The sequence below is a fragment of the Callorhinus ursinus genome, unplaced genomic scaffold (genome assembly GCF_003265705.2).
Source record: "Callorhinus ursinus isolate GAN/ISIS: 27379988/994484 unplaced genomic scaffold, GSC_fseal_2.0 scaffold5, whole genome shotgun sequence".
Taxonomy (NCBI): Eukaryota; Metazoa; Chordata; class Mammalia; order Carnivora; family Otariidae; genus Callorhinus; species Callorhinus ursinus.
In genome coordinates this window covers 8,022,544-8,094,632 of record NW_027397067.1, presented here as the reverse complement: position 1 = coordinate 8,094,632, position 72,089 = coordinate 8,022,544, and the positions used below count along the sequence as shown (strand labels likewise).

The window sequence follows — 72,089 nt, the reverse complement described above, 5'->3', positions numbered from 1 at the left end:
AGTAGAGCATCCTTCCTTGATCAAAACTCTTCAGAGTATAGGGATAGAGGGTACATACCTCAATATCATAAAAGCCATCTATGAAAAACCCACAGCGAATATCAGTCTCAATGGTGAAAAACTGAAAGCTTTCCCCCTAAGGTCAGGAACAGAGCAGGGATGTCCACTATCACCACTGCTATTCAGCATAGTATTAGAAGTCCTAGCCACAGCAATCAGACAACAAAAAGAAATAAAAGGCATCCAAATCAGCAAAGAAGAAGTCAAACTCTCACTCTTTGCAGATGATATGATACTTTATGTGGAAAATCCAAAAGACTCCACCTCAAAACTTCTATAACTCATACAGGAATTCAGCAATGTGGCAGGATATAAAATCAATGCACAGAAATCAGTGGCATTCCTATACACCAACAATAAGACAGAAGAAAGAGAAATTAAGGAGTCAATCCCATTTAAATTGCACCCAAAACCATAAGATACCTAGGAATGAATCTAACCAAAGAGGCAAAGGATCTGTACTCAGAAAACTATAAAATACTCATGAAAGAAATTGAGGAAGACACAATGAAATGGAAAACCGTTCCATGCTCATGGATTAGAAGAACAAATATTGTGAAGATGTCAATGCTACCTAGAGCAATCTACACATTTAATGCAATCCCTATCAAAATACCATCCACTTTTTTTCAAAGAAATGGAACAAATAATCCTAAAATTTGTATGGGACCAGAAAAGACCCCAAATAGCCAAAGGAATGTTGAAAAAGAAAAGCAAAGCTGGTGGCATCACAATTCCGGACTTCAAGCTCTATTACAAAGCTGTCATCATCAAGACGGTATGGTACTGGCACAAAAACAGACACATAGATCAATGGAACAGAATAGAGAGCCCAGAAATGGACCCTCAACTCTAAGGTCAATTAATCTTCGACAAAGCAGGAAGGAATGTCCAATGGGAAAAAGACAGTCTCTTCAACAAATGGTGTTGGGAAAATTGGACCGCCACATGCAGAAGAATGAAACTGGACCATTTCCTTACACCACACACAAAAATAGACTCCAAATGGTTGAAAGACCTAAACGTGAGACAGGAGTCCATCAAAACCCTAAAGGAGAACACAGGCAGCAACCTCTTTGACCTCAGCCACAATAATTTCTTCCTAGAAACATCGCCAAAGGCAAGGGAAGCAAGGGCAATAATGAACTATTGGGACTTCATCAAGATAAAAAGCTTTTGCATAGCAAAAGAAACAGTCAACAAAACCAAAAGACAACCGACAGATTGGGAGAAGATATTTGCAAATGACATAGCAGATAAAGGGCTAGTATATAAAATCTATAAAGAACTTATCAAACTCAACACCCAAAGAACAAATGATCCAATCAAGAAGTGGGCAGAAGACATGAACAGACATTTTTCCAAAGAAGATATCCAAATGGCCAACAGGCACATGAAAAAGTGCTCAACATCGCTCGGCATCAGGGAAATCCAAATCAAAACCTCAGTGAGATACCACCTCACACCAGTCAGAATGGCTAAACTTACAAATCAGGAAATGACAGATGTTGGTGGGATGCGGAGAAAGGGGAACCTTCCTATACTGTTAGTGGGATTGCAAGCTGGTGCAGCCACTCTGGAAAACAGTATGGAGGTTCCTCAAAAAGTTGAAAATAGAGCTACCTTACAACCCAGCAATTTCACTACTGGGCATTTACCCCAAAGATACAAATGTAGGGATCCAAAGGGGTACGTGCACCCCAATGTTTATAGCAGCAATGTCCCCAATAGCCAAACTATGGAAAGAGCCAAGACGTCCATCGACAGATGAATGGATAAAGAAGATGTGGTATTATATATACAGTGTAATATTATGCAGCCATCAAATGGAATGAAATCTTGCCATTTGCAACAACGTGGATGGAACTAGAGGGTATTATGCTGAGCAAAATAAGTCAATCAGAGAAAGACATGTATTATATGACCTCACTGATATGAGGAATTCTTAATCTCAGGAAAAAAAATGAGGGTTGCTGGAGTGGTGGGGGGTGAGAGGGATGAGGTGGCTGGGTGATAGACATTGGGGACAGTATGTGCTATGGTGAGCGCTGTGAATTGTGTAAGACTGTTGAATCCCAGACCTGTACCTCTGAAACAAATAATACATTATATGTTAAAAAAAAAAAAAGAAGAAGAAAATAGTAAGAAGGGAATAATGAAGGGGGTGAAATCAGAGGGGGAGACAAACCATGAGAAACTACGGACTCTGAGAAACAAACTAAGGGTTCTAGAGGGGAGGGGGGTGGAGAGATGTGTTAGTCTGGTGATGGGTGTTGAAGATGGCATGTACTGAATGGAGCACTGGGTGTTATACGCAAACAATGAATCATGGAACACTACATCAAAAACTAATGATGTAATGTATGGTGATTTTCATAACATAATAATAAAAGAAAAGAAAAAAACACATGACATAATAAAAATATAAGACATGAGTAAAAAATAAAATAACATAAAAAAACTAATCATGTAATGTATGGTGATTAACATAACATAATAAAATAAAATAAAAAAATAAAAAAATAAAAATGCTGTGGAATAAATGAGCGTAAGTGTAAAAGAGTCAAAACAATACAAAAAAGTAACACACAAAAGTTGGTTTTTTGAAAAGATAACCAAGATTGACAAAATTTTAGAGAGGTTAAATGAATGGCTTAAACAATAGACCTTTATTTCTCACGATTCTGAAGTCTAAAAGTTTAAGATCAAGGTTCTGGCCAGTTTGGTTTCTGGTGAGAGCTTTCTTCTCACTTACAGACATTTATCTTCTTGCTTTATCTATCTTCAAATGGCTTTTCATTGTTTCCTGCACAAAAAGAGAGAAAGAGAGAACTCTCTTCTGGCTCTTATTTTAAGGATGCAAATCCTATCACCTCAGGTCCCATCCTTATGATGATTCAGAGGTCATCAAAGCTGCCAATTCCACCACAGGCCCAGGGAGCAGGACCAGTTCCTCCTTGATTTCAAAGGGTATGGCCGCCTCTCTGGTTTGAGGGAGATAGCATACCCTTGCCCAGTGCCTCAGGGCAGAATCCTCCAAAATGGGTGTGCTGCCCAAGATCCCAAAGGGGCATGGCTCCCCTGAAGAGCTAAAGGGTCAGGGCTGCTCTGCAGTCTTGGGGGTGACGCTACCACACCCGTGAGCCTAGAGGACAGAGCATGGAACTGAAGAGGATTATTTTCAAGACTTACAATCTCATGGAATTTGCCTTGCTAAGTTTTAGAGTTGCTTAGGGCTGACAAAGCCCACCTCTTTCCACCTTCCAATTTCTCCCCTTTGGAAAGGGAATGTCTATAGTATGCCCAACCACCACTGTATTTTGGAAGTACATAACTTGTCTGGTTTCACAGTTTCACAGATGGAGAAGAATTCTGCCTCAGGATGGATCATACCCAGAGTCTCACCCATATCTGATTTAGATGATATTTAGATAAGACTTTAGAGTTGATACTGGAATGAGTTAAGACCTTGGGGGGCTATTGGAATGGGATGGATGTATTTTGCATGTGAGAAGAACATGAATTTTGGAGGGCTGGGTGGAATGTTTTGGACTGAATATTTGTGTTCCCCTTAAAATTCATATTTTGAAGCACTAACCACCAATGTGGCTATATTTGGAGATAGGGCTTTTAGGAAATAATTAAGGTTACATGAGGTCATAATGGTGGGGCCTTGATCCAATAGGATTCATATCCTTGTAAGAAGAGACATCAGAGAGCTTGTTCTTCAATGCACGTAGTGAGGAAATGCACATAGTGAGGAAAACCCATGTGAGCACACAGCAAGAAGGTCACCATCAACAAGACAGCAGGGGAGCTCTTACCAGAAACTGAATCAGCCAGCACCTTGGTCTTGGTCTTGGACTTCCTAGCTTCCAGAACTGTTAGAAAATAAATTTCTGCTGTTTAAGCTATCCAGTCTATGGTATTTTGTTATGGTGGCCTGAGCACATGAATACACCAAAATAAACAAATAAATAAGACCAACGCTTAAGTTATAAAAATCAGGAATAAGAAAAAAATGACTTTAGAGAAACAAAAAGAATGATAAGAGATTATTATGAACAACTATATGCAAACAAATTGGATAGCTTTAATTAAAATGACAAATTCCTAGAGAGACACAAACTATCAAGACTCAAGAAATAGAAAATCTAAACAGATCTATAAGTAAAGATTGAGTTAGCAATAAATAAATTGTTTAAAACTATCCACAAATAAAACTCCAGGTCCAAAAAGCTTACTAATGAGTTATACCAAACTTTTAAAGAATTGACATCTATACTTCACAAACTCTTCAAAAAAATTAGAAGAGAAGGAATTACTTCCTAACCCATTCTGTAAGGCCAGTATTACCGTGATACAAAAACCAGACAAAGATACCTCAAGAAAGTGAAACTACAGAATTTCCTTTATTAATATAGGTACAAAATTATCAACAAAATGCTATCTAACCAAATCCAGCAATATATAGATAGAAGTATATGCCATAACCAAGCGGGATTTATCACAAGAATGCAAACTTGGTTTAATATTTGAAAATCAATAAACATAATACACCATTTCAATAGAAACAAAAAGGAAAAAAGCCATATGTGTAAAAAAAAAGCATTTGACAAAATGCAACACCCTTTCTTGATTAAAACAAAACAAAACAAACAAAAAACTTAATAAACTAGGAACAAATAAAAGAGAACTTCCTCAACTTGGTAAAGGACAGCTATGAAAAACTCATATCAAGCAGCATAACTAATAGTGAGACCAAAAGCTTGCCCCTAAGATCAGGAACAAAATAAGGATGTCTGTTCTCACTAGTGTTAGTCAATTTTGCATTGGGGATTTAGCCAGGGCAATTTGGCAAGGAAAAAATAAAGTGACATCCAGATTGGAAAGAGAGAGGTAAAGATCTCTGTTTGCGTAGGACACGAATGTATATATAGAATGATAAGGAATCCAGGTTAAAGAACTATTAGAGGAGTGATGACAGGGAAATGCAAGCAAGATAGTGCAAAGGGCCCATCTCTTCACAGAAACCTCAAAACATCAAGCAAAACTGTCGGAATCAACTTTGTCAAAGGTTCACAGAAACCCAGCGAATGGTGAATTGAAGAAAAGACAATATCGAGCAGTAAGAAAGTTTTGTGGCATTTTTATTTGCCTTTACCACACTCTGTCGTCCCTGTCTTATACGCAATGTATAAAAATGTAATTTGTGGCAATAGCAACGTAATCACAACATAGGGGGGTTGAACTATTTAGAAGCAGTTTTTGCATGCTATTGGAGTTAATTTATATCAATTCAAACTAGATTGTTATAAATTAGGATGTTGGTTGTAATCCCTGCAGTAACTACTAAGTAAATAACTAAAAATAGAGGTTGGATAAATAATCAAAAATCTCTCAGTAAAAATAAATGTTCCAAACCAAATGGCTTTACTGATAAATTCTATCAACCATTTAAAGAATTAACCCCAATCCACAGATCCTTCTTAAATTTTCCAAAAGAAAAAAAACAAATAAACAAAAATAGAAGAGGAGAGAACAGTTCCTAACTCATGCTATAAGACCAGTATTACCCCGATACTAAAGCCAAGAATACCACAAGAAAACCAGATCAATATGCCTTATGACTATAGATTTAAAAAATCTCAAAAAATACTATAAGCTGAATCCAATATCATAATAAAATGGTTATATACCATGACCAAGAGGGATTTTTCCCAGAAATTCAGAGGTGGTTTAACATAAAATCTATGTAATATACCACATAATTAACAGAATGAAGAAAAAAATGATCCTTTAAACTGATGGAGAAAAAGCAGTTGATAAAATCCAGTACCCTTTCATTTAAAAACATAAAAACAATAAAAACAAAACTCAGAAAACTAGGAATGGAGGAAATTTCCTCAACAATAAAATCAATATATGAATAACTAACAGCCAAAATAATGCTCAAGGGTAAAAGATTGAAAGTTTTCTCACTAAAATCAGGAATAAGACAAGGATACTTAACTTTTATCACTGTTATTCACATTGTACTAGAGAACATGGCCAGAAAAATTAAGCAATAAAAAGAAATAAAAGCCATCCAAGTTGGAAAGGAAGAAATTAAACTATTTTTATTCACCGATGACATGATCCTTTATGTAAAAATCCCAAATGAATTCATGCCAAAGAAAACAAAAGCAAACCAAACAAACTATTCAAGCTAATAAATGCAAAGTGATAGGATATAAAATCAACACACAAAAATCAGTTACATTTCTATGTACTAACAATGAACAATAATAATTTCCTTTACAATAGCATGAAAAAGAGTAAAATACTTAGGAATAAACTTAATCAATGAGGTCAAAGATTTGTATACTGAAAACTACATAACATTTCTGAAAGAAAATTAAAGAAAAGTTCTGAATAAATGGAAAGACTTCCTGTTTTCATGCACTGGAATACTTAATATTATGAAAACAGCAATACTGCCCAAAGCAATCTACAGATTCAGTGTAATCCCTATCAAAATTCCAATGACTTTTTTTTCCAGAAATGGAAAAACTGATCCTCAAATTCGTATGGAATTGTAAGGGGCCTAAATAGTCAACACAATCTTAAGAAGAACAGTTGAAAAACTCAAACTTACTACAAAGCTTTAATAATCAAGAGTAAATAGTCCTGGGATAAGAATAGGCATACAGTCAACATAGAATTGAAAGTCCAGAAATAAATTCGTATAGACATATAACCAGTTGATTCCATTTATATAAAATATCCAGAATCAGTAAATCCATGTAAGTTGAAGGCTGACTGGTGGTTGCCAGGTGCTGTGTGTAGATCGGAATAGGGTGTGACTCCTCATGGGACATAGGGCTTTATTTGTGGTGAACAAAAATATTTTGGAGTTAGACAGAGGTACTATTCACACAACACTGTGAATTCACTAAATGCCATTGCATTGCACACTTTAAAAAATCTTATGTGAATTTCATCTTGATAAAAAACTATTAGAACAAATAAATAAGTTTATCAGGGTTGCAAGATCAAAGATCAATATAAAAAAATCAATTGTATTTACAACCACTTATAATGAACAATCCAAAAATAAAAGTTAGAGAACAATTACATTTGCAGCAATATCAAGATTATAAAATACTTGGGAATAAATTTAACAAAAGAAGTGCAAAACTTATACTTTGAAAAATGCAAAATATTGTTCAAAAAATTAAAACAAATCTAGGTAACTGAAAGGACAACCTTGTTCATGAATCAGAAAACCTAATATCGTTAAGATGGCAATACTCCCCAAAATGATCTAAAATTTTAACACCATCTCTATCAAAATCCCAGCTGGCTTGCAGAAAATGGCAAGCTGATCTTAAAATACCTATACAAATACATGGGTCCCAGAATAGCCAAATAAATCTTGAAGAACAACAAAGTTAGAGGACTCATATTTCCCAAATCCAAAACTTACTACAAAGTTACAGTAATCAAAACAATGTGAAGCTAGAATAAGGATAGACATAAAATCAATGGAATAGAATTATGAGTCTGGGAATAAATCCTCACATTTACAATCAATTGATAATTGATAAGGCAAGACAATACAATGAGAAAAGTCTTTGTAACAAATGGTGCTGGGTTAATGGGATATCAATACGCAAAATAATGAAGTTGGACCTCTACTTCATACCATATATAAAAATTAATTGAAATGAATAAAAGACCTAAATATAAGAGCTAACACCATAAAAGCTCTTAGAAGAAAACAAAGGTGTAAATCTCCATGACTTTGAAATAGACAATTGTTTGTTAGATACAACAAAAGCACAAGATACAAAGCAAAAATTAAAAAAGCGGATATCTTCAGATTTAAAAGATTTTATGCTATAAATGAAATCATTTAGCTATGGAATGGGTGACCCATAGAATAGGAGGAAATATTTGCAGATCATATATCTGAGAAAGGACTTATATTCAGAACATATAAAGAAATCTTTCAAGTCAATAAAAAAATAAACCGTCCAATTAAAAAATGGGCAAAGGAGTGAGTAGACATTTCTCCAAAGAAGATACACAAATGGCCAATATGCATGTAAAGAAATGTTCAACGTCATTAGCCATCAGTGTAACTCAAAACTACAATGAGGTACCATTCCACACTCACTAGGATGGGTAAAAAGAACAAGTATTGGTGAGGATGTGGGGAAATTGGAACCCTTGCAATGTATAGAAATGTAAATTGATGCAGCCACTGTGGAAAACAGTCTGGTCATTCCTCAAAAGGTGTGATATAGTTACCCTTTGCCTTGGCAGGTGTGTACCAAGGGGCAAGTCCCAGCTATATACCCAAGATTGAAAACATATGTCCACATGAAAATTTTTATATAAATAAATCACAGAAAATATCAACGAACTGATGAATGGATAAGTAAAATGTAGTGTACCTATACAATGGAAACAGTTCAGTTACAGAACTGCAACTGTATTTGAAGTAACTACAACATAGATGAAGCTTGAAAACATGATGTGGAGTGAAAGAAGCTAGACACAAAGGTTCATTATGCAGTTATTGTGATGTGAGTGAGGTGAGTAACTTTTCTAAGTAGCTCCAGTGTTCCAGCCTCTGAGTTGTATATACTGGAATGCAGACGTACTAACAAACCACTTAACATGCAGTCATACAAGCCTGTGACATCAGTCAAATTTGTGATTGGAAAAAATTTCAACAAACACATAGGTTATGTTTTGAATGATTTTTACGATGAAAACAGACATCAGAATAGAGCTACACATTGTTATGTTGGAGACCAAAGATAAATTTTGACTTTTCCTATAATATCAAAATGCTTATTAGGTTCGGGCAAAAATGATCTACCTCAATTTCAGGTGACTGTCCCTTTAAGAAATGTAAGTGCATCCATAAAAGAGCTTTTCTTGAAGAGAATCAAATTGTTGAAAAATAGTATTTCCTTTAGTATCTTATACCAAAGAACTGAACATTTTTTTAACAATCAACTTTGTGAGTCTGTATCAATAAGTACTGAGCCCTCCACGCACGTGCTCCAATTCCAACTTTGGACCTTACTAGATTATAGCCCTCCCACTAACTGGTCCCATAATTCCTGGATTTGAGATAATAGAAATTGGTGACAGCTAGTATTTGAGGAGTGTGTGCCAGTTTACCCAGCATATTTATACCTCTTGGCTCACAGGATCCTCTGAAATGGGCATTATTACAGCTCTAATTCACAGATGTGGAAACTGATGCTCTGGCAGGTTAAGTGTCTTGCCCACAGCTTGTGAGTATGGATCCCAGATCCAGGCTCAGACTGCAAATGATGCACTCCCTCCACAGTAGCCACACAAACTGGAATTGTGAAGTTCCTGACCAAATGTCCCAGTTTCATTTTCAACATCCTCTGGCACATTTTCACTGTCACCACCCACACTCTGTGAGACTAAACCCCTGTAGACACAGGGTGAAAACCCCTTAAGATCTAGTATTCATATTAGGGCTGTGGTAAAATACCCACTGTTCCAATTAATACAATTTTTGTCCTGAAAAAGAACGTGGCTGGAAAAGACAATGCAGTAGTTGCTAAATGGCTATGATATAAATTGCCTTTATGAGTGCACAAATGGTAAGCCTTGAAGCATTGGTCTGCCTCTGGCAAGAACTCTGTGGCTTTATTATTATTCTGTGCCGGTTCCTTTGCTCTTCATAACATCAGGTTCTCCCAGATGGGCATATTCTATTTTGGAGGCAATGAAATGCTGAAGCCGAAGCAACCCTGAACACATCCTCCATTCTGGAATGACACTGGAGCAACACAAACCATTAGGTTCTGGTCCCCAGACAGGCTGTGAGTCAATACTGGGCCAGGTCACAATGGGCATCCTGACATCCATGGCTTAATAGTGCCCTGTTTGTGGGCACATTGATATTAACCCTTGGTTAGAGTGGTGTTGTTTCATCTTTGCTATGGCTTTATTGCGAGGTGAGAAATACACTAGATTGGGAGTCTGGAAATTCTACTGCAAACCCCCTGCACAGCTTCCCAGCCATATGGTCCCGACCCCCTCTAGATTAGCTTACTGTCTTTTTGATTTATTTATTTTTTTAAAGATTTTATTTATTTATTTGTCAGACAGAGAGAGAGTGAGCACAAGCAGGGGGAGTGGCAGGCAGAGGGAGAAGCAGGCTCCCTGCTGAGCAAAGAGCCCCTTGTGGGACTGACTCTATCCCAGGACCATGGGATCATGACCTGAGCCGATGACAGACACTTAACCGACTGAGCCACCCAGGCGTCCCATAGCTTACTCTCTCTCTCTCTCTCTCTCTTTTTTTTTAAGATTTTATTTATTTATTTGAGAGAGAGAGAATGAGAGATGGAGAGCACGAGAGGGAAGAAGATCAGAGGGAGAAGCAAACTCCCTCCTGAGCAGGGAGCCCGATGCGGGACTCAATCCTGGGACTCCAGGATCATGACCTGAGCCGAAAGCAGTCACTTAACCAACTGAGCCACCCAGGTGCCCTAGCTTACTGTCTCTTTAACGTCAGAGGAACATCAGGTCTGCAAGTATATATCCAAATGTTATAGACAGCTAAAAATTGTATTTTTGTTGGAAATGACAATATTAATGATGGCATTTTGAAGAAAAGAGCCCCTTGTGAGGAGAAAATCCTGGAAACAAACAAACTTTAGTGCGTCTGAAGGATGATCATGTACCTAAATACTTAATGCATAAACATACATCATTTTATGCCTGGTATTATTAGGATGATATTGAATACTGCTGACATTCCATCGAACTGAAGCCTGAGTATCGAAATTCTTGCTCTGAGTATATTCATTGCAAAGGGCTTTCCGGACAATTAGCTAATAGCACCTGTGGGGCAGGCACAGAACCCAGAGTGATTATCATTAAGCTCTTCAGACCTGAACACGCCAGCAGTGAGACCCTCCCTTCCGTGTTTGTCATGAGAAAATCTGACATACTTAGCAGCTCAGGGGAACAGCCATGCCAAATTGACACACCAGCTGTGAAAACCTTCAGGGTTGAATTATGATTATCACTCTGCTAGCTCTCTTCTTTTATCATGGCTTTGAATTATCCCTGGCTTTCACGGAGGGTCCTGTGCCAGCAGTTAATTACAAAGTTCTAGCCTGAGTATGTGCCTGCTGTTGTGAACCACCAGCTAGTGAGTGTGGTCTTCAAAATCACTTTTAAATTTACCAACTGGCCTAAGGTGTGCATCTTTCACAAGAGGATGAGGGTGAAATTGGCAGGTGAACCTGAAGATGAATGTTCACTGTTTGTTTCATTATCCTACCAGTTTCAACACTTAACAACTGATAAGGTTTTTTTTCTATTCTTACTAAGAAAAACAAGATATTCTTAGATACAGGCTTGTAAACCTTCAAAGAGGCGGGTGGTTTTTTTTTGTTTGTTTTTTTTGTTTTGTTTTGTTTCTCCTTGCTCTTTTTCTTTATTGCTGGGACAAATGGATCAGAGTCTAATCTGCTTACTGCGGCGGGACTTGTACAGCAATTTTGATGTGATCAGAGGATTATCTTCAGCATCCTCACACACTTAGACGATTCTTTTCATTTTTAGTGTGTCAACCAACGTGGCAGACATTTTTGTCAAAAAGCATTTCCAGAATCTCAGTGTATTACCTCTTTGGGATTATACGTCTGGAACATACAGCAGCCAATTTGGAATTATGGTAATAATCTCTTACAAGCTCACAAAAAGTAAAAATGCATTGAACTGGGGTGGCACTAAGCTTGATTTTCATAGGAAATCACCTCCTCGTCTCTTCCAGTTAGAAATAATTTTACAATTCACAGATCATCTAATAAGAATACACAAGTGGTATGTTTTCCCATCACATATAAAATTTTTAATGCTGAGATTTAGCAGCTAAAATAATTTTAAAAATAAGCACCTAGTGGGTAGTGCATGTCATTAGCACAATTGTAAAAAGCAAGTCAAATCACATTAAGAGCTTTATCACTGAAAAGGATCCGTCAAACTCCTGCCTGGATGAAACACAATGCTGGGTCCATGTACAGTTCCTGCCTCCAAAAATATATAAGTAGGGGCAAAACACAAACACAAGAAATAAGAGAATATAAATGATTTAAGTTTTGACTCGTTGGCAATGGCAGATTTCCCATTATGGACTTCCGTGATGTACAGACCCCCCGCCCCTTATTCACAGCCCTTTTATTTCCATCTATCGGCACTGCTGTCTCACAACCCTGTGCTCTCTGAAGAGAGGCTTTGGGGACCAACACCGCTGCCCAAAAACTCTGATCACAGCAAACTACAAAGATCATCTCGGGGCTCAAGCTTTGGTAGGAACATCACAAGTTTCCACAGTGATTTGCCAACTTTCTATTTTTTTAAAGTAGAAGCGCAATGGCCATGTGTACACTCATAGCCATCAATATATACAGCATTTGTTCCAAGAAGTATAAAGATAACCATAACATCTGTTTTCAAGTAGCTTTACTCATTCTTCAGAAGGTACCTAAGGAGAAAGTCCTGATACTGCAATGCTTTGTTTCTAGTATTGCTCCAGAATGATCTAGTATAATGCTTTCCGAGCAAAATGGAATATGTGTCACATGCACAGTTTTATTATTTTCTAGTTTCCCCATTACAAAGGTAAAAAGACAAAGTGAAATTAATTGTAACAATACATTTTATTTTATACTACCCTAAAATATTATCATTCAACTTCTATTCAATATATGAATGTTAATGAGGGGCGCCTGGGTGACTCAGGTCATGATTTCATGTCCTGGGATTGAGCCCCATGTTGGGTTCTCTGCTCAGCGGGGAGTCTGCTTCTCCCTCTGCCTCTGCCCCTCTGCTCATGCTCTCTCTCTCTCAAATTAATAAAATCTTAAAAAATGAATGTTAATGAAAGATTTTTACATTTTTGTTTCATACTAAGTGAAATCTAGGGTGTACTTTACACTTACACACAGGTTGGTCTTGACTGGCCACATTGCAAGTTGAAAGTCATATGTGGATATTATGCTATAAAGTGCAGGTCTAGATTGCAAAGTGTAAGTTTTGGTCTTCCATTGATACATGTGATGAATTGGATCACATGTACTTTGTGCATTATTCATCTCAGTGTTACTATTTTTATTTTTTACTACATTTGTTTAATTTTTTGCTTCCTTGAGGTTTATTTCCTTGTTTGCAAGGTTATCAAGCAGTGTCTTCACAAGAGGTGACAAGGTCTAATTGAAACAAGCCCTCTTAAGTAAAGGGTATTGACTTTCCTTCAGGACACCTAAAGATGCTGTTTACTTGGGGATGTAATAACCACATCAAAAAATTAATTAAGAATTAGATATGAAAATAAATATATGCAGTTCAATCACAAACCTGTGACTAATACAAATCCTGCAGAATAAAGCCCTAGGTCTGTACTATGATTTGGTGTGCCCTTCTGCCCTTCATCAACAGAATCCTTGCCTTCTGTTCTGGCTTCCTTGCTCTCCACTGCCGCCAAACCGCCCCATGACCTAGTCATACCTATTTATTTTCAGTAATCATCCACAAGCCTATAAGACAGGTGTTTTTACCACTGTGTTACAGGTAAAGAATATCAGGTTTGATGGGGTTCAATGAGTTGCCCAATTTCACATATGTGCTAAGAGAGAATGCTGGGAAACAGATCTTCTGACACCTTTGCAGAGCACATCCTACTCCAGAGGAGGCAAGAAGACTTAGACTCAGCAGACCCTTTGGCTTCGAAGGGTGTCCTTAGCTACTCAAATGATAGCTTGAGTAGCCAGGCCAAGCTTGGGAACTGCTTATCATTAGCTTGCTGCTCTGCATGAGACAAACACAATATTTTACTACAAGATTTGACTTGTGTTTTGCAGTAGAATACTGTACACACTCACCAGCTACAAAGAAGCAAGGAATTATGGTTTTGTTTCCATTTCAAACCGTACTAAGTGTTTAACTTCTATTATTTCAAAGGCTGATCAGTCTAAGAGCTTGACAAGGTAATTTGAGGGAACATTACAATTGATGCCTTTGAAACTACTGTTGTGGCTTTGGGGTTTCCTCATGTTGTTTCCAAAAACCTAGTATTTTATGTGGGTGAATAAAAAGTTGTTTTCATTTAGGAAATTGCCAGTATTAAAGGAATGAGTCTGTTGGTTAGCAAATATTTTAAAGGAAAGACCATGCAGTGACACATAGAGATCATTTCTTCACTTTTGAAATGAATGTGGCTTTATGATTGGCTAAACTGTTTGCCTTCATGCTTCTTCCTGGATTCTTTCTAAAGCCTGCCTCATGCAGCATGTCACCACCAATTAGGATTGACATCAATAAATCAAGATGTAAAAAATTAAAATGTGTGCATCCTATATTACTAGGGCTTCCTCATTATACTTTACTGTTGTCTTTATTGAAGTCAACAAAGAATCAAGAACACATAATCAGCCACACCTTTTAAAGTACTACCAAAGTATGATGTGTAACCAGTTAATTTTAAAATTTCAAACGTGCCTGAAGAGAGGCCACAAAAACATAATCAACCAGTTTCCATGCTATGAAGGTCACACTCAGGCAGATGTAAGATATTATCCTCAGCATATAGAATGTATCAAAAGACTAGAGACCCAGTCATCAGGAAGCATGAAGAAGCTGCCACAAGGAGCAAATAATATCCCCAATGTTGGACATAGTAAAGAGAAAATCTCTGAACAAGAAATGCAGAGATCTTAGTTGGCTATCAAGAGTATTACATAATCAATTGCAGGGCCCCATTGATCTAATGAACTGTGATGGAACAATATCTGATTAGCATTCCATCAGGACTTCCTATACCTCCCCAACATCTTCAAAGAGGAAACAAACAAACAAAAGGCAAGTAGTTAATTATTAGAACAAGTCTTGCTTGATAAGTATATGCAAATTGACAATTACTGAATATATCATCAAAATCATTCCGTTTGTAAAAGCAACAACAAATAGAAAATATTTAGGAACCAAAATATGTAGAAACTCAAATCTACTAAAATATAAAAGAAGAAATATTTGACAAAATAGATAGACATGCCATGTTTCTCCACTATATGTCAGCATTCTAATATTATTAGTAATCTCTAAGTTAATTTAAAAGTTTAATGCAATTGCAACCAAAATCCAAACATGATTTTTCTTAAGACTGGGATAGTAGTGAGTCTCTGACCCAAACATGACCGATCCTGGGCTGAATGAGCTATTCAAATGTTTTTATTGAAGATTTGAATTAAGAGATGCAGAGAGTAAGTCAGACAATGATGCAGTCAAGTTCAGGTGGAGAAGAAAGTAATAAAGAATCATAACTACAGCAGAACTCCTCTGCTAAGAGCGGTGTACCGATGGAAGAGAGCCTCAGAGTTGATCCTGACTTTCTTGTTCCTGTTCCTATTTTTTGAGATCTTTTGTGAAATTGCTTATTATTTTCTTTTGATAAAAGTCCTCTTATTTGAGCTACTTTGAGTTTTCATCAGTTGACCAAAAAAATTCCTTAGCTATGTGACTATTTCTGGGTAATGACATTGTGTTTATATGTTCATTATGCTTTTACAATTTCTCTATTTGTCCAATATTACTTTTATATTCAGGATTTAAAAAGAGGTCTCTAGGGGTACCTGGGTGGCTCACTCTGTTAAGCATCTACCTTCAGGGGAGTGCATGCAGGGATTGGCAAAATGGGTGAAGGGGAGTAGGAGGTACAGACTTCCAGTTACGGAAGAGTAAGTCACAGGGATGAAAGCTACAGCATAGGGAATATAGTCAGTGGTATTGTAATAGTGTTGTATGGTGACAGATGATTGCTACATGTGGTGAGTTGTTGAACTGCTATGTTGTACACATGAAACTAATGTGACATTGAGTGTCAACTGTACTTCAGTTAAAATAAAAAGAGGTATCCAGAGTCATAGTCCTTGAGGAATTGGATACTGGGCATTCTGGCGGGGCCCTGCATTATTCTGGGAGCCACCCTTACACAATAGTCATTACTATTTGTAATTGTAAATTTGTACTGCAGTTTCTACAAGTGGAAGTAAGACCCTTGAAGAAAGGACACCTTCTTCTAATTCTCACAATGATGCTGCATGGACTAGCAACATCTTTAAGTAGTTTAGCAAAGAGGGAGTTAGCACAGGTACCAGATGTGGTTTCAGTGCACAAAAGTAAATTAGTCTTGTGAGAAATTAGCAGAACAGAGAAACAAGTCACTGAGGTCAGAGATGGATCATGACTTGTTAGATGTCCACAGGAAGTTGGAACTTGAACTTGGATGATTTAAGAAAACAAGGAGGGCGCCTGGGTGGCTCAGTTGGTTAAGCGACTGCCTTCGGCTCAGGTCATGATCCTGGAGTCCCGGGATCGAGTCCCACATCGGGCTCCCTGCTCAGCAGGGAGTCTGCTTCTCCCTCTGACCCTCCCCCCTCTCATGCTCTCTATCTCTCATTCTCTCTCTCTCGAATAAATAAATAAAATCTTTAAAAAAAAAGAAAAAAAATAAGAAAACAAGGAATATAGAAAAGAGCAGGCTGGAGACAGAGAAGAGGTATGTGAAAATGATATCATTATATGTGAGTAAAAAAATGCGCCTATGTTTACTTACATTGATGTTTGGTGGGTTTTGATCTGTCAACTTTACCTAGGACTTGAGGACAATCAGATATTAGCAGATAATTGCCTCTATTATGTTTCATGAACAGCTGTAGTAAGTATGAGTTAACAATGAGACAGTCCTTGTATTTTGGTCCTGTCCCCACATTTAGTGGGTTGGACAAGAAGAATTACTGCAAAAAAGATTATGAAGAAAGGCATTATATTTAGGGTGTCATACTCAATATCATTTTGTGCTGGAGGAAAGCAGAAATAAAGTCAAAGAACTATAAGCTCAATATCTAAAAATGATTGAATGCAGCCATTTCAATTGACCAGACAACTAATTAAGTAAATATCAAGATAGCATGTTTTGACATGACCAGTTTTAGCAAAAACTGTACTAATCCATAATATAACATAATGAGTATAGACAGGCACATTAGATAAATCAGATGCACCCAGAAACCCTATAAGGGGAACCAGTTCTGGATAACTCATTCTGTACCCCAGGAGGACCAAAAAATTTTGCTTAGAGTATGAAAGTTCCTTCTTTGAGTATACATCCTTTTTGTTTAAATAATATATCATCTGAAATAATAATGTCAGTCCTGAATATATAATTTGGAGGTATCTATAAGAAAATACTTATGCAAGCTCTTCAAGTATATTCTACATAGTGGTTAATTTTTTAAAGAATAAAAGTTTTAAATATATGAAAAGTATTCTACACACACACACACACACACACACACACACACACACACACACACTAAAACATTGAGGGGAAAAAGTCATTTTCAGTCCAGTTTTTCCCTTGTATAGCTGCTCGGCAAGGACAGCTCCTCTTGACTATTACCAAGCAGTACTATCTATCTCTTTGTTGATCCAGCTGAAGAGCTTCACCTCCCTTCCAGTTTATCCATCACTAACTTCAACACGAAGACTTGCTGGCCTTGAGGCATTGTCACACCTCCTTATTCCTGAATAACCTCCAGATGATAGATGACCTACAGCACACCCTTGTTTAACAGGTACCTGTCTTCACCTGCCAGGTCACCTGCACACTGAGTGAAGATGTTCAACTGATGAGGAGCAAATGACAAAAACAACACAGGGTTATTCAAATGTCTTTGATAAGAGAGTGAATTCTGATAGGCACATGTGATAGTTTGTGGGTGTTGTGGTTGTTGTTGTTGTTAGAATTTGTAGAAAGATCAGTAAAGAAACACCAAGGCAGTTAACAGCAAAATTTCTTCATTTTCACCTAGGGAGCCCTTTAAGTGAGGATTTTAGCCACAGCCCTATGGATGAGTACATTCATTTTGTCTCACATTTCAATACCACTTGTTTACAGTGAGTGTGCTGGAGCGTACTAATGGTCCTTAAAACCCTCACAAGTGTCTCCAAGTTTTTACCAATACATACAATTTGTTTTTCTAAAAATGAGGACACATACCCCAGGTGATCTTTATCAGGCAGGGATGGAAGCTGGGAGATCCTGGGACACAACTCAGAGTGGGGCAGAAGGGGTTGCAGATTGTGAGATGCCTAAGAAAAACCTCTGACCGTATTTAAAATGGGGCCAAGCCAGGACTGTCAGCAGTTCTATTAACACAGAGCCACATAGGTTTGAGCACAAAGTGAATAGTGTATCAACTGTAGAAATATTTCTTTTCCATTTTCTAGAATTTCTTTTTTTAAAATGGTGTTTACTTTTTATATCCTTCAGTGTTGCCACCATAAATTCCCATATTGGAAGGTGTGTCGTGAACACAACAAGGTGAAGACCAGTTTGCTTATTGGATCAGGGCCTACCCTAATGGTTTCATTTTAACTTAATTACCTCATTAAAGGCCCTATCTCCAAAAACAGTCACATTCTGAGGTGCCAGGGGGTTAGGGCTTCAACATATGAATTTGGGGGAGATACAATTCAGCTCCTAACTGACAGCTCATTGTTATCATCTGGGCTGCAGGTTTTGGGTGACTTTGGCCTTTTCTGCTGTGTCTCTTCATCCCCATGTTATGGTCCAGATGGATTAATTTTAACATCCACGTGGACACATAACCAACATTCTAACTTCACAAATCCTCCAATTATCACAATTAGTAATAACTCCCAGGGGCACAACAAGACCCTCACTCCAAAACAGCTTCACATCAAAGGTGAACTTACAATAGCCCTCCGTCAGGTATCCCAGTGGGAAGATGGTCATAACTACTGGAGCCAGAAATTTTAGAAAGGAGGGTATTGTCTTGGTTTAAGAAAATGCTTTTAAAACTGATCTGGGAGTGGCAGACAAGTCCTCAGGATATGGTTTGGTGGGAGAAAAGGAAACTAAACTAGATTAAACCTTCAGTAATATCGGGTAAACAGGAATCAGAGAGGAAAAGTCAAGGGAGACCAGACAGACAAGGAAACTGCTACATTTCATATGTTTCAAACTGTTATGGAGCCTGAGTTGGTAGAGAGAGATTTTTCAAAATAGATTCAAACACTCCATTTTAAGTGATTTGTGTTCTGTGATGTGAACTCCTGTAAAGTCTGCCTTATATGAGGCCTCTTCCATGTGGCTTTTACATGTAGAGGTCATAGAAAATTAGTAAATCCACATCTGGTTTGACAAGGAAGGAACAGGGGCAGCATACACAAAGTGAAGGACCCACCCATTAAACTGGTGTGGTTTCAGGAAGCCTGAAGTCTGAGAGGACAAAGTCTCTGCTTTTAGCACCGAATCTGCAGAGGCAATGGGAGAAATAAGGCTTTCATGGCACCAGAATGGGGATTCCAGTCGATCTCATACGGACAATGTTACACAGCTGACTTTGATCAACCTTGTCTGTCTTCGTTCTCATTGTTTTTTTCCCCTCAAGTGTTCCCATTTTACCTGTACCCCACTTCCTGGTCTTATTTCCTTCCCTTTCCAGTCTGAACCTCATTATCTACTACATAAAGTATTTCTAACTACGTTTCTGTCTTCTAGTTGTAATTTTCAAACACATTTAATATGCCCACTTAAAAAATTATTTGTAGAACCCCTAGATTCTGCCAGTTACTAGCCCATTTCTCTGCTCCCTTTAATGTCAAAATTCCTCAAAGAATTTTTCTTACCAGATGTAGCACCTGATTACTTCTCGTTTGTTTCTTACTTTGCACTGACTTAGACTTTTGGTACCACCACTATATTGTAATCTCTTGTCAAGATCAACAATGACCCCCATCTTGCCAAATTGCATGGCCAATTCCCAGACTCCATTTGTCATGACTATTTGGCACAATTGATCATTTCCTCTAACTAAAGACAATTTTTTCACTTAGATTTCAGGATACCATGCTATTTCCTCCTGAATTCATTGTTCATCTCTTCTCTTCTTTGCTGTCACCTCTTCATCTTCCTAAAGTCTAAATGTTGGCATGACTCATATCTCAAACCTCAGCCATTTCCTGTTTTTATCTGAACAAATTTCCTAGGTTTCTTCAGCCAGTATTTGATTTTAAAATTCATCTATACACTAATGTACTTCAAATTTATACTTTTATTCCAGACTTACACTTGAGTATCAGAGTTGATTATCCCCAACTGCCTTTCCAATATACTCTACTTGGAAAATGGCAATCTCAAACTTGAAGGGTCCAAAACAGAATTCTCAATTTCCTTCCACCCACAAACCTCCTTCCTATCTTCCCTGTTTTAATTAATGGCAATACTGTGGGCCTAGCTGTTAAGGCCAAACCCTAGTTATCAAATTATTTGCATCCAAGCCCACATCCATTCTGAAAGCATAGCCTATTGACCTATGAACCTTACCTTTAAAGTATTTCCCCCAATCCAAACAACTGTTCCCACTTTCCCTGTTTCCATATTACTCTAAGCAGACACCAGCTCACAAGAGGAGTATTGCAGTAGCCAATTTATGTCTCCACTCTTGCTCCCTTTAGCCAATTCTCTAGGTGGCAGCCAGGGTGATCTTTTTCATGTAAATTAGATCACACCACTCTCTAGTTCACTAACCACTTACTGACTTCCTCCTACATTCCAAGTTCCATTTAAGATACACGTGATGATTTCCAAAGCTCTGCACAATCTGAAAACTCTACTGCTACAAATTTACCTCTTACATCTCCCCATTTTCTTCTCCACCACCTACCACACCCCAGGTGTACTTTTCTCTGCCTGGATACTCTTCCCCATATCTTCTCTGGAACTACCTCTCATTTTATTAAGGTCCATATTCAAGCCAAATCCCCTCAGCAAGATCTTGTCTGATCAACCTGTCTGAGTAGGCCTCTTGATAAGTCCCCATCTAACTGTTTATGTTTTTTCATTGTGTTACTTGACATTATTTTATAATCTTGTTTGTTTATTTTTGTTTCAACTGCTAAAATGTAAACTTCATCCATACAACTCAACACCAAAAAATCCAAATAATCCAATTAAAAATGGGTAGAAGACATGAACAGACATTTCTCCAAAGAAGACATCCAGATGGCCAACAGACACATGAAAAGATGCTCAACATCATTCATTATCAGGGAAATGCAAATCAAAACTACAATGAGAGATCACCTCACACCTGTCAAAATGGCTAAAATCAACAACACAAGAAACAACAGGTATTGGCAAGGATGTGGAGAAAAAGAAACCCTCATGCACTGTTGGTGGGAATGCAAACCTATCCAGCCACTGTGGAAAACAGTATGGAGTTTCCTCAAAAAATGAAAAATAGAATTCGTATTTGATCCAGTAATTCCACTACTGGGTATTTACCCAAAGAATACAAAAACATTATTTTGAAAAGATATATGTACCCCTATGTTCATTGCAGCATTATTTATAATAGCTTAATTATGGAAGCAGCCTACACACACACACACACACACACACACACAATGGAATATTATTAGCCATAAAAAAGAATGAAATCTTGCCATGGATGGATCTAGAGAGTATAATGCTAAGCAAAATAAGTCAGTCAGAGAAAGACAAATACCATATGATTTAAAAAACAAACAAATGAAAAAATAAAAAAGGAACAAACTAATAAACCAAAAAACAGACTCTTAACTATAGAGAACAAACCGGTAATTACCAGAAGGGAGGTGGGTGGGGGATGGGTGAAATAGCTAAAGGGGATTAAGAGAACATTTACCATGATGAGCACTGAGTAATGTATGGAAGTGTTGAATCACTGTATTATACACCTGAAACTAATCTAACACTGTATGTTGACTATGCTGGAATTAAAATTTTTTAAATAATATAAAGAAGGAAAAAGGAAAAAAGAAAGAAAGAAAGAAAGAAAGAAAGAAAGAAAGAAAGAAAGAAAGAAGAAAGAAAGAAGAAAAAATAAAGAATAATAACTTTTTTAAAAAAATAAAAAACTGTAAAACGCCATAAGGACACTGTTTCCTCACCTCAAAAACAAAAACAAAAACAAAAACCCTTTAGCAATGCATTCTTCTAGTGCTTCACATTGACTAAACCCAATTGAAGAAGGCAAGAGTCTTCAGTGATGTGGTCCATACAGGCCAAATTTACGGGTAGAGAATACTATGGAGAGGTGTAAAGTGGATCTAGAGCTACAAATGGAAGGTATCCAGCATAGTCAACCCCATGTCCTTTAGCCACCAGAGTTATCTTTCTGTCCAGTGAAAAGTTTGTATCTCTTCATAGGGGACACACTCTGGGGACAGAGCTACACTGTCATCACAGAGTGATATCAATTTAATCCTATTTTTCCCTAAAACTTAAAACATTAGCCATCACTAATGTACTTTACATAAGTTGGTGGGATAGGGAGAAGATAGAAGAAACAGGTAACTACATAAACATGTCCCTGTTTCTATAGCCACCCCTGAAGCTTCTGAAGGTAGTCAGTGGTTGATGGAACAGGTCAGATGTAGTCAACTTGCCAGAAGGGGACTCTGTAGGGGATGATAATACACTGCATCTCAGTGTTGGCCTTGCCTGTTTACAAATTGCACGGTCAGCAGTACAACAGCCAGATAAATTTTGGTGAGACAAAGTACATTTTGTTGAGCCTATTCATGTTCTCCATCCCCACACTATGCTTACTTTGCACATAGTCCTACTGACTAGAGGGTTTGTCAAAAGAGGCTGTGGGGCACTCTAACCTACCATCTGAATATTTCCATGTCCCAAGACAACTCCCAAAGTTCCATCTGTGTACCCCTCCTTCAGACCACCTTTTCAACAACTACCCAGTCTTGTTTTATTTTTCAGTCCACATCCAGCCTGCCAGCCGTTTAACCAGTGCTCACGAATTGGTGCAGATTTGTACTTGAAGTCATCTCTCATTTCACACAATGTTTTCAATTTAAGGTTGTAGCCACTGAGATTTCCCTCCATGGCTGCTTTCAGGGCCACCCCAGAGCAGAGCAGAAGTGTTGCAGACACAGAAGTAGACCAGACCTGTGCTTTTTCCTCTTCAGTTAATTGGTCATCAGGACATCCCATGAGGCCATGGAATTGGGCTGAGAGGGACAATGGCAAATGATTAGAAACAAATATCCTGGGACCCTGAGTTACTTGCCAGCACTATTTACGTATATTGTTTTATAATGGAAGGTTTGAAAGTATGTCAATTTATATGAATAGTTAGATTATATAACACCCAGGTCATGCCAGCCAGTTCTTTGATATACCATGGTTGAGCATGTCTATTAAGTATGGTAGCAATCTATGAGATTCCTTTCAGAAGGAGAATGATTCTCAGTAGTAGAAACGCTTTCTACTACTCTCTCCAGAGCCCAGGAGCCTCACACTGATTCCCCTTCTGGGGCTTGCAACAGGCCTTCTAAGATCATGGGGTCTTTTGCGACATAAGGCCCATGAGGCAGGGCAGCAGGACCTACTGCTGAACCTTTAAAAATTTCTTTGTTGCTTGATTGGTTGGTTTTACCCTGGGTCTTACTTGAGATTATCACTTTTATTAGTTACCAGATAAGTAGGTCAAACCAGCATGCCCAAATAGGGAACATGTTGCCTCTAAAATCCAAAAGGGGCCTCCAAACATTGTATTTCTTTATGTATGGTGTGCAATGCAAGATGCACCAATGTATTTCTCACTTTAGGAGAGATATCACAAAGACTCCTAAACCTCAAAATCTTCATGGGTGTGGCAGGCCCCTGAACCATTTACTCCTCAACATATGTAAAACTTACAAAGGCATCAGAGATGCCCTAATTCTTTCTTACTGGGTCCAGTTATTTTAATTTCATAAATTTAATGGACATTAATGATGTTCTGTTGGTTACCAATACAATCTAGTTTCCTCTAGACCAACGTTGTCCAATAGAAATGTGATATGAACAGAGGCCCCCCAGGTGGCTCAGTTAAGTGTCTGACTCTTGATTTTGGCCCAGGTCATGATCTCAGGGTTGTGAGTTTGAGCCCATCATCAGGCTCTGTGCTAGGGGTGGAACCTGCTTAAGATTCTTTCTCTCCCTCTCCCTCTGCCCCTCCACACCCCCACTCATGCTCACTCTCTCTCTCTGAAAAAAAAAAAAAGAAATATAATATGAACAGGAAATGCAAGCCACATTTACCCTTTAATATTTTCTGGTACCCCAGTTAAAGAGTAAAATAAAATTAGTTTAGTAGTATGTCTTATTTAGCCCAATACAACAAAATAGTATTTCAATATGTGACCAATATACAAATATTAATAACATTTAAAATCTTTTTCATAGTCAGTCTTGAAAATCTGGTATATATTTTATTCTCACAGCACATCTATAATTGTACCAGCTGCATTACTAGTGGTCAATAGCCACATGTGGCTAGTAGCTACTAAATTGGTCAGCACAGCCTTATGCAATACATTGACAAAGAGCAGAGATGTTGATGAAGGTCTTCCTTTTATCTTTGCCATATGAAGACAAACTGTTTCTGATTATGCTGATATCAGTGGGGAAAATACGGTGATAGTAAATAGGTATCAGGGGCTAGGTTTATTTCTACAATAAAGAAATAACATCTGGAATCACAGATGTGATTGCATCATCACCTGATAAGGTTTGCAGCAATATAGAATCCTTCCCCATGATCCATCTGGTTTTGTATTGTCTGAAAAGGCTAATTAAATGGAAATATGGTAGGAATAACTACTCCTGCACCTCTCAATTTGTTGATGTAGCAAAAACTCTTGTCATTTCCTTAGGAGTGTGGTATTGCCTTTGGTTTACTCTCCTGTTACTAAGCATATATATTCCCATTATACGTTTGGGGATTGGGAAAGTAACCACAGGATAGATCTGCACTCCTACTAGACTCTCTAGGACGAACTCAAGCCAGCACTCCATCCATCATAAGACTTCCAGAAGCTCCCACTTTGACCAGTGTACTGTAGGGGTATTTCCAGTCTTTGTGTATTAGCAACAATTTAAACCCAGTAATAATAATCCTTAGAAAATCTATGTATCTCCATTTTCCTAGGGCAATCACACTGATAAATAGCCAAAGCCCCTCTAGAGAAGGTTTGGGAGAAGAATCACCATGTAGAGAGTCTTATTTCAGTTGGGCCTCTGATCTAAAAATTGACTTAGGTATGAGAACTAAATAAATAGTCATGAATCCCCACAACTAATCCATTGACATCCACAGGGAGGGAGATTGGAGGGGTGATACAGCCCTTGGGTTCCCTGTCCTTCCTCCCTCCAATATCTTCTCAGTGTTTCCTAACTGTAGAGGCTGATAGGAACCCAGAGTGCAGGTGAGCGGACTGATGTACCCTGCACAGGTCAATCTTCCAGAACAGACAGCAGGACAGAGAAGGGTGGAGAGCACACCTGTAGAGGCAGACGGAGGACTACTAGAACTGACTCTAAACACACACACACACACACACACACACACACACACACGTACTCTGATGTATCTTTTTTTAAATACAGATTAATTTCATATTACTACTTTTATTCCTTGTGCATCTCAGAGGCCATTCTGTATTGATACACAGAAAAGTTTCATACTTTCAACTACTGCATATTATCACCTATATTATGGATACATCATAATTTATTTTACTGTTCCCCTGTATAGATAAATATTGGTTCCAAGCTTTCCATTGAAAATAATGCTTCAATGAATATCTGTATAAATATGTCATTTTACACATGTGAAGGTATATGTGTAAAATAAATACCTAGGGTATTTTAATTTATAATTGTTATAAAAATTCACAAAGTACATTTCACACTTAATTATCTTGTTCTTTAGAACAGAGCTTCTCAATGGGTACATTGCACAGCATGCTGTATGGAGGCTTATAGGTGTGCCATTAGTAATAGCGTGGAAGTGGGGGCTAGCCTATATGCTGCATTTAGTATAGAAATATTTTCTTTTTTTATAAATAGTATTTTCTATGAGGCTCGTGATTTGAAAAAAAACTATATGTTAAATATCTATTACCTAATATGACCAGAGGTGAAATCATTTCATTTACATGATTATCAGCTCCCTTTTCTCTTTTACACCACCCAATGTCATTGATTACATGATTTGCATTTATATTCCTTTTAAGTATTTTCTGATGGGTGTGGCAGGTTGGTCCTACCTGCTCTCCTTCTAGCTGTTTCCCAGTGATGTAGTGACTGAAAATCTGAATTCTCCATTTTTCAGACATTTATGTACCTACAGTTCCAGACGTGATTTAGATCTGATAAAGCAGATGCACTCTCATGAACACTGGGAGGCAGAGGTGACATGAAAATGTCACTTCTGCTGTTTCTATTGGCAAGTGTGGTAATATGCTATGGATTTCTTTTTTTTTTCTTTTTTGTAATTTAGAACCTCCTCCTCACTTTATTTTTTTAATTTTTATTTATTTTTTTAAATTTTATTATTTATGTTAATCACCATACATTACATCATTAGTTTTTGCTGAAGTGTTCCATGATTCATTGTTTGCATATAACACCCACTGCTGCATTCAATATGTACCCTCTTTAACACCCATCACCAGACTAACCCATACCCCTACCCCCTCCCCTCTAGAACCCTCAGTTTCTTTCTCAGAGTTCATACTCTCTCATGGTTTGTCTCCCCTCTGACTTCCCCCGCTTCATTTTTCCCTTCCATCTTTTTTTTTTTTTTAACATATAATGTATTATTTGTTTCAGAGGTACAGGTCTGGAATTCAACAGTCTTACGCAATTCACAGCGCTCACCATAGCACATACCCTCCCCAATGTCTATCACCCAGCCACCCCATCCCTCCCACCCCCCACCACTCCAGCATCCCTCAGTTTCTTTCCTGAGATTAAGAATTCCTCATATCAGTGAGATCATATGATACATGTCTTTCTCTGATTGACTTATTTCGTTTAGCATAATACCATCAATGTCATTGCAAATGGCAAGTTTCGGGGTTTTCTTGAGGGCTGCAAAATATTCCATTGTATATATATACCACATCTTCTTTATCCAATCATCTGTCAATGTACATCTTGGCTCTTTCCATAGTTTGGCTATTGTGGACATTGCTGCTATAAACATTGGGGTGCACATACCCCTTCAGATCTCCACATTTATATCTTTGGGGTATATACCCAGGAGTGCAATTGCTGGGTCATACAGTAGCTCTATTTTCAACTTTTAGAGGAACCTCCATACTGTTTCCCAGAGTGGCTGCACCAGCTTGCAATCCCACTAACACTGTAGGAGGGTTCCCCTTTCTCCACATCCATGCCAATATCTGTCGTTTCCTGACTTGTTAATTTTAGCCATTCTGACTGGTGTGAGGTGGTATCTCATTGAGGTTTTGATTTGGATTTCCCTGATGCTGAGCAATGTTCAGCAAATTTTCATGTGTCTGTTGGCCATTTGGATATCTTCTTTGGAAAAATGTCTGTTCATGTCTTCTGCCCATTTCTTGATTGGATCATTTGTTCTTTGGGTGTTGAGTTTGGTAAATTCTTTATACATTTTAGATACTAGCCATTTATCTGATATGTCATTTGCAAATATCTTCTTCCGTTCTGTCGGTTATCTTTTGGTCTTGTTGACTGTTTCTTTTGCTGTGCAAAAGCTTTTGATCTTGATGAAGTCCCAATAGTTCATTTTCGCCCTTGCATCCCTTGCCTTTGGCAATGTTTCTAGGAAGAAGTTGCTGTGGCTGAGGTCGAAGAGGTTGCTGCCTGTGTTCTCCTTTAGGATGTTGATGGACTCCTGTCTCACATTTAGGTCTTTCAACCATTTGGAGTCTATTTTTGTGTGTGGTGTAAGGAAATGGTCCAGTTTCATTCTTCTGCATGTGGCAGTACAATTTTTCCAACACCATTTGTTGAAGAGACTCTTTTTCCCATTGGATATTCTTTCCTGCTTTGTCAAAGATTAGTTGACCCTAGAGTTGAGGGCCCATTTCTGGGCTCTCGATTCTGTTCCATTGATCTATGTGTCTGTTTTTGCACCAATACCATACTGTCTTGATGATGACAGCTTTGTAATAGAGCTTGAAGTACGAAATTGTGATGCCGCCAGCTTTGCTTTTCTTTTTCAATATTCCTCTGGCTATTTGGGGTCTTTTCTGGTTCTATACAAATTTTAGGATTATTTGTTCCATTTCTTTGAAAAAAGTGGATGGTATTTTGATAGGGATTGCATTAAATGTGTAGATTGCTCTAGGTAGCATTGACATCTTCACAATATTTGTTCTTCCAATCCATGAGCATGGAACATTTTTCCATTTCTTTGCGTCTTCCTCAATTTCTTTCATGAGTATTTTATAGTTTTCTCAGTACAGATTCTTTTCCTCTTAGGTTAGATTTATTCCTAGGTATCTTATGGTTTGGGGTGCAATTGTAAATGGGATCAACTCTTCAATTTCTCTTTCTTCTGTCTTGCTGTTGGTGTAGAGAAATGCAACTGATTTCTGTGCATTGATTTTATATCCTGCCACTTTATCAAATTCCTGTATGAGTTCTAGAAGTTTTTGAGTGGAGTCTTTTGGGTTTTCCACATAAAGTATCATATCATCTGTAGAGAGTGAGAGTTTGACTTCTTCTCTGACGATTAGGATGCCTTTTACTTCTTTTTGTTGTCTGATTGCTGTGGCTAGGACTTCTAGTACTATGTTGAATACCAGTGGTGATAGTGGACATCCTTGCCATGTTCCTGACCTTCGGCGGGGGGGAAAGCTTTCAGTCATTGAGACTGATATTTGCTGTGGGTTTTTCATAGATGGCTTTTATGATATTGAGGTATATCCTTACATTCTGAAGAGTTTTGATCAAGGAAGGATGCTGTACTTTGTCAAATGCTTTTTCTGCAAATATTGAGAGGATCATATGGTTCTTGTTCTTTCATTAATGTATTTATCATATTGATTGATTTGTGGATGTTGAAACAACCTTGCAGCCCAGGGATAAATCCCACTTGGTCGTGGTGAATAATCCTTTTAATGTACTGTTGGATCCTATTGGCTAGTATTTTGGTGAGAATTTTTGCATCCGTGTTCACCAGGGATATTAGTCTGTAATTCTCCTTTTGGATGGGGTCTTGATCTGATTTTGGGATCAAGGTAATGTTGGCCTCATAAAAAGAGTTTGGAAGTTTTCCTTCCATTTCTATTTTTTGGAACAGTTTCAGGAGAACGGGTATTAATTTTTCTTTAAACGTTTTGTAGAATTCCCCTGGAAAGCCATCTGGCCCTGGGCTATTGTTTGTTGGGAGATTTTTGATTACTGCTTCAATTTCTTTAGTGGTTATATGTATTTCAGGTTTTCTATTTCTTCCTGGTTCAGTTTTGGTAGTTGATACATCTCTAGGAAGGCATCCATTTCTTCCAAATTATCTAATTTGCTGGCATAGAGTTGCTCATAATATGTTCTTATAATTGTTTGTATTTCTTTGGTGTTGGTTGTGATCTCTCCTCTTTTACTTATGATTTTATTTATTTGGGTCCTTTCTCTTTTCTTTTTGATCAGTCTGGCCAGGGGTTTATCAATCTTATTAATGCTTTCAAAGAACCTCCTAGTTTCGTTGATCTGTTCTACTGTTCTTTTGGTTTCTAGTTCATTGATTTCTGCTCTGATCTTTATTATTTCTCTTCTCCTGCTGGGTTTAGGCTTTATTTGCTGTTCTTTCTCCAGCTCCTTTAGGTGTAGGGTTAGGTTGTGTATTTGAAACCTTTCTTGTTTCTTGAGAAAGGCTTGTATTGCTATATACTTTCCTCTTAGGACCACCTTTGCTACATCCCTGAGATTTTGAACAGTTGTGTTTTCATTTTCATCTGTTTCCATGAATTTTTTTAATTCTTCTTTAATTTTCTGGTTGACCTATTCATTCTTAGTAGGATGCTCTTTAGTCTCCATGTATTTCTTTCCAACTTTCCTCTTATAATTGAGTTCTAGTTTCAAAGCATTGTGGTCCAAAAATATTCAGGGAATGATCCTAATATTTTGGTCGCAGTTGAGACATGATTTGTGACCTAGAATGTGACCTGTGAATGTGAATTGTGACCTGGAATTCTATTCTGCAGACTGTTCCATGGGCACTAGAGAAGAATGTTCAATCTGTTGATTTGGGATGGAATGTTCTGAATATGTCTGTGAAGTCCATTTGGTCCAATGTGTCATTTAAAGTCTTTATTTCCTTGTTGATCTTTTGCTTAGATGATCTGTCCATTTCAGTGAGAAGTTGTTAAAGTCCCCCACTATTATTGTATTGTTGTCAATATGTTTCTTTGATTTTATTATTAACTGGCTTATATAATTGGCTGCTCCCATGTTAGGGGCATAGATATTTATAAGTTAGTCTTCTTGTTGAATAGACCCTTTAAGTATGATATGGTGTCATTCCTCATTTGACTTAAAATCTAATTTGTCTGATATAAGGATTGCCACCCCAGCTTTCTTTTGTAGTCCATTAGCTTGGTAAATTGTTTTCCACCCACTAACTTTCAATCTGGGGGTGTCTTTGGGTCTAAAATGAGTCTCTTGCTGACAGCCTATCAATGGGTCTTGTTTTTTAATCCAATCTGATAGCCTGTGTCTTTTGATTCAGGCATTTAGCCCATTTACATTCAGGGTAACTATTGAAAGATATGAATTTAGTGCCATTGTATTGACTGTTACTGTATATTGTCTGTGTTCCTTTCTGGTCTATGTTACTTTTAGGTTCTTTCTTTGCTTAGAGGACCCCTTTCAATATTTCTTGTAGGGCTGTTTCATGTTTGCAAATTCTTTTAGTTTTTGTTTCTCCTGGAAGCTTTTTATCTCTCCTTCTATTTTCAGTGACAGCCAAGCTTGATATAGTATTTTTGACTGCATATTTTTCTCATTTAGTGCTCTGAATGTATCATGCCAGTCCTTTCTGGCCTGCCAGGTCTCTGTGGATAAGTCTGTTGCCAATCTAATGTTTCTACCATTGTAGGTTACAGACCTCTTGTCCCAAGCTGCTTTCAGGATTTTCTCTTTGTCTCTGAGACTCATAAGTTTTACTATTAGATGTCGGGGTGTTGACCTATTTTTATTGATTTTGAGGGGGGTTCTCTGTGCATCCTGGATTTTGATGCCTGTTTCCTTCCCCAAATTAGGGAAGTTCTCTGCTATAATTTGCTCCAAGATACCTTCTGTCTCTCTCTCTCTTTCTTCTTCTAGGATCCCAATTATTCTAATATTGTTTCATCTTATGGTTATCACTTATCTCTTGAATTCTGCCCTGGTAATCCAGTAGTTTTTTCTTTTTCTCAACTTCTTAGTCTCCATCATTTGGTCTTCTATATCACGAATTCTCTCTTCTGCCTCATTTATTCTAGCAGTTAGAGCCTCCATTTTTTATTGTACCTCATTAATAGTCTTTTTGATTTCAACTTGTTTAGATTTTAGTTCTTTTATTTCTCCAGAAAGGATTTCTTTAGTATCTTCCATGCTTTTTTCAAGCCCAGTTAATGTCTTTATAATCGTCATTCTGAACTCTAGTTCCAACATCTTACTAATGTCTGTATTAACTAGGTCCCTGGCAGTCAGTACTGCCTCTTGTTCTTTTTTCTGAGGTGATTTTTTTCCGTCTTGTCATTTTGTCCGGAGGAGAACAGATGAATGAGAGAACAAAATGCTGACAGGGTAACAATGTCCCCAGAAAAATATACACTAAACAAATCAGAAGCGACTTGAAACTCCGTCAAGAGAAAGGGAAAGAAAGAAAAAAGGAAAAAAAAGAAAATGAAAAAAAAAAGAATATGATCAAATATGATCAGGCTGGTGACTATATTAGTGCCACACATTAGATTTTGGGTATATTTTGGTCTGTTAGAAGAAACTGCTTCCCAAAATTTTAAAGAAAGAAAAATTTATGTATGTACAAAAATAAGGGTAAATATGGTGAAGTGGTAGAATGTGACTGTAAAGATGAAAATTATAAAAGATTTTATAAAAGGAATTGATAGATAAGAAGTTGGTTGAAAAAAGAAAGAAGAGAAATTAAAAAAAAAGGGGGGGAGAGAATGTGATCGGGTGGGACACAGAACAAAGCCATACACTAGAGATTTAGGGTGTATTTTGGTCTGTTGGGAAAAACTATATCCCAAAATTTAAAGAGAGAACAACTTATATATATACCAAAATAGGGTTAACTACAATGAAGAGATAGAATATGACTCTAAAAATGAAAAATAAAAATTTTTTAAAAAGTGATTGATAAGATGTTGTTTGAAAAAGGGAAAAAGAAAAATTCCAAAAAGATAAAAAGGAAAATTAAAAAAAAAATAACTTTGAAAGACTGAAGAATCGGGGGGGGGGGACATGAATTCTATGTGCTGTTGTCCCTAGTGCTGAGGTTCTGCTGTTCTCATTGATTGGTAAACTTGGCTGTTCTTGCTGATTTTCTAGGACAGGGGCCTGTCGCAGTGGTTCTCAAATGTCTTTGCTGGAGGCAGAATTACCCTGCCCTTGCCAGGGGCCAGGCTAAGGAATCAGCTTGGGTTTGCTCTCGGGACCTTTTGTTCCCTGCAAGCTTTCCATACAGCTTTGGAGGACGAGAGTGAAAAGGGCAGCCTCCCAATCTTCACCCCGGAAGAGCCGAGAACTTGGGGGCCTCACTCCTCAGTGAGCCCCCAGAGAATAGCGGTCAATCACTCCCATCTTCCTGGTCTCCGGCCGCATTCCGTGCTCACCCAGCCTGTGACCGAGCATTTCTATCTCTGGCACACGACCCCGTGTGGAGTCTCCAAACCCAGCAGAGTCCTGCAGTGCACTCCCCTGCTGTTCCTCCCGGGGGAGGAAGGGGAGTCTCCCCAGATCTGCTTGTTGGGTCCCTGCTGGAAGAGCAGTGGCCTCACTGTGCTGCGGATCATGGTTTATGGCAACCCTGAGCTGAGAGTCCACTCCTCGGCTCTGTCTCTGCAGCTGGCTTCCCCGCTCTGATACCTAAGAGCTCTGCCACACTCAGGCACCCCCAGTCTTTCTGTGACCCCAAGGGTCCTGAGACCACACTGTCCCAGCAAGGGTCCCATCCCCCGGTTAGCCACTGGAGTGATGTCCCTAAGCAAAGCAGACGTCTAAAAGTTCCGATTTTCTGTTCCATTGCTCTATCACTGGTTGGTAGCCGGCCCTGGAGGCTCCCTCCCCCTGCAGTCAATCTTCCTGAATATTACCTCGGATTCACTTCTCTGCACATCCTACCTTCCAGAAGGTGATCACTTTTCTGTTCAGAGAGTTGCTGCTACTCTTTTCTTTGATCTCCTGTTGAGTTTTAGGTGTTCAGACTGGTTTGATCCCTATTTAGCTGAATTCCTGGGACCAGATGAAATTTAGGTCTTCTACTCCTCTGCCATCTTGCTCCTCCCCTGTTGAATGGATTTCTGCAGCAGCCCAGTGTCTGGTGACCAGCACCATGGATGTCATGCTGATGGACATGTGGTATTTATTCTGCTGGTGGGGAATAGGCATAGGCCTGGGTCTGGACCCAGGAACAGTAGCTCTGTTAAGGGTGGCTTTTTCCCCAAGGTGGTTTCTTAATCATGGGTGGCAATGTGGCTTGTGGTCAAGGTTCCTGATCTCTTCTCCAAGCCATGTAACTGTAATACATCTTTGTTTTGGATTCCATTTTATCACTGATTTGCTTCACCAAGTTTTTGAATTCATAAAAATCCATTTGGGCAAAATTTTCACTGTTCTCTTTCAACATTTTTCTAAGTATTCTTTATCTTTGTTTTTTTTTTTTCTATTCCTTTTCTCTTTTCCTTTAAAAAAAACCTGTTGGTGCTTTCTATTCAAAGGACAGTTTTGAAGAAGAAAGTTTTTACTGGGCAGTTCCAATGAGGAAGGGGCCAGAACTTTCAAGGCTTCAAGTTGAAGGCTCTTAGGAAATCTCCCTGGTGCCCATCAAAGTTCCTTACAACACAGACATGTGTGAGTGGATGAGGTGTCTGGCTCCAGTGACCAGTAATGCCACAGCTGCTCCCTATACAGAGACTCTCCTCCTCCACCTCAACAACATACTGCTTCCTACAAATATGGCATCTGCCTCATTTCTTCTTCAATCCTCTCTGTCAAAATGAGTCTCAGGAAGACTCCACAGCCAGTTTGTGCACCAAGTTCCCGTTGCTTTGAACAACAAATATATTATACAACAAATAACTCATAAAATATGACATTCTCTTTGGAAAACTGAGTGGAGAATTATGGTCAAGGAATGTTATCTGAGTTTTCTAGTCTCGGGTATCTTCCCTCTCAATTTCTGCTGGCTTCCCTTTCTGCTTATGGTCATCCTTCCTTAATTATTGTGGTTTGCGTTTTAATTAAATATGGAGATTTTCTTTTTCTTTGTTGTTACTGGTAATTTATGCCATTAAAAAGAGGTAGCAGCATCTTTATGTGTCCATTTTCATCCTGGTTGTGCTGTGCCTGGAGGCAGAGGGCATGGTGCAGACACTGAAAATCAAAGACAGGGAGAGTAAGAAAGTGTTGGAGCCAAGTTCTGGGGGAGGAAGGGAAGAAGTGTCCAGACAAGTCTAGGGCCATGCTGTTCCACACCTTTTCCGCAAAGAGCACGTCAGAATTTGTGCAGCATATTGGAACAAATGCACAACGTTGCTCATACCTAGATAGCACCAGCCTAAAGACTGCCCCATGCTTCCTTGAAACCAAAGAGATCGGTCTCTCAGCACCCTGTTGCTATCTTCAGTACTATGATTTGCTCCAGTGAGGAGGCACTGAAGGAGCAGAAGATTAGATTTGGTGAGAAATGTGATACAGGATTCCCATGCTTCCTTGAAACCAAAGAGATCAGTCTCTCAGCACCATGTGGCTATCTTCAGTACTACAATTTGCTTCAGTGAGGAGGCCCTGAAGCAGCAAAAGTTTAGATTTGGTGAGAAATGTGATACAGGATCCTCTTATTTGGGACATAAGTAGAATAACAAAAGTAATAAAATAAATGGACCTTAAGATGGAGAGGAGATGTGAGATGTTTAATAATAATTATAGGATTCATTAAATTTGACTCAAAAGCTCCACAAATATTCTGAAATACCTGATCATAATACCTATGCAGTAACTGTAAAATGACATGGAGAATCAATCTCTATCCTGGGTTGATTCTGCCACAGACACATGGATGAATGTGTCGGTGACATGGAAGAGACCAGATGGAAGGGAGAAGCAGGAAGTTCAACCCTTTATTGCCAACCACTATACCACTGGGGGAGTGCCAAAGACCAGAGGGACAATGACAGATTTGGCCTTTAATCCAACTTCTCTTCACCCACCCAATCTGCTGTATGAATCCAGTGTAAATTTTGCTGGTCACAGAGCACCTAGAAAGGAAATCTGGAATGGGGAGAGGAAAATTTTTAGTGATGATCTGATTCCTCTCTGCAGGACTTTAGCTTCTCCAAGTGAGCCTCAAAGAGAGATAATAAATAAAATAGTATAGTATAAATTACTTTTTACACCAGAGTTATTCTTCTCTTTTTTAAAACCAATAAAAAACAACTAATTGTCTGGATGACCCTTCACTTATAAAAAATCTAACCTGTGTGAATTTTATTCACCTTTTTTCCATACAACATAATTCAGAAGAAGCCTATTATAAATCTCAGACTGTAGTCTAATAATTCCTAATCACTAGACATCAGTGGACACAATCAGTCATTGCTTTGAGTGAGTTCTCATATTTTCCATTATACAATCATTATTAAAGTAATCTTGTAGACATCATGCTTACCTTCTTAGCTTTTTCATTTTTCTCAGTATGCAGGGATTGGTTTCCATAGTGTGATTGCTAATAATATAAAATTTTCAAATCTGATTAGTCTTTAAATGGTTAACCTAACTTAAGTGAAATATTTTCAAGTAAATATTAGAACTCTTATTCATGGTAATCCAAAAAATTAGGCCAAAGATAAAAACAAGTAATCTCATATTAAATTCATAGTAAGAAGTATGAAACTGTAATATCTGAAATTAACCATTAAGTCAGATTTAATTACTCATCCATGACAGTCATCGTTTCAACTGAACATTATTTTGAGAGTTAAGAGAGGTGGGTTATAATTTTTGAAAGAGATAGTAAGAAACTCCAGAAAATATAGTATACCCCATTTTTTATTTGTCATAAAAGTTATTATAGTTAAATTTATTTTTACCATTAAGTTACAGATACTAAACTGATGTTTAACCAGCCAATGTTATCTTCATTCCTATGGCATCAGTAATCTTTTATATGCTATTTTATCTAATATTAAGTGAATCAATATATATTCTTCATACATACTATAAAAAAAGTTGTTTTTTGTTTTGTTTTGTTTTTTAATGACTGAATTTTGCAGTCTATAGCAGAAGTAGAAAATAGCCATCTGGTCAGGCAATGCAGAAGTCTCTCATATCCTTACACTCAGAGGAACTTACCTTTACAAAGCAGGTGCCATGCTAAGGGCTTTACAGAACCATCATATTTTATCCTCACCCCCAACACTGTGAAATAGTTATGATCTCCATATTTACAAATGAAAGATATTGAGACTTAGAGAAGTTCAAGAACTAGTCCAAGGTTAAAGAGCAAGGATTCAAATCCAGTTTTGTTCCACTACAGAATAATGGTTCTCATCAATTCTTATTTCAATAATTGATGTGGCAGCCATGAAAATATGCTCACATATTCTGTAGAAAGCTGTAAATTTGCCTGATGGCCTTGCTGCTGCCCAGCTGAAATGAGTTTGAGGGCTCATGAACTCTCTATCAGCCTGGTCAAAAATTTCTGGGAACTACACTATAGCTGAGATGCTTCCTAGCCAATCCCCTGCTTTCTTGCTCTCCTTCCAGATGGGTCATACCTGAAGGGTGGGCTGAAAGCAATCCAATTTTTTCCTGCTACTTCTTTCAATAAATTTCTTGCAGATAATCCTAGTTTTGTGCATGCTTTCTGGCAGACACAGATTAAAAGAAGATGTACTGGGAGTTGTCAAAAATATAGTAAATAAGATGAGGATTTGGGACAAGTTCACTCACTGTCTCAATGTAATTGTTGAGGTACCCAGCATGGAATACATGGAAAATCATGTCTATCCTTGCATCAGATTTTTCCTAATCCTTCCCTGGTAAAATCATATGCAGGTCCGAATGTGTGGATGTGTGGGTAGTAGCTTGGTTGGGTAAATGATGAAAACTTATATGTCTTGAAGAGAGCTAATGACCTAAGAATCATGCTCAGTAGGATTGCACTGGGGCCCAATCTCAGTGACAATCCTGGGAAAGGATGTTGAGGTTCCTTATCTCCCTCCTAGAGCAATGGTATTTGAGTCTTCAGACAATCAATCCCTTGCAGGAATTCCACATGCCCCTGACCTGTCTATGAAGTTCTAAATGAGCAACACATACTCTTGCCCATACTTTATGTTTTGTTTAATGATCCATATTTCCTAGTAGTAAGGCACACTTGGGGGTCATTCCCTTTTCTCTCGTGATTTTCAGTGAGATGTTCTACCAAGGGTTATACATACCATTGTGTTAATGATCTCAGGTTAATAGATTTCTTTGATCATAGATATATGCTAAGTAAGAACATTAGATTAGTGATGAGTTCTGCCCAAAGGCAACAGCTTTTACTCACTTAGAGAATCTAAATACAAATATATGTATATAATTTATTTCTCTGAGATTGTCTATCCTAAAGGATCCTTTGGAAATAGAAATCTTTTCTTTATACCTGAAACTGATCAGACCATAAATTGAGGAAATTTTTCCTTAAGTGGCACTGTGGAAAACATTCACCTCAGTCTCTATACAAGCTGAGACCAATTGCAAGAACAACAACAGCATGAGCCAGGAGGTACATCTGGGATTGAATTTTTGAGAATTTTGATAAAGGAAGCTGGAACTATATAAGCAAGTATTTATTGATATGGAGACACTTTCTTGGGACACGAGACTTAATACCCTGGCAAGGACCAAGGGAATGGACAAAATCACTGTTAGGACAAAATCAATAACTCTGTGCTGGAAGTTCCGGTCCTCAGGGGGGCATACTCTTACAAGGGAACATATCAAGGGCTCTATTGAACTGCAAGCATGGCTGATTCTGAGGAACTTTGGACTCCTTGTGCCCCAAAAAAGGGATCATCATGCATGTGGCAGGAGTTAGCAACCCAGATCTGCAGGATGAAGAAGGCTGTTCTAAAATCACTTTAGAAGCCTGGTAGAGGTGATGGCCAATGCTGAGCAAAGTGAAGATGCCTGAGGTGCCCTATCAGCTGGTAGAAGAAATAGAAAGTTCAGAGAGGAGATGGATCTGGTACATCTGGGATTGAGCCAGAGAGGGATAAAAGAATGTGAGTAAGCTTCTTGAGCAGGTAGCCCAGATGCTCATGTGACCCACTGTGGATTTATCGGTGCCCTCCCCCAGCTCACACCTATGGCCATAGAGGAATGAGGGTTCCCACATGACTAATGCAGAAGAAGAAATGGCCAATCCCAGTTTAGGGAGAGGTCCATTATGCATGTAGGGACAAGTCTAAACTGATGGAGACTTCATTACTACTACAGAGAAGAGCCTTGAAAGACAGTGGAGAGGAAAATATATGAACTGGAGAGCTGCAAGGAGTGCTCCTGGCCATTCACTTTGAGGGAAAGGAGAAGTAGTCCAAGGGAAAATCATATCCAGATGACTGGGTAGTGGCCAGTGGCCTGGCCTGTAAGGGAAAGGAAAGGGAATGGCATGTCTGAGATAAGGAGGCCTGGATGGAGACATACAGACAGACATACGAGAGATTGTATGTCATCTTAACACCCTGCCGAAAACATCCACCAGAGAAGAATCATTGAACAGCTAAGTAGACAAGATGATACGGTAACCTGGCTGCAGCCAGCCCTTTGTCATTGGTACCTTGGAATTAGCATAAGTAACACAATGAACACATAAGCATGGTGGCTTTTGTGTTGGTAGAGTTGGAGGTTGGTTATGGACCCAAAGGCATGGACTCCCACTTACCAAGGCTGAACGAGTTACTGTTGCTGCTAAATGCCCAATTGTCAGCAACAGAGACCTAAGCGAAGTCCCTGATATGAGATAATTACTCAAGGAGAACAACCTGTCACCTGAACAAGCCAACTATGTTAGTCCCTTTCTTCTCTGGAAGGGAAGTAACTTGTCCTCAAATAGTTAAGACCTGTTGAAAGTATGGGTTTAGGTGTCCCTGTGCTAATCTTCAGTCAACACCACTATCTGGAACTTATATGAAGCCTGATTCAAGGCACAGAAACCCACACAGCATAGCACTCATCCAGGGCATCCTCTTCACAGCAGAAGAGGTGCAGGCGGGCCTGTGGTCACAGAACCACAGTCATATCACATACTGCACCACGTGGAAGCAGTGACCCCTCTGGAATATTGGATCAGTCTTCTCAAAGACAGCTCAGTGCCAGCTCAAAGGCAACACCTTGAAAGGGTGGGGCAACATTGTTCATTGTGTAATACACACATTAAGTCAGAAACTTCTATATATTTGCTTTTCAGTAGGCAGAATATGTAAGTCTAGTCACCACCTCTCCCCCTGGGAGTTGTTGTGTTTTCCATTTCAATAACTCTGTGCTGGAGGTTCTGGTCCTCAGGGGCATACTCTTACAAGGGAACATATCAAGGGCTCTATTGAACTGCAAGCATGGCTGATTCTGAGGAACTCTGGACTCCTTGTGCCCAAAAAAAGGAGTCCTCATGCATGTGGCAGGAGTTAGCAACCCTGATCTGCAGGATGAAGAAGGCTGCTCTTACACATGAGAGTAGGGTAGTCCACTTGGATGTCCCTGGGTTGTTCCATGGTAGCTATGAATGAACAACTTTGGCCTGAAAAGGGTACGATGCCAAGGGCTCGGAACCTTGAAGACAGAAGGTTTTGGTGACATCACAAGATAAGCCACCAAGACCTGTCAAGATGTTAGTGGAGGGTGAGAAAAAGTCAGAATGGTTAATGCAGGATGCCAAGGATAAGAGTAAGTTGTAGCCCCCAGACCAACCATAGCAATGGGTGCTGTAGTTCCTCCTACTAAGCTCTGACTTTACATTTCCTATAAAGAAAAGAGGCCCACAGAACCATGAGGAAGTTAGCTCCAAACTCACATGGAGAAGTCAATCTGTGTGAGGCAAAGTTTGAACTTTGGTGGGCATGAAAATGTAGCACTCAAGACTCCTGCTACAGGGGATATAGTTGCCTGATGGCCCCAGTTGCTGGATCCACCGCTGAGCTCTGAAGTCACTCTGCTGGCTGCTCTAGCTATGACTAGGCATGGTACAGGAGCAAGGCCATCTCACTTTGCTGAGGCGTCAAGTGCTAACTAGCCTGAGGGTTCCATATTGGCCTGGTCCAATCTTTCTTGGAACTCTGCTGCAGTTCGCATCTCTTTGGACTGGACGTTTCCCTCCCTAACTCTTCCCTGCATTGCAGTCTGAAGCCTGCCCTCACCTTCTCCTGTTCCCTCCTTAAAAATTCTCTTGCACTCCTGATCCCATTTGGGGTCTGCTTCTTAGAAGACCCAAACTGAAGCAATAGAATTAAAATGTTATGTGTTCTCATTTTTTCTCCTTCTATAAGTTGATGTTATACTGAACAAACTAATTGACCATATTAAAGGTACATCTTAAATGTAATTATTCATAAATTAACATGTTAGTTAGCTAATAATTAACATGTAAAAATACTTATTTACCTATAGATGTTCATTTGGTGTGTCAGAGCATATAAAGACAGTGGAATTCCAACAGATTTATGGGGAAGGATACTCAAGGGATTGTCAAAATTTGTTTTATGTTGGCCAGGGTTTTATTTTTCAATGATATATCCAGTCATTTTAATTTAATCAATCTAGATGACTATTCATTTAAAATTCACCAATGGAAGCAATGTCAACTTTCATCAGCAATATTTTAACCTATGATTTTCCAATAATTAGTCTTAAATACATATAGTCTGTAGTTCAAGTGCCTTATCACTGCTGCTGAAGTGTATACATAAGTAATTCATGAAAAAATTATTTGTACTCTGATACTAATTATTATCTCTAACTCCTTTTCCCTTGAAAAGTGGGAACTGTGATGCAGGGGTTCCTAATTAAATAGTCCATAGTCTAAAACAAAAACAAAAACAAAACAGTTGCAAACCATTCTACTAGACCAGGAGCAAATCAATAAATTAGGAGGACAAATTTTTATAGTATTACTTTAGTGTTAGCTGCAAATTTTTTTCTTAAGTTTTCTTCCTAATATTACCAGTTCTTTTCTCTATTTTTTTAAAGATTTTATTTATTTTTTTATCAGAGAGGGGGAGACAGAGAGCACAGGCAGGGGGGAGTGGCAGGCAGAGGGCGAGAGAGAAGCAGGTTCCCTGCTGAGCAAAGAGTCCGATGCAGGACTCAATCCCAGGACCCTAGTATCATGACCCCTGCTGAAGGCATACACTTAACTGACTGAGCCCCCCAGGCGTCCCTACTGGTTATTTTCATATCAAATTTTATTTAACTTTAATTTTTTCTTACATTTTTTACATTTTTACATTTCTTACATTTTTTCTTTATTTTATTTGTTTTTTTAAGACTATTTATTTGAGAGAGAGTGAGCGGGAGGGAGAGGGAGGGGGAATCTGAAGCAGACTCCACGCTGAGCTCAGAGCCCAACAAGGGGCTCGATCGGGACCCCAAGATCACGACTTGAGCCAAAACCAAGGGTTGGTCGCTCAACCAACTGAGACAGCCTGGCGCCCCTATTTTACTTTTTTAAAAGATTTTTTTTTTTTATTGAGAGAGAGAGAGAGAGAGAGCATGTGCGTGCAAGCGGGAGGAAGGGCAGAAGTAGAGAAAGAATCCCAAGCACTGCTGAGCACAGAACCCCAACATGGGGCTCAGTCCCAGGATCCCGAGATCATGACCTGGACTAAAATCAAAAGTCAGATGCTTTTTTTTTTTTTAAGAGTCAGATGCTTAACTGACTGAGCCACCCAGGTGCCCTTTATATATGCTTTCTAAAGGATTTCTGGTTTTACTTTTATATCAGCAAACCTATTTGTTTTGTGAATTGTTTATTGCCTTGTGAATATAATGTCTATGCTATTTTAAGCTATTGATTTAGTTGTTCAAAGAGAAATTACTGTATCTTTATAGGTACTTTATGCACTTTGTGATTTTTCAAGATCTGAGATTTCAATAAAGCAGCACACACTTTACTGGTTTACTGCAGTGTCAGTCCAAACATCAATACCTAGGAACCAACAACGAAGAAATGAAAAAAAAGAAGGCTTTACCAATTTTTTAAATCTTCACTTAAAATATTACTAACAAGATATTTTTTAAAGACTCTTTTATAAAAGATCATTCTTCTGCACCTATTAAACTATTGTTTTAAGTAAATTATTTTTAATTGTTTTGGTTAAAGAAATCACACACTAAGTAGACTGGGACATACAAATGTGCATTCATAATATTGTCTTCTGGAGTTTTTCTTAACCTCTCCTTTTCCAAATATGCCTTCATGCTGGAATATTGAGTTTTATTTTCTAAGAATGATCATGTTCCTCAAATGGAAAATGTCTTTACATTCCAGATGCAGACTACACCCCTGTATGGACTCTGGCCGAGTAAAGCACAGCTGTCAAAAAATAGCTTAGTGGAAAAAACCTTAATGTCATTATTAATGTCATGATTCATGCAAACACTGAGAAAGAAACCTTAATAATAGTACATATTACTTCCTGAATCCAGAATTAATATTGGGAAATATTTATTTCAGGTTATTTTTTTTCAAAATATAATAATGAGCCCATCATGTTTGCTTCCTCCCAAACTCCCACATAGATGTGAGAATCTTTACTGTGAAGATGTACAGACTGAGTTACCCCATCAAGTATTCTTTTCTGATTTTATGTACTGTCATTTTTTAATGCTTCCCAAGACCCAAAATCAAATATTAATATTCTAGTTCAGATTTCTGTTTTAAAACACAGAGCACCCCTTTAGCGTGGCGAGTTATAGATTATTTACCTGCTCTAGAACGGTATGAGTAAAAAGAAGAAAAGTCACCATGAAGAATTTTTACTTTCTTCCACATGAGAAGGAGGTAGTATAGATGGTTAGGAAAGTAATCACTGTCACCTCCAATTAATGTGGTCTGGGAAGGGGCTCTGCCCTTCCGATCATGCTGCATTAGCCTTTCTCATGCAGGACAGTAATTACCATCAAGCCTGTTTTGTAGATGACAACGTATAGTTAGGTAACATATGATCCTTAGGCCTGTCAGAAGTATTTTAACACGGCCCCTGTAAACTCATTGTAGAATTGAATTCCATGAATGCCTTCCCTATGCAATTTCACCAATGTCCTGACTTTGAAGCTCGTTGGCCAGCCAGCTCTGAGTCGTATCATTCATCAACATTCTCCCAAATGCACGTACAAAAACAGAGTTTCCACAGGCCACAGAGTCTCTTTCTTTGTGTCTCAGATGGTCGTATCTGTAGTACCACACATTATGTGGTCAAAATTTCCTCTCTTTGTACTAAACACTTCTTTTGTTTTTTTCTTCTTCTTCATCTTTTTGGGGCATTGAATTTTTAAAATGATCATAAAATAACAGCCATTTGTGGTGGAAAAAAAACTTACAGATTTTTTAAAGTGTGTTTAGTTAAGAAATGCTATTGGCCTCAAATAGTAAACAGAAATAAAGTTGAAATCCCTAGTCTCCAAACTAGAGATATGACCAAGTACGCTTGAAATCAAGTATTCTAAAGAAGCTTCTGCAAGTTTGGCTTGCTTAGCCAATGAGGTACCTGATGTCAGAAAGAACTGGGAGACACTTGGATGGACAAGCACGCTGCCACATTTTCCCACCCACCCCCATGGTGTCTAGAAAGGCTAGCTCTTCCTCCACGTCCTTGGCTTTGAGCCAAAGCTACAAGAGAAGAGGCCTATATGCAAACTCATTTTTAATGTAATAAAAATGAAATGAAATAAAAACTGGATGACTTGTTTACTACTATTTTAGTGCTTACAAATACTCTTTTTTTCTTAATAAACACTAGATTATGTGTGTCTAGATTTTCTTAGGTAGTCTGGCTTCAAGGGGCATATGCTTTTAGGCAACTTCCTTTAGCTATCACTCCAAAAATGCAAAGTCATTTTTAAATCACAGCTAATCTGCTGAATGTGAAGATTAGAAACACCACAGAAATGTTATTTTATATTAGTTACATTTTGTTCACTTTCCTATACTTTTTATATCTGTCTGGAAGATACTGGTTTAACTAAAATTTATCTTTCTTTTTCTTCCTCTCTCTCTCTAATATAACAGCTTCCTTGACTAAGGCCTTTTAAGTTAATTTATATTTGTAAACAGAAGGTTTAGCTTTAAGTGCAAGTATGACTTTGCATTTTATAAAGGCCAACAGTAATAATGAAATTAACCATAACACAAATGTGTCAAGCAAGTGACATATATACTTTTTCTCTCACGTTTGACTTTGAAAATTCTCAAATCTATAGAGAATGGAAAGACTACTACAGTGAACATCAGTGTATCTTTTATGGAGATTCACTAATTATAACATTTTACATATCTAAGTATATATCTCCTAACATGTTTCTACATAAACAAAATACTATTTTCATACTCAAGACATTTGACATTGATACAATATTACCTAATATGCAGTGCATACTTAAATTTTTGCAATTATCCCAAAATATCATTTATAAATCTTTGTGTTTTTTTTTAAATCCAGTATTCTATCAGGGAGCTTTTGGTTGCCATGTTGCTTTTGTCTCTTTTTAATCTAAAATGTTCCTGGGTGCCTGGGTGGCTCAGTCATTAAATGTCTGCCTTCGGCTCAGGTCATGATCCCAGGGTCCTGGGATCAAGTCCTGCATCGGGCTCCCCGCAGAGCGGGGAGTGGGGGTGGGACACCATGGGGGTGGGTGGGAAAATGTGGCAGCGTGCTTGTCCATCCAAGTGTCTCCCAGTTCTTTCTGACATCAGGTACCTCATTGGCTAAGCAAGCCAAACTTCTCCCTCTCCCACTCCCCCTGCTTGTGTTCCTGCTCTCGCTATCTCTCTCTCTGTCAAATAAATAAATAAAATCTTTAAAAAAAAATCTAAAATGTTCCTTTCCACCATTTTGTGTCTTTGGTGATAGTGACATTTTGGAGTCAAGACTAGTTGTTTTATAGCATGTCCCAAAATTTGGATTTATCTGACTTTCCCCCTCATGATTAGATTCAGGTTAGAATTTTTGACAAGAGTACCACAGAGATGATATGCGCTTTCCATTGCATTCCATGAGAAGGCACATACATCATTTGTCCTACGATGGGTAAAGTCAAGTTTGATCACTTGGTGAAGATGGAGTCTTATCCACTGCAAAGCACTGCAATTAATAAATTGTGGTATACTGCTTTGAAAAAACATGAGTATCCTGTTCTACAACAACTTTTCATTCAATGGATGTGTCACTTCCAGGATAAAGCTTTTAAGGAACAATGCTTTCCCGTTTTATGTTTCCACTAACTGGATACATAGATGTAAAGCCATAGGGGATGGTGGAGCCAAGTAATAGAAGTCTGGGCTCCTTAAATCACCACATTAAAGAAGGTTGCCTACTGATGTAGGACTCCTGCGCTGGGACAATGCACAAGAACTAAAGCTCTACATTGTCAAGACTAACATTTTTGGTTTATTTGAAATAGACCAAAATATTTGTAGCTAGAATTATTATAAATAATACACTCAGTTCAACACTTTCGATACTTATTTTTACATCATTTTGAAGTGCTGGTTTTCATTTGGATTTATTTTAATATTTGAGTTTGATGGCCATAATAGCTGAGAAAGACACTTAACAAATTATGTGTAAATCCAAAGGGAGGAAAGACATCATTGTTTGTACTAACTGGATTTTGATACTGATTTTTCAGTGCCATTCACCCACTGCAAAGATTTTTTTGTTGAAATTCAGCTAGTAATTATGCCAATCAGTTGTTCTTATAAACTAACAGAGGTGTTCAATTTACATTTTAACAAATAGAATGAATATCCACTGCTATTATTCATTTGAAGTTTTTATAGAGGTTAGAAAAGGCTTTCCAATTTTTCTAAGTCTATATTCACATGTTTCCAGCAACTAATATTGTGATGGAGGAAATACTTCCAGAGAACCAATTAAAAAATTCTCTTTCTATGGCATGGGTTTCTTTTGAAAAGTAGTAAAATCTTATGCATTTTTTAAAAAGTCATTTGAATCTTTAGAGAGTGATTAAAAACAATATTTTTTAAAAGTTGGTGCTTAGTTTAGTAACATGATACTAATCAAATTATAGAAAATGTCTACAAATTTGGAATTCCATTTTTTATTTAAAAAAGTAACATCTTTAAGTTCAACAATTCTTTTTTTTTTAAAGATTTTATTTATTTATTTGAGATAGAGAGCACGAAAAGGAAGAGAGTCAGAAGGAGAAGGAAACTCCCCGCTGAGCAGGGAGCCCGACGTGGGACTCGATCCCGGGACTCCAGGATCATGACCTGAGCCGAAGGCAGTCGATTAACCAACTGAGGCATCCGTAAGTTCAACACTTCTTTTAGCTGTTTTGCCATGAAATAATAAGTGAATCATGTATTTAAAATACTTAATGATCATTTCCCATTTCGTTACAAAATATTGTCAATATTCTATCATGTTTTAAGGGTCTTATTTTATGTTTTAAAGTTTTTTTATTTATTTTTTGACAGAGAGAGACCCAGCAAGAGAGGTAACACAAGCAGGGGGAGTGGGAGAGGGAGAAGCAAGCTTCCTGCTGAGCAGGGAGCCCGATGCGGGTCTCAATCCCAGGACTCTGGGATCACGACCTGAGCCGAAGGCAGACGCTTAAGGACTGAGCCACCCAGGCACCCCTCAAGGGTCTTATTTTAAAATTTAACTGTATAGATCTAGATGTTGGCCTGTAGAACTTTGTGCATTCCTTGTTGCAGCTTCTTTGCTATAATAACTTGCCTATTAATAATTCTGTGAAAAAATATTGAGAGGTTCTAGCTCTGTGACCTTATCCTGACACCCTTTTTTATTATAGTCAAAGCAACTGCTTCATTAATGATTACACTTCTACATCTTTTCCACAAAATATAATTTTTTTATTAAAAGGATCATTCACTTCTTAACATCTTCTCTAGTACCTCTATCCTTTAGTGATCCACACAAAAAGTGGTTTTTCTTGCATTTTATAATTGATTCATAGGTTATTAAATACCACAGCTATGACACAGTAGAAACATCTGTATACTTAGAACTAACTGTATAGTTAGCATTTGTCCAAAACTGCATAATTTATTCTAATATGTGCTTTTTCAATATTAAGCAGTATTTTCTCTATCTCAATAATATGAGTATTTATTTACTCACAAAGGAATATATTTTACTTTGTCTCCATCTTGTTATCCATTTGTGACTTTAGCCACTTTTATGGCTATAATAGGAAGAATGAATGTTTCTCCAACAGGATGTGGCTGTTTGTTTTCGGCTATTAGTAAAATCTCCTTTAGCATAAACTTTGGCTAAGTGGATTGTGTATGAATTAATTTGAACTTGGTAAAAATATGTAGACTTTTGTTTTTCATGACCTGTTTATTCAGTTTTTAAATGCCTTGCACATTGTTACAGCATGACTTCATACCACTTTTTGCTAGTATCTGAGGATATACTAGCAAAAATTTAAGAAAATTTTTGTCATTAAAGATAGTGAATACAAATCCATATTCTAAACAGTCTTCTTGACAATTTAGTTTTTTGTTTTTTGTTTTTTGTTTCTCTTCCACATGGCTTCCTGTCAAATTTCCATTTGTCCTTACCTATAGCACAGCCATGAAACACTAAGTACAGGAGGCATGTGGCTATTTCTCACTTTGCCTGACATTATTACTTTATCCTTTGTCTATGATTTCTCTACGGGATTCTTTTCTAGGTACCTGTCCATTTTGTGAAAGTTCATTTACTTGAAAGCACATAATAAAATGCCCAATTTCTTCTAACCTTGCATATTTTATGAAACATGGATGCAAACATTTCTTTCTTATTTTTTACACTAAAATCAAATAGATATAATCGAGATTCTAACATTTTCTTCCCATAATGCATTGGATCATGTTACAACCCTTTGTTTGTATAGACCCCTCTTTGAAGACTGAGCGGTATTGTTGGCAAATATAATAGCAGACTTCCAAACATTGTTTGCTATGACAACCATGAGAATCCATTTTATACTGTGAAGCTATTCACACACACACTCACATAAATGAACATTTTTTATAGAATAATACTACATATGATATACTCTAATATGTTTATTTTATTCCTTTATAGTGACTTTGACCTAAAGTTTGAAAAAGGCGGTGCTATCATGTTCTGCACACCATACTCATGAGGAGTGTAGCAGCAAAAAAGCAAGTGTTTTAGAGTCACACTGCATTGGAAACCCAGTGTGGTCATTATATTGTCTTTTGACACTATAAAGCTTATTTGAAGTTTCCTCTTCTGGCTTGTTTCATCTGTAACAGGGATAATTACAATTACCTTGCGAGGATTATGACAATAAAATGAAATAATGTATGTAAAGCGTCTAGCACCATTCCTGGCACAGAGTGGGCACTCAATAAACAAATGGTAATCATTGTTAGTGGTAGTGTTATAATAGTAATCTTCCTGGATTTCTAATAAAAAAAGATGGGTGGGTAAAGAGAAGCCAAAAATGGTAACTCTGGTAGGGATGGGGGTGGGGAATAGTAGTAAGGATACCGGGATGAGAGGAAAGACAGAAGACACAAATGTCAGCATGGACTCTGCTTCTCATCTCATGCCTTTACAGGACTGCCCCTTATAGACTGGTGAGATTCTGTTCAGATTCTACCACCACTTCTAGAATGCCAGGCAGCCCCACGTATGCCCTCTCCTTAATCTAACAATAATTCTGTAAAATATACCAGCAGACCCATTTCACCAATGAGCAAAGCAATTCTCCAAGACATTAAGTTAGTGCCTAGAGAAGCAGAAATGACACACATCTACAGGCCCTTTCATTGTAAAATCCTTTGCCCTTTTACCCTTGTCTTTCTGGAATGGGCATAAGTCAGCCAGCCTAGAAGGTGATAAACTGTTACATATGACTCATAATTCCTCCAGACACAAAGAATCCTGTTTTGCTTGTTTTCCCAAATTCCAAAGTAGTCTAAGCTATCCTACAAGAAGCCTACCTAGGGAGCAGCGGCTGGAAAATCTGTCTCCTGAAGAATTCAGAAAGTCTTCTGATCAAAGAAGACAAGAGAGGAGACCTGGGGACTCCTGGGGACGAAGCGAGCGGCTAGCTAGCACACACGCCCACAAACCCAGGCTGGGAGCCGCCGCACAGCATTGCCTCCCAGGGGCCCGCCACTGCATCCTGCCCCTTGGCATTTATTTCTCAGCCATCCTGGGACTATCGTGGTTCTGTATGTTCCTCAGCTCTCAGCAATCTTACCAAATTGCATTTGCGAGTTCTCTGCCTTGTTTCTGGTCTTCAAGCTGGATCCTCGTTGCATCTATCACCTTATTTTTACATTCATGGAACTTTTAAAGCTCGTGTCTCTCCCATGGGGTTTAGTCTCTGTTAAGTGCAACCATTCTCAAAAATGATGCACCTTCAGGTTTTGTAATCCATTGCCTCATTGTTATCTTATATTGACCTGATCTGTTAACAATGCAAATCTATGTATGTGTAGTTGGTATTTTGTTAAAATTTGTGAAGTCATTCTGGATTTTATCTCCCAGGAGATGAGAGAGAAAGCATCTTTACAGTGATTTATTTGTAGTTTTTTATTTGGACAAGTGACTACTCTATCAGCTTATCACTAACGGTGAGACCTCTGCCACCCTGTTACAGTGCTGACAACAAGTGGTCATTTGTTGTTTTTATTCTTAGGAAAACCCCATATTTTTCTACAATGATTCAGCCTACTGTAAATTTCCAAAATCTTGCCATCTCTTAAAAGAAAAATATACATCAATACTTTATTAACAGATATCTGATAAAAAATTAAATCCCCAAATGCATCAATGCCCAATTAAAGTTCATTAAAATAAATGTCTTATATTTCTTTCAATTGTATTAAAAGTAGCTCTCACATACTTCATTTTTAACTTTTCTTTCTTTCAATATCTTTATGAATCTATGGCGTTTCATAGACACAGATAAAACTTGTTATAATTAATGCTAGTACTTGATGTAACTCAAATATTTACATCTTGACTACAAATAGCAGCTTTAAGATGGTTCTTTGTCTTTTCAACATTACCCTAGACATTTTCTTAAGTATCTTTGCTTATTAGCAATAATAAGATATTCCTGGTACCTCTGGATACTTTCTCAAAATGCCCAAAATGGAATCAATTACTCTCAAAGAGACCAGGTTCCTTTATCCAAAAAATAGTCCTGGAAAAAAGTGTGTATTTGTGGTTTTGCATGAGTATTGCCGTTGGTCAGGGGATGAGGCCACTTTATTAAAAAGGCCATAAAATTTTTTTCAAAAAAATATATTAGGACCCAAGTTCACAAGACATGTCCAAATAAACTCTAAAATTACAAAGTCATATTTTTAAAGATTATGTTCCAATATAAAAATTGCAATTTACGGGGTGCCTGGGCGGCTCAGTCAGTTAAGCGTCTTACCCTTTATTTCAACTCAGGTCATGATCTCAGGGTTGTGAGATTGTGCCCCACATGCTGCTCCATGCTTAAGATTTTCTTTCTCCCTCTCCCTCTGCCCCTCCCCCAAAGTTGCAGTTTACTCCCTTATTTAGATTTTTAATCCCCTGCCTATGAAATCACTAGCTTCATCTGTGTGAAGGTCTACTACATTGACTAGAGAAATTACCATCTTTTCATTGTCAGTAAGAAATATATAAAAGAGCAAAATGCAGAGCATTATCCAAAAGCTTTGATCCATCAGTGATATGTTACATATATCCATGTAAATGTAACAAATTAATATGCAATACGAAGAGTATCTTATGTAGTTTAATTCCTCTCTCCAAACATAGGCCAGGTCATAGAAAATAAACTTCCCCTATAGCACTGTGCCCTCAATATGCAACTGTAAACTAACAACAACAACAACAAAAAACAATAGAAAGATGTTATTAACAAGAATCTTTCCATAGTAGAACTCAAAGCATATTTGGTTGTTGGCATTATTTCTAAAGTAGGATGATATCTGAGCAGTTTTGCTTCCTTACAACACTGTTACGTGTAACATCACAAAGCCCAGTCTCTGGAAAATGATTCAGAGCAGATACACTGAATTACCAACGAGTCTGCCAAGATTCTCTGGCATTTGGGACTTGGCAGAATGTTGCAAAATAAATTTTCTTAGACAATTCTGGTTTTTGCTACATACCCAAATGTCTGAGAAATTGTTCCAAATGTTCCTCTGACCACAGATTTTCCTCCACGTCTCTTGACTATGCCTTTTCATCTGCCTGGGTTAAAACAGCACATCACACAAACTTGGGGAGAGATCGAATACCATGTTTCCTTATACTGTTTCTGTCTAACTTTTCAAATTCTCTTTTAAAAAGCTAACATATGTTTAAATGAATGCTTTTGAAAGTAAACCTACCAAATATGGGTCATTTTTTAAAGACTTCATTTCTAGTAGAGTAGTTACAAGTTCACAGAAAAATTGAGAGGAAGCACAGTTTTTCCACATCCTCCTGCCCCAGGCTCCCCCACCATCAACATCGCCCACCAGATGGTGTATTTTTACAATTAATGAACCTTCATTGACAATCATTATCACCCAAATTTCATAGTTTATATTAGGGTTAACTCTTGGTGTTGTATATTCTATGAGTTTGGACAAATGCATAATGATATGTACCCAACATTATAGTATCATAGAGAGTAGCTTCATTGCCCTAAAAATCCTCTGTGCTCCACTTATTCATCCCTTTAGCCCCCACCCCACCCAGTGCCTGGTAACCACTGATATTTTTACTGTCTCTGTAGTTTTGCTTTTTCCAGAATGTCCAATGGTTGGAATCATACAGTATGTAGGCTTTCAGATTAGTAATATGAATTACAGATTAGCAGTAAGACTTTCATTTAATAATACACATTTAAGTTTCCTCCAAGTCTTTTCATGGTTTGTTGGTTCATTTCTTTTTAGTGCTGAATAATAATTTCATTGTCTGGATGTACCACAGCTCATTTATTAACTCACCTGCTGAAGGACATCTTAGCTGCTTCTATGTTTTGACAATTACAAATAAAGCTGTTATAAACATCTGTGTGCAGGGTTTTGTATGTACATAAGTTTTCAACTCCTTTGGTTAAGTATTAAGAGCATAATTGCTGCATTCTATGATATGTAAGAATGTGTTCAGTTTTGTAAGAAACCACCAAACTCTCTTCCAAAGTGACCATACCATTTTGCATTCCCACCAGCAATGAATGGGGTTCCTCCCCGCCCTCACCAGCATTGGCATTGTCAGTGTTCTGGATTTTGGCTCTTCTAATAGTTGTATAATGGTATCTCATTGTTATTTTAATTTGAATTTCCCTGATGACCTAGGATGTGGAGCATATTTTCATATGTTTATTTGCCATCTGTGTATCTTCTTCCATGAGGTGCTTGTTAAGGTCTGTGTCACATTTTTTTTTAAATTGGGTACATTTCACAAGTATTTCTCAGTTATCCCCCTGATCCCCTTAGGTGGGACAGAATGGCTAGAGCTGGCTGGAGTTGATCATTTTTCCTTTTTGCTAGGTCAGCTAGGCTCTGATGCAACCACAGGCAGGGTCTGGTTAAATAGTTTCCCCTTAGGGTTGGTCTTGTTAGGGAGAACAGAGTGCTCTGGTGTGTTTCAAAAATGGTTCCCCTTTCCCTTCGTCTGGCCAGAAGCGTGAGATTTTTTTCCTCATTACCTATTGTGGAAACCTGGTCAAGGTCCTAGAGGTAAAACTCACAAAATTTCCCCTTCCCTCACCCACCCCCTCAACTGGGTCCTTTGGGAGTTTTTAGCTCTCAGACTTGTCCACTCTGAGCCTCCAGTAATTCCTCAAGTACAGTTTGGCTTTTCCTACCCTGCTCCAGTTCCTGGAGAGATTTTGGCTCTGAGTGTCTGCTCTAGTAAGTTGCAAATCTCTGTTTTTGCTTCTTGCTCTCTCTAATATTTGGGGGCAGCCTTTTGCCCTTGACCTCACTTCTCTTACAGACCTAAACAAATATTATTTGTTTTTCAGTTTGTTCAACTTTTTACTGGGACATGGTGGTGACTTCCAAGCTCCCTACATGGAATCAAAAACCGGAATTCCCTGGGTTATTTTTCAAATGTTTAATTTTCTATGCAGCAGATTCACACTCAGGCCAACGCAACTCTGGGGACTATCACTTGGCAGGGGAGTACGTGGCCTGTCATATGATTTATAAAAATATATATATTTGGTTATTCAGATGACCAAAATATATTTCATATATGTATTTGGTCTTCATCCAGTTCTTCACCCACAATTCCTAAAACCCTTGGACCTTCCTATAAGGAAGGCATTAAAGGTGTCTTTTCTCATGTTAATGAAGGTGATTTATGGACACCCCACCCACCAAGGGCTCCAGCTTGTTGCCAGGAAGATCAACCAACCATGTGGATTAGAGGTCCCCAGACCTCCAGGGGGAGAGGAAGAGGGGCTGGAGGTTGAATTAGCCAATGGTCAATCTCTTAGTCAATCATGACTACGTAATGAAGCCTCCATAAAAGCCTAAAAGGACCAGGTTCTCAGAACTTCTGAGTTGGTGAACCCAATGGCAATGTCAGAAGCATGGTGCTCCTGAAGAGGGCATGGAAACTTCGAGCCTTTTCACCCTACCTCACCCTATGTATGCCTTCCTCTGGTTGTGGATTTGTATCCTTTATCATATCCTTTAATAAACCGGTGAACGTAAATATTTCCCCAAGTTTTGTGAACCACTCCAACACATTAAAAGAACCTAAGGGGGAGGTCACTGGAAGCTCCAATCTGTAGCCAATGGTCAGAAACACAGGTAACAGCCTGGGGCTTGAGACTGGCCTCCAAAGTGAGGGATTGAGGGCTGTATTGTGTGACCGAAACCTTAACCTGTGGAATCTGATGCTGTCTCTGAATGGATAGTGTCAGAGTTTAGGTGAATTCTCAGACAACCTGCAGGTGTCTATGAATTGCTTGGTGATGTGGGAAGAGGGACCCCTTTCCCCCATGTTGGAATTGGCCCTACTTGTTTCCTCTTCTTTTATCACAGCAGGGTGACTATTTCTAAGCTTTGAAATAATCATTATTCACAGATGTCAGTACTGTTTATGGTAGGCTATGCCAAAGAACTGTGTTGTGTCATGGTTTTTCCCCTCCATATTGCATCAGATAGCGTTTGCTGAATTCAAAGCTCTGTGTAACTCATGACCAGATTTAAGTATCAAAATGAGTGGTGAAGACATTTACAATAGCAGAGTGCAAAGAAGGGTAAAATGGGTTTGTGTAGCAGAGAGAGGGGACTTGGAGGAAGCAGGGTTTGCAAGGGCCCCAAGAGATGAATACATTCTGCATACATAGAGAATAATAGACATTGAAGAAATTGGAAGTAACATTGACAATGAGCATGACATGTCAATGAAGCATCAGGAATTTGGTTGGGTTAAAGGGAAAAGTGGAGTGGGGAAGAAAGTGTAAATGGGGTCAGAAACCTGGGACAAATTATGGAGGGCTATGTAGGAAGAGTAAGGGAGTTAATGGCCATTGGGTACTTTTCCTGTGCCAGTCCCTCTGCTGAGCATGCTGTCTCACAGTTCTGTCTCACAACTCCCTGGGAGAGAAGCATGACCAATGAGGAAACAGGCAGAAAGAATGAGCAGCTCGCCTGGCACCATACAGCTCAGTTGTTTTTGCTTTTTTTTGTTCCATTCCCCCAAAGAATTCAAAAACTGTATTATCTCACATATGGAAATTTGTTTTTCATTTTGAATATAAATAAGCTTATATTTATTAAGATGTAGAAAATATTAAACAGTTTATGAGGTGATATACACAACAAAATCAATATTTTATAAAACAATTTGATGAAATAGGTTTAAACTAACTTGTGTGAATATCGAACACACTGATTTGGAAAAAAATACTGTAAAATTTTTATTTATGCGCTTTATATACTATGTCTTGAAAATTTTCAGTAGTCCTGGACAGTTAGGTGAATTTAGGCTATAATTGGAAATGTGCTCTTCTAATAGAAACCATAATTGTTTTTCTAACTAAATCAAAGAAATATTGAGATCTAATGAACAAGAGTGATTAAGATTTTTAGTGGAATTACAACTTCTGGGAAATCTTTCTTGGAGTTCTTGCCAATCCAGTTATAAGTGAATACACGAGAGAAAGTAGAGGTCTAACCTTCCTTCATACCAGTCTCACCACGAACCAGTTACCTGGCTGAAACACAAGAAAAAAGTTATGTTTACTTCCTGGGAATATTATAATGTTTCTCAGAAAATATATCTTTAACATTCTAATGGAAATAATAATTCAAATAAGTTACTAAAAAAAATCAAAACCCATGAAAAACCAACTCTGCAACAAAGTCAGGGAGTTTAATTTGGTGAAACTATCAGAAATTTGGGTCGACATAACCTGCAGTGGTCAGTTTCACATTTCAGTTGGTTGCTTTGCCATCTCGGGTGCATCAAGGGTACAGAGAATCTTGCTAATTGGAAGATGCCAATGGTCCAGACAAGAGTATGTGGCTAGATGTGTTGTTGGCTTATTTTCCCATTTGACACTCAATTTCTTCATCAGCAAGAGGGCTATTGCATGGCTGCAGTACCGTTCTCATCACTGTCTCTTTACTTAGATCTTTATTCTAAAAGATAAAAGGTATATGAAGATGCATCCACTAATAGACTCTATTGATTGCTAACTCTAAATTAATTTAGTGTTTCTGGATGTGTCAAAGACTGCTAGTTGCCTAATACAATTCTCATATTCCCTGATTTTGCTTATGACAGCATATGCCCAGCCAAATATTTATATTCTCTGGCCTCCTTTGCAACTTGGGAATTGTCAGAGGACACAGTTCTGGCTAAAGAGATACGATCACAAGTCACTAGAGGAGACAGGGTGTTGTGGCTAGCAAGAGCAGATTAGCTGGCATAAACCACCTTTTCCCTTTTCCTATGCTTTTCTTCTTGCTTGAAGTGGGTGAAAGCCCAGCACCAGCATTGTTCTTCAGAGCATGAGACTATGGCCCTCACCCTAAAGGTAGTGGAGCTGAGAACTGGAAAGGGATTGAATATCCAGGGACACCATGGAGCCTCCACACAATACCCAGGCCACCTAACTTGGGACTTACACTTTGTGAGCAAGAAATAACCACTTCTTTTGATTAAGTCAAAATCCATTCTGCATAACACCACTGAATACATTTCTACATTTGGGACAATTAGGACAATTATAAATTAAAAGCATGACTTTAAAGCCTTTCCATTTTTTTATTATGATATGTTAATCACCATAAATTACATCATTAGTTTTTGATGTAGTGTTCCATGATTCATTGTTTGCATATAACACCCAGTGCTCCATGCAGTACGTGCCCTCTTTAATACCCATCACCAGGCTAACCCATCCCCCCACCGCCCTCCCCTCTAGAACCCTCAGTTTGTTTCTCAGAGTCCATAGTCACTCATGGTATATATATACAAGGCTTTCCATTTTTTTAATATAATATGGTATTACAGCACAAATATATGCTCATGACAAATTTGAAAGAAGCCAGACAAAAGAAACAAGTTAGAAAAATGAAAACATGTAAAAAGCCAGATTTTATGTGGGCTTCCCTAAAAATTCTATGGTGTTGCCATAGAGTCAAATGGTAGTCAGTGTCTGTCACTGACCCCATTCGATGGAAATCCTAATAGGAAAAATGAGTCTTTACATTAGACGGTAAACAATTAAGTCTTTAATTTTCAAAATACACATGGTCAGAAAATGGAAATATCTCTTCTTTTGATAGAAAATAATATTATCTGCCAAAATCCTGGAGGTGAATGCCAAGAACTAGATGAGTCAAAATTTGCTGGCAAAAATAAATGTACACGTTTCAAAATTAATCACATTTTTGAAAAAATGCTTGTAATATACACTTTCTGTTTGTGATCCCTAGGAGTGTGACTATACCACTGAAGCTGAGAGCCACACAGAGTACTTGAATAAAGTTAGATTCTAAAAGCAGAGGGGAATAATCATCTCAATATTTCACCTTGGATTCATAGCAATATATTTTGCTCACATGGGAGAGTGCCTCCCCAGGGTATCCAATGTAGACAAGCAGGTTTACTGTGTGTTGTTTAACTGGAGAGAAATCACACTCTCTGGAGACAGAAACTGACCAAAATTCTCTGATGTGAATGAGCAATTCAAAAGGTGTGCTTAGATGACTTACCATGGAAGCATCTTTTACTAACCTCTATCCACATATCCCTTTCCTCTTCCATGTTCCTGGACCTTTGCAATAATATGATAATGTCTCAAAATTCTTTGAGCTGTTGAATCAATCTTCGGTCTAAACACCTTCTTGCATTGATATTCAATATGCAAACCAGAATTAACACAGAGCAACTCTGAACTGAAGATACAGAGTTATAGAAGAGGGAAGAAGAACTTCATATGTTACATCTGCAAAAACTTTCAGCTAGTGTTTTGTCTTTTTTACGTGAAGTGATTGAAAGGTAATTCTCCAGGAAAGTGAAATTCTACTCCCCTCCCTTTATTCCTCACCTTTGGATGCATATTAACATGCATAATGAAATAGCAGGTGAAGATTTAATTCATATGACAAACTTTCTCAAGGCTGAGAAGAATCAAGACACTATGGGGGATACAAAGTATATGTTCTCGCTCATGGTGTGTTCTGATCACTGTTGGGGTCTTCTTTTCTTTGTTATTCTTAAATATTTTTATTATATTTTGACCTTAACATACTAACTAGAGAATTCAAATAATATTTCTATTCATTTCAGAATATTGCATTTCAAAAAAATTACTTGGAAAACCAACTTGATTTGTTGTCTGTTTTTTTTTAAACATTAGTCATTTAATTCAGTGTTGGGTCCTTATTATAGATACATTGGAATGTTTTCTTTTTTTTCCAAAGATTTCATTTATTTGAGACAGAGCGAGAGCACTAGTGCTGACGCACCAGCGAGTTTGGGGGGAGGGGCAGAGGGAGAGGGAGAAGCAGACTCCCCACTAAGCAGGGAAACCGATGCACGTCTCTATCCCAGGATGCCGGGATCATGACCTGAGCTGAAGGCAGATGCTTAACCACTGAGCCACCCAGGCACCTTGAGACTTTTTTCTAAATACTAAGTAGGTTCAACAAGGTTTTTGATTTTTTTTTATAATGTTCAAGAAGGATGAGACAAAGTATGAATCCTGCGGTTATATAAAATGAATGACTTCAAGAAGTGGCATGTGTTCAGTGAGGTATTAACTGATCTGCATATTGGACTCCAATCTTAGTAATCTAAATCGCTTATAAATTGGGGGGGAAAAAAAGAAAAAGAAACCAAAGACATGGATGGTCTTTTGGGGAGGAAAGTATTCATTTTTTCATATTTCAAAATTCAAAGTGCAGGCTGTCTCAAGTGTGAAATTCTGGAAAGTAAAACAAGCTGTTTGAAAATTTCAGCCATTTTCTCCATGCTTCTCCCTGCCTGATTCAGTATTCCAAAATTGAACTCAAGGAATACCCATTATTCTTTCCTCAGTGAACACTGATATTTCTGCCAAGGAAGGCCACTGAGAATTCCCATGTTTGGAAATTTTATCATCAACTTAGAATATAACCCAAATCTCCTAATTTATATGATCCTTGAATTTTCTATAGCCTTTTGGGACTACACACACACACACACACACACACACACACACACACACTTGCTTTGAGAACAGGGTTTCATTGTAATAAGTTTAAATAATACTACATAAAACTCTACTAGTGAACCTAGTATTTTTATTTTTCTTGAAGAGAGGGCTAAGATTTCCTTTAAAAATAGTAATAATAAGGATTAGACACAGATTAAATTCTGTATGAATGCAGTTCTATTTTAATATGTTGGTTTTGTTTCATTGTTTTAGAAATTAAATTCTGCTTTGAAAATGATCACATATGAATAATATGGAGTTAATCTAAAATAATGAAGGAAGCTAAAATAGTAACTCCTTGTTGTCCCTAATATATTTAACATATCACAAAGTGGTGTAGTCAGCCTACAGGTAAATATGTTACATTTTAAAACACTGTCTTTTTTGAAACTGCTGCAGCCTGCCAGGCTACACTGCTCCAACTCTGAAAACATCAGTCTAAAATTAAAGAACAAATTGGAGATTCTAAAGAAAAGACACAGTACTGTAATGCACCAGTTGATTTAAAATGAGTGGGGTTTTGTTTGCAGCTTGTGAATATTTTTGTGTGCATTGACCTTGTGTTATTTCCTTAACTTCTTAAACATACATCGATACAGTCCAAAAAAAAAGAGAATATTTTATAGGTGAAGAGACGAAAGCATGGGGACTCTTAGTGAGTTGTCCGTGGGTATAGTGCTGGTTGGAGGCAAGCGAGGATTGGAACGTGGGGACCCTGAGTTTCAGTCAGGGACTCTCACCTCCACTACTATGAGAGGTACTTAGGACTTTTAAGCACTGCCACTATCAATGATAAACTGTGTTTTCAGAAGCTTCCATGCTCTGTTTAAAGTTCCACTAAGCATATCATTGCTTGTCAGTTGTCAGGACATATATAACTAAGTAAGGTGACACAAGATCGCTTGTGGAGGAAGACAGGCAGTGTATCTTCAAGGAGAACTAGAAGCCCCATCAATTATAACAGCCTCTAAATACTCAGCATTCAGCCTGCATGAGCTCATAGGGCCACAGAGAATGATTTAGAATTGATTTTACGTCTCAGTAGCTGAGAACAAGCATGCAAAGGGTACGGAAGGAAACCCAAACTTGGGGAACCACTTCATCTTATCACCAGCAGGATATACGAGAGGGGAAGAAAAGCCGTGTTTTCCCTGGAGGTATTTTTCTTCAGAAGCAACAGAACTGGAAAAGAGTACAAGCTCAATTAGTAATATAGCAGTTTGTAAAGGACAAGAAGAAAATGTGTGACGATCCCCTCACCTTAGGGTGAAAGCTGCAAAACTACTACCAACATTCTATCACATTCCAAAAAGAGGCTGATAACTTTTCCTTTTCTTTTTATCCTTGAGACAAGTAGAACAATTATTCGTCTCAATTAGATTTCTTAGTTATATTAATGTGGAGGTCAATGCATGAAGAAAAAAGTACTTTTAAGTTTAATCTGCAAAGATTTTACATTCTTACATTTCCAGTACTAGTTCATGTTAGTTTTTGTTTTTGTTTTTATCTATCGGTGTAACAGAACTGTTTTGGATTACATAAGATGGTAAAGTTTTAAGCACTACTTTCTTTATGCCTAACGTGTCTCCCATTCTAGCAATCTCAGTGTTTGGTGGTTCCATCCACAACTACTTGACCTTCTCGAGCCCAGTGGTCTTCACTCGCCTCTGCTTCCCACCTTCAAGGACAAACTCTGAGTTTAGTTATCATCTGAGTCCTCCAACCTCTTGAAATCTTCAACTGTAAGACTTCACTGTCTCTTGTCCATGAGAGACGATGGACTCTGAGAAACAAACTGAGGGTTCTAGAGGGGAGGGGGTGGGGGGATGGGTTAGCCCAGTGATGGGTATTAAAGAGGGCACGTTCTGCGTGGAGCACTGGGTGTTATATGCAAACAATGAATCATGGAACACTACATCAAAAACTAATGATGTAATGTATGGTGATTAACATAACATAATAATAAAAAATAAATAAATAAAAATAAAAATAAAATATGTAAAAAAAAAAAAAGACTTCACTGTCTCTCTACATGCCAAAAACAGACTGCTGCTCCTGTCATCCCATGACATCTGCTCATTCGCACCACTAACCTCCTCATTTTTTTTTTTCAGATTAACCATTAAACAATTGTGCTGGGCCCACTTCATCTCCTAAATAATCTAGTTCATAATGGCAGTTACTGGAATATTTCTTTCCTGTCACCCATATTTCCCTTTCTCATTTTTTCCTCTGCTCTACCCATTTGATCAATTAATATCAAAACTAAAACATAACTCTTCAATGCCCACATTTGGCTTTCCCTTTTTGTGAATTACCTGTTCATGCCTATTAGCCATTTATCTATGGGGTTTTCTGTCTTTCTTAATTTGGATGTTAATATCTCATCTGTTGTATTAATTGCATTAGCTTAATCTTTATATTAATATTTTATTTGTATGAATTGCAAGCATTTTCTCTCAAGGCTTCTATTTTAATTCAAATACAGCCTATTTTATTTGATAGAAATTTTAACTATTAATATGGTTAAATTTTTAAATCTTTGCATCTTGATTAAGGTATCTCTCTTTACTGTGAAATAAAAGCATTCACTTATATTTTCTTCTAACACTTCTAAAGTTTTATTTTTCACATTTTCACATTTCACAGAACTGGAGTTTATTTTTGTTAGGTAAGATCAGATTTTATCTTCAATATTGCCAGTCAGTTATCTGCTCATTAAAAATGTGTCACAATCACTTATTTGTGATGGTACTCTGTTATATTCCTGGATTTATTTCTGGGTCCTTTATTTTGCCTTGTTCTATTTGATTTGACCTGTGTCTATACTACATGATCTTAATTACTAAGCTTTATAATGCACATTGGTGTATAGGAGTGTTGTTCCCAGATGTTCTCCAATATTGTCTTGGCTTTTCTTGTACTTCTATTATTTCACATGAATTCAAGAATTGGCCAAATTCCGTGAAAACAAAGAAGGAAAGAAGGAAGGAAGGAAGGAAAGAGGGAGAGAGGGAGAAAGGGAGAAAAAGAGAGGAAGATAGACATACAGGTTTGTTGGTATTTTATTAAAATGAAAACAAATTATTTAGATTAAGATAATTAAGTTATCAGTGAATATGGTATTGCTCTCCATATATTTAAGCACAATTTTCTGTTTTTCAATAGCTTTCTTTTCTTCTCCACATTTTGTTGGATTTATCTCCAAAGCTTGATGATTTTTTCCTTTGATTTATTATATTTTCTAATTAATAGTTGCTAGCATATAGGAAAACAGATCTTTATATACTAATCTTAAACCAACATGATTTCTAAATCTTCTTACTTGTTCATATACAATTCTTTTGGACTTTCTAGGTAGATAATCGTATTGTCTGTGAATAGACAATTTTACTTCTATTCTGATACATATTCTTTAAATTTTTCTTTTATTATCATTTACTATAGATTTTCTCAACCTGTATTCTTAGTTTTCTAAGATGTTTTCTTTGACATTAGTGCATGGTTAGTTTGATCCAGATGGTTGTAGCACCTTTTGAGACAGTTTTTGAAGGTAAGAGAAGGCTCTGTTTGACATGTTCTAGCAACTCAATACCTCAACTGCCCTTGCTGTCAACCAAATGAGACGCAAGATTTTTCTAAATGCTACAGACAGAATTCTAAATTCTCTCAACACTGGCTTTTATTCCTACAACACAATGACCTACTCATCATGGAAGATAGATTCTATAGAAGCTACATTAAATATTCTCCTTGAACCTGGAGCTTCTCAGCTTTCTCTCTCGCTAGCTATAAGATGACCTGTCAGGAGTTAGGAGCCTCCAGCAGATTGTCCTAAAATACATGTTCTCCCTTTGTCAAATAAATCCCAAAGGATATCATGAAATTCATTCCTTTTTCCTATATCTTCTCAACAGAGGAATTTAGAAATGAGTGGGACAGAGGTGAGTTGTCAACTGGGGTATGACGGAAGTGATAGGTGTCCCATCAGCACATGCTGGTCCTACAACTATATGGAGATGGTTTTTCATCCGGTCACGTAATATCTTCAACAAGTTTTTCTAATGTTAAACCACACAAGGTTGCGGGAAGAGAACCAACTTTTTTGTAACATACTGGCACCATTCCTAAACTCAGTTGGTAAATATTTAATTTAAGATTTTACGTTCGAGTTTATATAAATTTACATATGTTTTACCCAGAGATATAAATATATATGCTGTATATACATTATATAAAACTTTTATATGCATATGGTTTTATATAAATTAATATAGCTTTTTCCATTTGTTTTCTTGCCAGAAGCATGTCTATTTTATTAATTCCTTCACAGAGCTAACTTTTAATTTTATTGATGCCATTTATCATTTCTGAGATTTTAAAAATTATTTTCTGCTTTTTTTATTATTTCTTTTCTCCCCCTTTCTTAAAGTTTATGCTTTTCCCCTATTTTCTTCAATGATGAGGTCATTCATTTTTAATCTTCTTTTGAAAGAAGACAACCTATTTCCTTCAAAGGAAATTTTGCTGCAGCTCAAAAGATTTGTGTTTTTTGTTGTTTACTTCTGAAGACTTTATAATGTCCGTTATGTTGTGGATCCATAAATTATTTATGCACGCTTTTAAATATCCATACATGAGTTTTAGAACTATTCTCCATTTATTTCTGTTTTTGTCTTGTTTTTGATTGCTCATTTCATTGCATGTTGGTAAAAATGTGTTCAGCACTGTGCTTCATTCTCACAATTCTCTCAGCTCTATCTTCCAGGCATGTTGTTTCAATTTCAGTGAGTACATTTTTATTTCTTGTAATTCTGCTTGGTCTTGTTTTAAATCAACCTATTTCTAAAATACTGCCTAATCATGGGGGTATTTATTCTTTCTTTTTCTTATACTCACTTCAAGTAAAAATACTTTATAATGTCAGAATTTTCATTTCCAAGAGGGTTAATTCTGGTGTTTATGATATTTACTCCCTGCTATCATGACCCACTTTCTTTATGTGGTGTGTTAGGGGTTTTTATGGGCTCTTATCTTCACTTGGGCTATGTTCCCCTTTGGAAATCTAATGTGCTTGATTCTGGGAAATCTTGTGTATCTGGGGTTGTGAACACCTTCCCCTTAAGCTGCTTAGCATTGCATTTCTCCTGAAACCTAGTGGGACTCTGCTTTCAGATTAATTTCATGGTTCATTCATATGGTCAACTAATATTTAACAAGGAATCCAAGAATACTTAATGGAGAAAAGACATTCTTTTCAATAGATGGTGCTGGGATAATTGGATATTCAAATGTAACAGAACGAAATTGAACCCATATTATATACCACTCACAACAGTTGACTTGAAATGGATTAAACAGTTAAATGTAAAACCCAAAACCATGAAACTGTGCAAAAAAATAGGAATAAAGTCATTTGATGTGGGACTTCATAATGATTTTTTGGATATGACACCAAAACCACAAACAACCAAATAAAAAGTAAACAAGTGGGAAAACATCAAACTAAAAAAACTTCTGCACAGCAAAATAAATGATCAACAAAGTGAGAAGACAACTTATGGAATGGGAAAAAATATTTGCAATCCATATCTAATATCTAAAATATATAAAGAACTCCTCCTACTCAATAGCAAAAAATCAAATAACCCAATTGCAAAAAAATGGGCAAACGCTCTGCATAGGTATTTCACCAAAGAGATATGAAAAGCCAACAGGTCCACAAAAAGGTGCTCAACATCACTAGTTATTAGGAAAATGCAAATTAAAACCACAATAAGATATCACCTCATGTTTGACAGAATGGCGATCATCAAAAGGACAAGAGATATAAAATGCTGGTGTGGATGTGGAGAAAAGGGAGTCCTTGTTCACTGTTGGTGGGATCGTAAATTGTTAGAGCCACCATGGAAAGAAAAGGATCCCTAAAATATTAAAAATAAAAGTACAAGTAAAACAATAAAAAATAAATCCAGCAATTCTGCTTCTGAGAATATATCCAAGAAAATGAAAACACTAACTTGAAAAGATATCTGCACCCTTATGTTCATTATTTATAATAGCCTAGATATGGAAACAGATATCCAGCAATGGATGAATAGATAAGGAAGTTGTGATATCTATCATCTATCTATATCTATCTATCTATCTATCTATCTATCTATCATCTATCATCTATCTCCCATCTATATCTAATGGAATATTATTCAGTCATTTTTAAAATCAGGAAATCCTGCCTTTTGGGACAACATAAGTAGACACTAAAGATATTATACTAAGTGAAATAAGTCAGACAGAGAAAGACAAATACTGAATGGTTTCACTAACACATGAAATCTTTTAAAAAACAAAAACAAACTCATAGAAAAAGTGATCAGATTTGTGGTTACCAGAGGTGAAGAATGATGGGATGGGGAATTATAGGAAGGTGGTCAAAAAGTGTAAACTTCCAGTAAGAAGATAAATAAGTACTGGGAATGTAATGTACATCATGAGGACTACAGCTAACACTGCAGTAGGCTATATAGGAAAGTCGTTAAGAAAGTAAATCCTATGAGTTCTCATCACAAGGAGAAATTATTTTCCTTCTTTGTTTTTATTGTATCTATATGAGACTATGCCTGTTGGCTGAACCAATAGTGGTAATCATTTCATGTTATATATAAATCAAACCAGATAGCAAAACCTTCAGTGAGGTATGTCAACTATGTCTCAGCAAAATTGAAAAAAAATATTTGGACTCCAAATTTATGCTTCTTTCCAAGGATGACTGCAGATTCCCAGGACTAAACACTTAGCTAGCTCCTTAACCAAGGCTTATTTAAACAGAAATATGAAAATACCCAGATTTTATCATTTTCTTCCTCCAACTTTAGTTTACAGGTAAAGCATTTCCATTTACTAACACAAGACAGTCCTGATTCCAGCCTGGTCAGAGGGCAGCTTTGAGCTCAGAAGCTCCCTTCTGGGATGGGTCTTCTCAGTTTTTAAGCCAAAAGAAAGGCCAGATGGTCTTTTCCACAGTGACATCACATACAACCAAAATAAAGAAATGAAAATGACAGCTTAGAAGTTTAGCGAAAAACACAGTTGCCCCTTGAACAACACACGTTTGAACTTGCATGGGTCTATTTATACTCGGATTTTTTACAGTACAGTTCTGTAAATGTATTTTCTCTTCCTTATGATTTCTTAATAACATTTTCTTTTCTCTAGCTTATTTTATTGTAAGAATACAGGTTATAATACATATAATATATAAAATATGTGTTAATCAACTGTTGATGATATTGGTAAGGTTTCTGGTCAATAGTAGGTTATTAGTCATTAAGTTTTGGGGAAGTCGAAAGTTATACATAGATTTTCAGTTGTGGGGGGGTCAGTGTCCCAATCCCTGCATGCTTCAAGGGTCAACTGTATTTATAACTAAAACACTGCACTTAAACCAGCAACAGGCAGTGGCTGACGAGAGAGAAGTGAATGTATGTTATTGGGAAGTTAACTGAAGCCACATGAAAGGGAAAGAATTTACAAGGGGCTTATTCTTACAGATAGCAAAACCTTCAAATTCCCATAGGAAGAAAAAAAAGAAATGCACACAGATATCGTGTGTGTGTGTGTGTGTGTGTGTGTGTGTGTGTGTGTGTGTGCAGAAACAGAGAAAGGTATTTTTTGGATATTAAATATATGTTTCTTCCCTATTCTGTTGAGAAGGTAACTTAATAAGACCCAAAGGAATGTCACTTCTAATTTACTGACTGTATTGTGTTCCAGTTTTCAACAAGGGAAGGAACAGAATAAGAGTAAATCCTTTCCAGAAGATACTCAGTTACATTTCCTTAGGAGGGAGAAAGGGAATAACTTTATAATATGTGAAGAGGGCAGAATAATCAACTCTTCTGTATTTTGAGTAAAACAGTGGCTGTTGCCAGTGGCAGGAGGTTTCTAGAAGCTGCTCATGGTATCCCCCTTTAGGAGAAGAGCCAGATTCACAAGGCAGTGTTGTCCTTTTGAGAATGAGATTCTACAGGAAAAGCTGTCAGATCTTAGAGGATTGTGGGAGAGAGGGGAAGTGAGAGGAAGAGGAAGAATCAAGGTTCTAGACTGCAGCCTATCCTATACCCATGCTGACTTTGAATTTCAGGATCAGCTTACCTACCCCCAAGAGGCAGCAGAGTGTGGACTCAAGGGCAGGACAGGGGCAAATGGACATTACACCAGGCTCCAGGACAGGGGCAGGATTGGAGAACTTGGCGCAGCCACACTCTGCTCAAGTCAGTGCCTCCTCTGCCCAAAGAATTCTACCACAGAGTAGTCGGTGATGGTTGATCTCCCTGATTGGACCCTGCCAAGTACAGTGGAGGGAAACTTCCTAGCCAGTCTCGTTCTTTCACTAACATGGGCTGGGCCATGACATAGGAAGCACTACTCCCTAATGTCCTTGGTCTGTGATGAAGAACTCTAAGGCCAGTGTGGATTTTACTTGGGGAAGGAGGCACCTGGGTCCCTTGGCCTCATGCCACAAAGTCAAAGCATACTTACATACCACCTTTTAATTTACATGGAATTTTCAACTCATTACCCTGTGTGATAGGAGTAGTCCTGCCAAATGACATGGCAAAGAGTATTATCCCATTTTGTAGATAAAGAAAATCAGATTTAGTGATGTGAAGTGACTTCGCAAAGCAACACAGCTATGAAGCAACAAATCTGGTACCCAGGCAAAGTGCTTTCAACCAGCCCCTGATGGCATGTCACTTTCCAGTGGCTGCTCCCAAGCCTTGTCTTTCAACAGCCGCCATTCTCCATGGAGACAACCCAACTTGCCAAACAGCTTCAGTCTCACAAATACTGAACTAAACTGTGTCAATATACAAATTAAGTGACAGTCTGTGGTGAAGCCAGTATCAAGCCATGGGACAGTCACTCTGGGCAAGAGCTTCCTGAGACTTCAGGGGAACAGGACTTGCTCCCACCTGGCCTGCCCATCCCATTTCCCTTCAGTCTGCCCTGCACCCCAAAGCTCTGCCTTCACCAGGTCACCTCCCTTGGCAATGACTTCAAAGACTCTCTAGTACTGACAGCAAATCGTAAGTTTTTAGAATAACTTGCCTCATGTTGGTTGAGGCCAAATTTTATTATTTATTTTTCTGAAGTTTAATTTAAAAGAAACAGTAGCACAGAAGAGAAATAAGTCTTCATATTTTCAGGAACATAAGTGTCTAAACTTTGCTTAAGATCAAGAATAAATATACCCCTATATATAGAGCAACAACCCAGATCATACTTGTTTTTTTCTGCTTGTTGTATTCAGTTATAACTGGTATATTAGTTGAAGGTATACAACATAATAATGTGATTTACATATATATTGCATAACATTAATGAGTTAATGATTAATTCATTAAGCTTAGTTAAGATCCATCACCTCATATAGTTACAGATTTTTTTCTTGTGATGAGAACTTTTTTTAATGCATTTTATTGTTTTTTTAAGTAATCTCTATACCCAACATGGGGCTCAAACTCATGACCCTGAGATCAAGAGTAGCATGCTTCACTGACTAAGCCAGCCAGGTCCCCCTGTGATGAGAACTTTTAAGGTCTACTTCTTAGCAACTTTCAAAATACAATGCAGTATTGGTGACTATGGTCACCATGCTGCACGTTACATCCCCAGGACTTATTTATCTTACAACTGGAAGTTTTTGGACCACATTCACTCATTTCCCCCAACTCCACTCCAGAGAACCACCAATCTGTTTGCTGTTTCTATGAATCCAGTGTTTGTTTGTTTCTGCAAATAAATGAGATCACACAGTATTTGTCTTTTTCTATCTGACATGTTTCACTTAGCATAATGTCCCCAAGGTTCATCCATGTTGTCCCATGGATATGTAACCAAATTTATAGTATTGAAGTAACAATAAAATATAGTTTAAGTAATCACAGTGTTGTAAAAATAATTTTATTTTAAATGGAAGCAAGGAAAACTATAACTTACAAAAAAGTTGCTATCCCTTAAATATACATAGTTCTAAAAATAAAAGAGAAAAGGTCAATAGTATTATAGATAAATGGGATGGAAACTATTGTACAGTTTCAAAAATGAAAATGGATCTTTATAAAAAGATAGATGCTCAGCCTCACTTATCACAAAAAATATAAATCAAAACTATGTGGAGATATTTTTACTATAAAACTACTGTTTTTCACATTTTAATATGGTGTTAGCAAAGGGGTCCATGTCTTCTCTTTCCAAAAAGATGTAGCCCACAGAGGACAAGAGCCATGTTTTACATCAAGAGCATCTTGATAAATATCTGATTAGCCAATATCTGAGGGAATGATTAGGAGGTAATGCTGTGGAAGCTACTAATGGAAATTTGTTCTCTTCAAAGTTGCCATGGCCTGCAGAACCAGAAAAAGGCAATAGGTTGAGGGGTGTCATTGGGGGGAAAAAAGCACTGTACATTCTCTGCCTTCTATTGCTCTGGAACAGTACATTCAGTCATCTTCCTGTCTGGGTATAATTATGAAAAAAAAGAAGAAGAAGAAAGAAAACAGTGGCAATTCATATTGAGGGGGGAAAAAATCCGTGGCAAGCCTATTGTGAGGTTTTCAGTCTTTTTCTGGCATAATCTGGCACGTTAAGAGAAAGCTCTTTGAATTATATGACCATGTACTTAATTCCCAGCATTACATCCTCTCTTTTCAGGATATCTGAGATTGGTAAAAATCACAAAGTGATTTTTAATCAATCCAGTCAAAACAAGAGTTTAAAACAAAGCCAGTTTTACACTGGATGCGCGCCCTATGAGAAGTGGCTGGTCGGGGGAGGTGGTCCCAGTGGTGGAGGGGGAGGAGCTAAAGGCAAATGAGATACTGGCAACTATTTTGGTTCACAGGTAATGGGGAAAAATGTCTCCAAGATATTTATTTTTAAAGTCTTATTGCAGCTCTTTTCATAAGCTTTTCATATTGAATGATATAATGAAAGGGCTCAATTCCAAATATTATGACATTTTATGCAGTCATTACTTAAAGTACTTCTAAAATGCCAAAAAGAGCATAATGCTAATGAGAAAAAGGCAATTTTGCCTAGTCTTGACAAAGTTAGAAGGAAAAGGATAATCTCTAATCAGAGGGGAGGTTAAATCTAGAATTAATATAACTAGTGAAGAGGTATAGTGCCTGGAAGGGTACACGTCTGGAAGAGAAAAATAATGTCTTGATTTTCTATGAATTATAAAGGGAATAAAACCCATAAAAGGCATGACATTTTCAGTATAACTAGCACACTTCATTTTCCTAGCTTTTGTACAACAGTAGGTACAAACATTAAATATGCTGTTAGTTAAAGCTCTTACAATATCATTAAAAAAACACCAACCCATACATCTTTAGGGCAATAGTCAACAATTTGAGGTTCTGAAACAGAAGTTATACTCCTCACAAATATTATATATAGCTTTAGAATGGAGTTGTGTCTCTTCCTTAGGTTTTTGAGTTTCTTCTGTTGTTTGTTCGTTTCAATACCTGTGTGACTGTGGTCTGACATACAGATGGAAAAAAGGATCAGGGGAGCAGCCTCAGTAGGCTGGGTTCAGGACACCTCTTCTACCAACATTTCTAGAGGTGTAGACTTTGCTGAAGGGATTTATGAGCTCCAAAATCTCCCCCATGAGTGCCAGAAGGGGAGTCCTTAATGTCCCATTCTTGGTTTCCTTCTGAAGGAGTCTGTTCAATATATAAGATTCCTTTTGGTGGAAAATATCATTTCAAATTTTACATTTGCTTGAAAAACGTTTTTTTTTTCAGAACACCACTCAAAGGCAAGACATAATGCTAAGAGTTGATAGAAGAGAAGTAGTCTGGATTTGAAAGGAGAAGAATGACTGGCAGATTAGAAATGGTCTATTTCCAATGCATCCCTGCTGATGAGGGAGCTGAGATTTGTGAGAAAGCTAATGGGGTGGCCTGCTGTATCCAGGCATGGTGCCATTATAAGCAGACCTAAAACTGAATAATCTTGATGATTATGAAACATTCCTTTCCATGGATCCTGTCTTATGCATGTCTGAAGTGACTCAAACATGTTTCTTATTGAAATTTTCAAATGACTCTGCAGACCAAAGCTGAGGCTGCAATTAAAGGAAGGATCCCTGTCCCCACAGAGAGCAGAACTCAGAGCATAAAGAGAGTGTATATTGCAGGGCAGAATTTGATAAGTGAAAATAGAAGTGGGGGAACACACCATATATTACAAGCATCAAAGGGGAGCTCCAGAAGAATGTGGAGTAAGATCTGCCTGGGAAAATCTGGCAAAGCCTTCCAAAGGACCTGGCCTCTGCTCACTGATCCATGCACCAAATATGCACATTGTCTACAGCCTGCCGGGACTGGGGGTGGTGCCAGGGGTGGGGCGAAGGAGAGAGACACATAAGAACAGTACAATATCAGGTGTTCAGGGAAATGATACAAACACGGCAGGTAGGTTTTGTAAGCCACATGAGACTTGCCTTGTGTAGTCCCAGGTGGAAAGGCAGTTAGTAATGGTTTTCTAAAGAGGAATACTTGAACTGTATGCAAAAAAATATGCCATGGGGTAGGGGAGGGAAGACAGAAATGAGTCTGTGCAGATAGCCTAGACTGAGCAGAGGCACAAAGGGAGTAAACAGACCTTGAGAAGTAGTGACGGGAAGATTGGGATTTGGGCAACAGGGTGATTAAAGACACACAGATGAGAAAATGTAAATCAGTTGGATGAATACTAAATGAGAAGTTCAGCATACTGGGGCAGAGGGTGAAAGTATGTCATGGGGGAGAAGAGAGAGAACCAGGCAGTGTGTCCTAGACATGAGGTGTTAGGAAAGTGAGAGCCTTGAAAGTCATGTGAAGAATTTTGTTTTTATCTTCTATCT

The 72,089-nt window shown here is 37.8% G+C and overlaps 1 non-coding gene across 1 annotated transcript; it reads left to right on the top strand.

The window, feature by feature from the left end:
- Positions 1–37,327: 37,327 nt before the first annotated feature.
- LOC112823739 (small nucleolar RNA SNORD115) lies at positions 37,328–37,407 on the top strand. The gene has a single exon (XR_003208113.1). It is a non-coding gene; the product is annotated as a small nucleolar RNA SNORD115 (small nucleolar RNA).
- Positions 37,408–72,089: the final 34,682 nt, after the last annotated feature.